Source organism: Physcomitrium patens, chromosome 6 (assembly GCF_059467195.1).
Source record: "Physcomitrium patens ecotype Gransden chromosome 6, ASM5946719v1, whole genome shotgun sequence".
Lineage (NCBI taxonomy): Eukaryota > Viridiplantae > Streptophyta > Bryopsida > Funariales > Funariaceae > Physcomitrium > Physcomitrium patens.
This window is the reverse complement of record NC_143415.1, coordinates 13,259,690-13,331,778: the sequence shown is the minus strand read 5'-3', so window position 1 is coordinate 13,331,778 and position 72,089 is coordinate 13,259,690. Positions and strand designations below refer to the sequence as shown.

General features: G+C 33.3%; 5 protein-coding genes and 1 long non-coding RNA gene across 27 annotated transcripts in view; 3 read left to right on the top strand and 3 right to left on the bottom strand.

Annotated features, from left to right (window-relative positions):
• Nucleotides 1-4,301, top strand: part of LOC112283429 (meiotic recombination protein SPO11-1) — a 4,802-nt gene extending 501 nt beyond the window's left edge. Inside the window, exons 2-15 of the mRNA XM_024522068.3 lie at nt 360-465; nt 634-707; nt 892-993; nt 1,205-1,272; nt 1,477-1,493; nt 1,788-1,863; nt 2,148-2,184; nt 2,325-2,372; nt 2,576-2,634; nt 2,716-2,747; nt 2,894-2,999; nt 3,177-3,297; nt 3,543-3,606; nt 3,891-4,301. Coding sequence (XP_024377836.1) covers nt 360-465; nt 634-707; nt 892-993; nt 1,205-1,272; nt 1,477-1,493; nt 1,788-1,863; nt 2,148-2,184; nt 2,325-2,372; nt 2,576-2,634; nt 2,716-2,747; nt 2,894-2,999; nt 3,177-3,297; nt 3,543-3,606; nt 3,891-4,017 — 1,037 coding nt within the window. The 3' untranslated portion in view covers nt 4,018-4,301. The remainder of the gene's footprint in view (nt 1-359; nt 466-633; nt 708-891; nt 994-1,204; nt 1,273-1,476; nt 1,494-1,787; nt 1,864-2,147; nt 2,185-2,324; nt 2,373-2,575; nt 2,635-2,715; nt 2,748-2,893; nt 3,000-3,176; nt 3,298-3,542; nt 3,607-3,890) is intronic.
• A 28,817-nt stretch (nt 4,302-33,118) lies between these two features.
• LOC141045496 (uncharacterized) lies at nt 33,119-33,874 on the bottom strand. The gene is made up of 2 exons (XR_012217662.2): nt 33,736-33,874; nt 33,119-33,353 (listed from the first exon to the last, which is right to left on the bottom strand). It is a non-coding gene; the product is annotated as an uncharacterized LOC141045496 (long non-coding RNA).
• A 1,544-nt stretch (nt 33,875-35,418) lies between these two features.
• On the top strand, nt 35,419-45,644 carry LOC112283172 (transportin-1). Of its 2 annotated transcripts, none has more exons than XM_024521567.3 (29): nt 35,419-36,002; nt 36,870-37,157; nt 37,385-37,474; nt 37,604-37,681; nt 37,923-38,003; nt 38,236-38,286; nt 38,548-38,633; nt 38,810-38,876; nt 39,075-39,131; nt 39,320-39,349; nt 39,530-39,595; nt 39,783-39,905; nt 39,998-40,111; nt 40,458-40,556; nt 40,709-40,834; nt 41,038-41,112; nt 41,399-41,470; nt 41,687-41,746; nt 42,041-42,124; nt 42,307-42,414; nt 42,600-42,701; nt 42,900-42,962; nt 43,079-43,150; nt 43,387-43,458; nt 43,577-43,701; nt 43,952-44,003; nt 44,210-44,278; nt 44,496-44,555; nt 44,668-45,644. In XM_024521567.3, the coding sequence occupies exons 1-29, from the start codon at nt 35,799-35,801 to the stop codon at nt 44,755-44,757; spliced, it is 2,664 nt and encodes an 887-aa protein (XP_024377335.1). In that variant the 5' UTR covers nt 35,419-35,798; the 3' UTR covers nt 44,758-45,644. The 2 variants fall into 2 exon arrangements, with proteins under 2 accessions (XP_024377335.1, XP_024377334.1); XM_024521566.3 differs by having other exon boundaries at nt 35,444-36,002; nt 41,636-41,746.
• A 265-nt stretch (nt 45,645-45,909) lies between these two features.
• Nucleotides 45,910-48,213, bottom strand: LOC112283173 (PTI1-like tyrosine-protein kinase At3g15890). 6 transcript variants are annotated; one of them, XM_024521569.3, is made up of 6 exons: nt 48,046-48,213; nt 47,565-47,745; nt 47,202-47,358; nt 46,757-47,019; nt 46,279-46,666; nt 45,910-46,187 (listed from the first exon to the last, which is right to left on the bottom strand). In XM_024521569.3, the coding sequence occupies exons 2-6, from the start codon at nt 47,621-47,623 to the stop codon at nt 45,999-46,001; spliced, it is 1,056 nt and encodes a 351-aa protein (XP_024377337.1). In that variant the 5' UTR covers nt 47,624-47,745; nt 48,046-48,213; the 3' UTR covers nt 45,910-45,998. The 6 variants fall into 6 exon arrangements, with proteins under 6 accessions (XP_024377337.1, XP_090107461.1, XP_024377338.1 ...); XM_090251335.1 differs by having other exon boundaries at nt 47,202-47,349; XM_024521570.3 differs by having other exon boundaries at nt 47,565-47,654.
• Nucleotides 48,214-49,016: 803 nt separating this feature from the next.
• LOC149989167 (uncharacterized) lies at nt 49,017-52,680 on the bottom strand. The gene is made up of 7 exons (XM_090251572.1): nt 52,605-52,680; nt 52,128-52,180; nt 51,920-52,022; nt 51,495-51,710; nt 50,941-51,169; nt 50,365-50,474; nt 49,017-50,027 (listed from the first exon to the last, which is right to left on the bottom strand). Exons 1-5 carry the CDS (start codon nt 52,678-52,680, stop codon nt 51,006-51,008), a joined length of 612 nt encoding a protein of 203 aa, XP_090107698.1. The 3' UTR covers nt 49,017-50,027; nt 50,365-50,474; nt 50,941-51,005.
• Nucleotides 52,681-71,271: 18,591 nt separating this feature from the next.
• Nucleotides 71,272-72,089, top strand: part of LOC112283646 (glucose-6-phosphate isomerase, cytosolic) — an 8,729-nt gene continuing 7,911 nt past the window's right edge. For 6 of the 16 annotated variants that reach the window (XR_016503387.1, XR_016503379.1, XR_012217708.2 and 3 more), the window contains exon 1: nt 71,445-72,021. Coding sequence is in view for 2 of the 16 variants with exons in the window: in XM_090251333.1 (XP_090107459.1) it covers nt 72,019-72,021 (3 nt within the window). In the remaining 14 variants the exon portion in view is untranslated. The other 10 variants (XR_016503386.1, XR_016503383.1, XR_016503382.1 and 7 more) reach the window with 6 other exon arrangements.

The following is a 72,089-nucleotide window of genomic DNA, read 5'->3' as shown; positions in this document are numbered from 1 at the left end:
AAAGAGTCTGAATCCTTATTTTCATATATTTTTTCTAATTATCTTTCTCGACGACATTTCTATGTTCTAGCGTCTGCACGTAGTCGTTCGAAAATTCAAAGATTTGCCAAATTGTAGGCGGTTGCCTAGGCCGAAGTTAAATAGACATTTTAAAGCCTAAATTCTTAGTTCAAGAAATGAATTCTGGTATGTAGTACACCAGCCATTACTACTTAAACTCAACAATTGGACCACTTCAGAGTCTCAGCAACGGTATCTATTATACCTTCATCCGGATAGTGTGATAACGCAGTGTTGTTCGGTGTGCGTATGTTATTTATTTTATTTTATTTTATTTATGTTTTTGTTTTTCCCAACAGTGTTTTTACACACAGTTCTGAGCGATATCGAGCGTGGTGGTCAAGCATCAGTAAGCATACCGGTGTTCAAGCCTCGAGAATATCCACTTGAGACAAATAAGAAATGGTGAGATGATGAAATTTTATTTCTCATCGTCTTGTAATTACCTGAAATTTAATTGCGACGTTTTAAATGTCGCCTATTGTCACTAACCTTTGAATTTTTGTTCAAGTAGAGAGGAATGTCTTTTAAAACTTCCAACAGCTCATGGTAACTCTAAATTCTGTTGTAAAGCTTGACAATATTTGAGGAAACGAATACATTTGAGGAGATTTCATGCAGCTCGGAAGGAGGTTCTCAGAGACTTGGTATGTCTAAGGATTTTGAAGAAGTGCGAGTGTCATTACATTAGAATCCGTTTTTGCATGTCTGTTGCTTCTAGATTTTTTTATAACATTCTTGAAATGCGACAGTGAGCTCAAAATGTAGTAATGCATGTATAAGTGATAAAGTATAAATTGACTGGGATGCGAATGGTTTATTGTCATGCAGTTGCAATGTTGAAAGTGTTGCAAATCGTTGAAGTCTTACTGCAACAGAATAGGCACGCCACGAAGAGAGATGTATACTATAACGATACTGCTCTTCTGAAAGGTCAGATGGTGATTTATAGTTTTTACTTGTACTCTGCCCTGATGCCTATTCGCTCTTCGACACATATGAATCGTTAATGTATACGTCACAGTATATCTTTGATCTAGTACAGTATAAAACAAATAAGATCTTATAAGAAGTGAAGAATATGTTGGTTTTCACAATGCTTGGATTGGCTGACACCAAAGTCTTGTTCAAATTTACTTACTAGGTCGACTGGATCAATCCATCAATGATATTTGCTGTTTCTTTCACTGCAGCCGTCCATCACTGAACCTGGCAAGTGACTGGCATCATTTCTAAGTTCCATTATCAATTTTTTTTATCGTCTGTGCCTTGTAATCTGCCGCTTGTAACCCCGAAAGTTTGTCTCTAGTATAACAGTTTTACAAATCATTGCATTTTACTTGCGAATTGATAACACTCTTTACCTGCTTTAACATCTTGAGGGTCACTAATGCTGCTCAATGATTGTTCAAGCAGGTTTCTTCCAGCAAAGGGTGCGTTATCAGTCAACCTGAGTACCCTTGTCCATCCCTTGGAAATTAACATCTGCTGACTATACTTGCGATTACAAAATAAATTTCAGCTGCTTGTGCATATGTCAGCGGAAATGAAAATTATTTACTCTGTCCTGGGAATCTCTGTCGATTCATAAATTTCACAATTGGACCAAATGATGTCAATTCGTGGTTTGTTGTTCAAGACTGGCCGAAGGCTCAGATTTGTTTGTTATCGAGTTCAATTTCATGTGAATTATGAGTACAAATAGCTTATGCTATGCGTGGCAGCAGCTTGGTGACGGGCCAGTTGAGCTACTATGAGGAAGGTAGACTAATCAACTGCTCAAAACGAAGCAGCACCAGTAACGTAAGCGCGCTTAATCTCCACCTACCCAAGCAAACTTACAATACATGATTTCCTGATAAGGACTAATTATGAATCACTATCAATGTTTCAGTGCCTTGCGTTGTACCTTTACAAGACCTTTACTGTAAGCAGGTCTCAAGATATTCCGCGGGTCGCAACTATAAATTGGACGCAAGTAATTAACATATTGAAGGAGAATAGATAACTTCAAATTTACAGTTCTTCACTTTGTATTCATCGGGCTATTGAAACCTAATCCTTTAAAAACCGACCTGTGTTGACAGGGCCTTCCAGTTCCTGTGCACATAAATAAAGTGAGTCGTATCCTTGCAATTGAATAAGAAATTTCTTGAGTTTCATGATTTAATTTTTGTTACTAAAATTCAGAGTGTTCATCACGTGCAATATCGTAATACATATCAACCAAAGCTTCTCGGAAACCTTCACTGCAAGCTTACTAGACTTAAGCAGTAGTGCGGAGTACATCCTTTTAGTGGAGAAAGAAACAGGTCAGTGGTTTTGTGTGTTGTTGCAGCTTGAATTCCAAAGTGCTTGGAAAACAAACAAAGACACAAGTTTCATATTAATTATAAGTGATTAGCAAATACTTTTTGTAGGGTTCAGCATGATAACTAGTCTTCATCAAAATGCATCAAGTTGTAATCTGATTATGTAATTCTAGTGTAATGCACTAACGTTACTCGCATTGCAGTTTTCCAACGACTAGCAAACGACAAATTCTGTGCCAAGAATTGCTGCATCCTTTTAACAGTAAGTATTGAATGACAATCGGAAGCTGAGCATACCAATAATCTGATAAATAATCCTCATTGACCGAGCGCGTGTTTGCAGGGGAAAGGCTATCCAGATGTGGCCACAAGAAGGTAAATTGCATTCTCTTCTATGATCTATTCTGTTCATGCTTGCTCTTTGCATTCTATTTTTTCTTGCCCACGGACCTCCGTGAGTGGGGAAGACAAGCAAGGTCTTGTTTGGATTTCGAGTATTCTAATCATGTGCACTCGAGCAGTTTTCTGCGACGACTAGTCGACCAACTCCATTTGCCTGTGTATGGTCTCATGGATGGAGACCCCTACGGTTTGGATATCCTTTCGATCTATCGATTTGGTTCCCTGGTAAGAAATAGCATATCCTTACCATCATCATTACAGAGAGCCTGAATAAACATAGCTAAAACATGGGGCAGTGTTATTCTCTCAATCACTCATCCAAAATCAGAATAAGATCGTCAGGTAACTAAGGTATCCAAGTGCTGATTGAAGCACTAAATGCTGTCATGTTGCTCTTTGCAGACCATGGCATATGATGCCAAAGTCCTAGCAGTGCCAAGCATTCTGTGGTTGGGAATATTTCTCTCAGATCTTGGCCATTTCGGCCTTACTGAAAACTGCCTTCTTCCGATGTCAAAGCGAGGTGAGCAATTACCTTCAAGAAACTGATAGATCTTTCGTAAATACATAAATCCCACAATTAATAGTTTGTACAAGTTCAATCATCTGGGTGCAAACTGGTTTTAAAATCATGTGGTAATTATATTCAATGCGTATTGGATTTTTTTATATTACACTGGTGAGCTTACACAGGACCTATCAGGTGGGTCTTAGTATGTGCGAAGCTTGTTACATGGATCGTAAGTTTTTGATGATCGGAAATTTCAGATGAGAAAAAAGCTGACGCAATCCTTAATAAAAGCTACATCCAGCAACTTGCTCCTGCTTGGTGGTAATTTCGTGAATCTCTTCTACACCAATGCTGCTATGGCTTCAGAATAATTTTTTTTTAAGTGCTAACACAACTAGGTGCCCCTTTGTTCGACATTGACTATCAACGACGGCCGTCAAAATATCATGCCACCGCAGACTTGGTTCAGAATCTGAAAATTGTTTTTACACATGTTTTGTAGCTTTACTGGCGTAATTGGATGATTGACTTCTACCTCATCTAAGTGGAAATTGTATACATACTGTCAAAGGGCTTGAAAGCGGTTAGTTCATTTTGTGTCTCAGGTCAAAGCTTGCGGAATTTCGGACTCGGAGAGTGAAGTTGGAGGTAGAGGCTATATCTACTGTTTCATTTACCTCACTTGCAGATCATTACATTCCTTCTAAGATACGTGGACAGTGTTACATCTAAGCTAGAACATTGTGGATGCATAAATATTGGTGCCTCTGTACCCACATTCCTACAAAACAATTTTGGAGAACGTTTGCGTCGGTATGGAACAGATGATCACACTCGTAGATGCACACGCCTCAATCAAGATCCCTTCATTCATCTCTTTCTCTGTATCACTCAAGCAAAAGAACCAGGATGCACGCACCAGAGAACAATTCGCTTTATAGAAACTTGTGAATTTTTCTGATCCTCTTCACTTTCAATCTTCTTCATGCACCACTGCATGCGCTTCTATTCAACAATGTTACCCACTGTTGCTCTCCCATCTAAATCATGGCTTCACTATTGATACTAAAAATTTCACATTATTTTCCCTTTCTCGATTCAGCTACAGTATTCTCACCTAAAACGATATCGGTGTCACTCAATTATTGATCACGATCTCATTGACGTTTGCTACTGTTTCTAAGAGTCGTTATACCCTCCCCTTTACCAACCCAATTATTAAAGTATCTGTGTCGGAGGAGGGGACACGCTTCGGCTGTCAACGCGGAGATGTCCCCACTGATTGAAAAACATAGAGGGTCCCTCCCAAGCTTAGACGTATCAATGACAACCGTTTCAAACGAAAACAATGCCGATGCTGAACATTTTTGCTCACTTCGTATGGCAGAAAAGCAGGGTGCGTTCTTGTCCTTTCCCCCCGTTTATATTCTTCGCAGACAACTCGAAGATATAAGACAGTCACCGAGTGACACCGCGATGGTTAACCAGATACCAAATTGTTGCGCTGCTTTTTACACGGACTAATTCACCCCATGGGGAGCTGAAGCAGTCTGCATGCTGAAGATATATAAGTTACAACCCTCGTTCTGTCACCTTATCAACTCCATGAAGTGCACATTTATTCTAGTGAGTAAACCAGTCATTTGGATTTTGACTTACTATACATATATATATATAGTATTGAAGGGGACTTCGGTTTAGGTCTGTAGAGGGAAGAAATGGCCCGTTGTGTTTCTGGTCTCGACCAATAGGAGGCGACTGGACGAGATGGACTCGAAGATTGGGATCCCACCAGGGGCAGGCAACATCTTGGGAGCAAGCAGCCTCAGCGAAGGAACTACTCCATATGTGGATGAAAAACAATCGCAACACACAAACAATACCTTAGACAAGTGCACCCCAATACCTGCCGAGACAGTTCGAGCAGACATTTTGTATTGAAGAGGGCTAGCTTGAAAACCCCACTTAGTCCTACAATTGCGGTTTCTCTGTAATCTTATTGGGCGGCATAAGATTTGTGCCAAGCCCATTTCTTATTTCTACATATGTAGAGGGACTCCTCCTTTCGGAAAAAATTAAGTCATGAGTTTGTTCCAGCCATGGACTGCTTTGGTGTACATTGAATATTGCACCCAACCAGATTGATGTTGGTAAGGTCGTAGTTTTGATTACAATGCACTAAGTCAAAACTTGGAACATGGAACAACATTGGTAAGGTTTCAGAGCAGATCGGTTGCAGGTAAAACTGTTGCTTCTCCTCATTAGATGCTATCACACGATAAGACCTTCTCAACTTGGTCCAAAATTTGCCCCAGTTCTCATACCTTTTTTTGTTGCGATACAATACCACATCACCAACATTGAATGTTCTCGTATATGTTACATTCTTGTCGTGTCTTTATTTTTGCAAATGTTGAGCTCTGCTGATATTGTCATGGGTGCACAATTGATTGTGATATTGAAGTAGACCATTGAGTCTATTGGTACAATAAATAAACAAGGTTTTTATCCATATAACATTTCAAAGGGTGAGATTTCGTGCTTGAGTGAATACTTGTGTGGTAGGTAAACACAATGGTAGACAATATTGTATGCCAATGTTAATTATAGTCACTCTTCTTCTTGATCAACAAGTAGAGCATGTAATTAAATATTTTTGTCAATCTATTGTATTGGAGATGATTGGAAGATGTAGTTGTGTATTTGCTGCATAAATGAATAGTTAGGACGTCTATTAATATATTACATAATTTACTCTTATTGTCAGTTAATATTTTAATGGGACTACTTTGCTGCATCATGATAGAATCAAAGAAGAATTAAGCCACCTTCTTGCATTTCTTTGATTCCAATGTCCAAACCTCTATCTATTTTGTGAGGTAACATGTCGCCACCACTATAAATCAGTGACCTTCCATGGTAGTTTTCAATGATGTTGTACTATAATTGTTTATAGTATGAAAAAATTAATTAGAACATATAATATATTTATAAGTCTCAATGTATATTAGAATAATTAGTAAGTTAATTTAAAGAGAATTGATATAAGAAAATTTATTTTCATGTTTATCTATTTTGATTATAGTGTTTTAAATTATATAAGATTTAGATATTTAATATAAAATTTTAAGAGAAGATTAGAGCTCAAAGATGAAGATCCAAACTACTAAGAAGCTTATTTGGAGGAATAAAAATAAGATATGAATGGATGAAGGTAAGAAGTGAAGGTCTTTATCTCTGTTAGTCAAAGATCATGACTAATAGGATTTTAGCAGGCTATCTGCAACCATAACAAGGATTTTAGCAACTTTAGAAGAAGCATTTGATAATTAGAAGTAAGAATTGTATCGTTTAGAGTTTGCGCTACAATTTTTGCACAAAATTTAAAAGCTTTGGAATTAGGATGAAGAAGTTATAGCAATTTGAAGTCAAGGGGTCTTTTAAGATATAATGTTGCTCTTTTAGAATATTAGAAGTTGTACAATAGCTTTTGGAAATGAAGAAGTGTGGTTGTAAGGGCAATTTTAAGACCTACGTCTTTTATGAAAGAATTATTACATTTAAAGTTTATATGAAGGAGTTATAGAAAGTGAAGAAAACACAAGTAATTCAATGGTAGTAAGTAAGCCATTTTATTGATAGCAATGGTTGGAGCCATATCTTGAGTATTTGGATGAATTTTTAGCTCAAAATTTCTAAAAGTGTGAGTTATTAGGTTGAAAAGATATATATCAATTTTTTTGATATTTAAATAATTAATTTATAAAATATGAAGAAAATTATATATATATATATATATATATATATATATTTGTAATGAATTTGAGGTTGAAATTTGTTTTGGTATTTTTTTTAAAGCACATGAGTACTTTATGTACAATTTGAGTCTTTTTGGATGGTCCGATTATAAGTTTTATCATATTTTGGATATTCTTTGGTACTTAAGGCTTATATATTGATGTAATTGCCACTATAAAAATAATTTTATATATAAACTTGGTACTTTCTTATCTTGAGACTTAATTGAGTAAGTAGTGATACTTAAAAGTCCAATGCTTTCTTGACGTAAATTCTCTCTATTTTGAAAAAATTTCTATGATGTCCATGCCTATTAGAGCAAATGTCTTTGAAATGAAGATAAAAGTCAAAATTCATAATTTGACACTTTTATCATGTATTTAATTTACTTGATAACTTGAGTAATTCTTGATGAATTGTGTAATATTTCCTACATTGCTAATCTAATGATAAATTTTTTATAAATATTTGAAAGTAAGACATATCACAAAGTATTCCATAGAATATGTTGTATGAAATAATTCTAATATTTGTAGAAGTATAAAAGCCTTAAAAACTTAAAAAATAAGGATTTCCTTAAAAATGGATTTTCTAAAGAAGAAGGTACCATCTTGCATGACGTATTAGGAGAAATGATACCTTATTTTTTTTTGCCAAGATTCAATCTAAAGTAGTGGCAATGAAGCCAATCTGATAAGCATCTATGAGTGCATCATACAATGCTGATTCCATGTTGTAAGCTCACATTATACATAAAGTAATTTCATTGTCAAGGATGGAGTTGGGAGTATCTATTTAATATGGACATATATATATTTATTTCAATAATTACTTATATGATTACATAGAAGTAAGTAAATAGAGATTAATTTCATAAAGTCTTTTAGTAAAGCTTCCTAGAAGCTTCATAGAGGTGGTTTTGATTTTAGATGTGTTTGTAGGTCAGAAACTTGGCCAACAAGTTAATTCCGCATAATAGCTTGTGGAACAAGCTAACCATGTGGCTCATACATAGAGAAATTGCCTTGCAAGTTAAGACATATGGCTAACAAAGTCAACATGTTTTGGAAGTCCTACAGGACATAGCCTTATAGCTCTTAATTAAGAGTACATATGGATGCAAGAATGAAGCCTTCTTTAGTCTTGTCAATGCCATTATAGTCTTTAGTCTTATTTCAAGAGTTTCTAATCTTCTCATTTTTAGCAATAGCCATTCTAACTAATATTACATTACCTTTTGAGAGACTTTCTAGTTGTCTTTAGTGACACAAGAGTATATTGAAGATTCTCTTTCTTTAAAATTTATATCCTTTACAATTTGATAAGAATACTAATATACTATTTTTATCTTATTTTAGAAGTGAGTAGATTACCACACTTTTATTGTTGTATTTTGAAGGTTGTAGACTATCTACCTTTTAAACAAAAAGATATTGTTTTTTAATACCAATCTTTCCTTAAAGAAAGTGGATTATCCCTCTTTGCAGAAATTTTTATTAGAGGTTGCGGATTATCCTCCTATAATTTAATTTTTTAGATTTGTTTGAATTATCTATTAAAGGAAAGATTGTGGATGCTACACCTAGTAGAAGTGAGAATAGATTTGCAACTATTGCAGATCTTCATGAACTTATTAACACTCTTAGAATGGAAATTTTACATATTTTTAATGTGAATTATAAAAGTACTATGCCTACACCTATGAAAGAAGTTCAAAGTCTATGGTAAGAAGTTGTGTAATTGAAAGAAGCAAGTAGATCGACCTCACAACGAAATCCAAGGAGTTTTGCTTCTACAAGTATGACAGAGATAAGAATTAGTATACTTAAGAAGTTTGTTGGAAGAAGATCAAAATTTTAAAGATTTTTGCAATAAGTCAAGTTCTATCTAAGGTTGCACCCTTTTCATTATCCTGATGGATTTACTCAAGTTGGATTCATGAGAGCACTTCTATAAGGAAGTACTCTCTCTTGGTTTGCATCTTTAATAAAAAAAAAAGATTCACGACTCTTTTATGATTTGAATTCATTTCTAGAAGTGTTTATGGTGACATTTGGAGAAAGTAATTGAGAATAAGTAGCAGAGACCAAACTCTTATCTTTATAATAAGAATCATGATCAACCACCACATAAGCTGCTGAATTCCAAAACCTTGCTTGTAATGTGGATTGGAATGACAAAACACTCATCAATCAATTTTGATATGGATTAAAGAATAATATCAAATATTTTTTTATTAATAATGCCAAAAATAAAATCTTTGGAATAATTTATTACTTAAGGCATTGCATGCGACAATTGATTATTTCAAAGGCATGAAGAACAAAGACTTGATTAGAGAAGAATAAGTTAAGTAATAGCGGCAGCTTCTAAGTTTTTTGAAACATATTCATCAAGGCTGGAATCAATGCAAATTGATACAATACGTTTTAAAACTCTCACAGAGCAAGAAAAGTCTTGAGGTCGCCAAGAAGGTTTGTATTTATACTAAGGAGAAGCTAAGCTTACTACTCAATATTATCCAAAGAAACAACGCAAATACAAAATGAGGAGAACAATTATCAAAGAAGATAATATATCAAAAAATAATTTTCTCTAGCTATAATAGAGATTGTGTGGCTGGAATCTTGTATAACATCTAGTAAAGGTCCTATTCTCTCCTCAGATCCCTCACCTTGTTTTACAATAGATGTGCATTTAGGACCTAAAAATCACAAAGTCCTTCCCTTATTAGATTCAAGAGCCTCAGCCTATTTTATAGACAAAGATTTTATCAAAAATCAAAAAATACCTTTAGTCAAAAAAATTAAATCCGTACATGTAGAAGTCATAGATGGTCATTTGTTGTTTTCTAGAAATATTATCCATGACACTATTCCTTTAAATGTAACAATTAAAGATAATAAAAACATAATAGTATTTAATGTAATAAGATCTTTCTCAAATGTGATTATTTTAGGATTATTGTGGCTAGAAAAATGTAACTCTCAAATAAATTGGATTTCTCGTAACCTTAACTTTTTTGGTAGTATAATCTAAGATTGAGTTAGCAAAGTAGAAATACAAAAGTCTAGTACTTCCAAACCTTTACTAATAAGTGTGAGAGCTTTCATGGATGCTGCAAAAGAAGAATCATCTTTTGTTATTTATACTATACCCATTTTTAATGGTGAAAAAAAATGCAAGTGATATTCCTAGCCAATATGAAGAATTTCAAGACATTTTTTAAAAGAAAAATATAAATATGCTTTTAAAGCACCGACCTTATGTTTTTTCAATTGATTTACAAAAAAGAGCTCAACAACCATTCGTACCAATCTATAGCTTATTGTAGAATGAATTGGCTGCATTAAAGGAGTACATTGATAAAAACTTTGCAAAGAACTTCATGTGCTATTCTAAATCCCAAGCCGAAGCTTCTATCTTATTTGTGAAGAAGAAAGATGGATCTCTACGGATGTGTATAGATTATCGAGGATTCAATAAGATCACCATCAAAAATAAGTATCCTTTATCTTTGATTTTAAGACTTCTTGACCAACTCAATCAAGCAAAGATCTATACCAAAATAGATCTACAAAGAGTATACAACTTATTTTGTATCAAAGAAAGAGATGAATAGAAGATTACTTTTTGAACTAGGTATGGACATTTTGAATATAATGTCATGCCTTTTGGACTCACAAATGCACCGGCCACTTTTCAACATCTTATGAATGATGTTTTTTGTGAGTTTTTAAATGATTTTATCATTTGCTATTTAGACGACATTCTAATCTACTCTAAGAATACAAAAAAATATGAACTTTATATTTGTCGTGTGTTACAAAAACTTAGAAATATATGATTATATGCCAAGTTGAAAAAGTATGTATTCCACACTATTCAAGTTGATTTTTTAGGATACATCATTTCCAATGAAGGCCTTATGATGGATCTCAAGAAGGTCCAAACTATCATAGATTGAAAGATTCAAAGAATAATATAAGATGTGAAATGCTTTTTAGGCTTTGCTAATTACTACCAAATCTTCATCAAGAACTTTTTTCAAGTTGCAGCTCTACTTACATGTTTGACTTATAAAGACAAATTTGAGTAGAATAAAGAAGTACAAGCATTATTTGATGCTTTAAATAAAGAATTTACTTCTACACCAATCTTGAATTGCATTGACTTTTCTAAGGTATTTTTTATGAAAATAAATGCGTCAAACTTTGCTATGGGTGCCATGTTGTCAAAAATGGGAACAAATGATATATTCCACTTAATAACTTTTCATTTGAGGAAATTTTCAGCAATCGAAATTAATTATGAGATCCATGACAAAGAGCTCTTTGCAATTCTGGATTCATTTCAAGAATGGTGTTATTATCTAGAAGGTGCTTGAAGTCTAGTTATTATATATATGGATCATAAGAACCTTGAATACTTCATGTCAACATGTATTTTGAATTGTCATCAAGCCCGTTGGAGCATGTTTTTATCTACATTCAATTTCAAGATCACTTATCAATCCAAAAAACAACAAGGTTTATCAATGTCTTTTTTAGTTGTTCTTATCTTGCACCAAAAGAAAGAGATGCATCTTTTGATCAACAAAGAAGGATTCTCTTAAAGCCCGAGCATTTTCATCTTTGAGTAATTAAATCAACATTGACTATTGATTCAACCTTTATCAAGCAAATCCAATTAAGTATGTCCTCTAATCCTTTTGTTTATGATATCAAGAATCTTTCTTCTAATTCTCATGATATTTCAAAGTTCGAGTTCAAGAACAACCTTCTCTATTTTGAAGGATGCTTATATGTTCTAGAAAGAGAAGCATGTTTATATATTCTTCAAGCACATCATGACTTTCCAACTTCATGATATTTTAAATACAACAAGACTTTACAGCTTGTATCTAGAGATTTTGGGTGGCTACAAATATAGAAGGCGATAAAAGACTTTGTACAATCATGTGCTATTTGTTCAAGATTCAAAACTCCTCGCTATAAACCTTATGGATTACTTCAACTATTACCTATTTTTTAACAACAATGGTCTTCTATTTCTATGGATTTTATCATGAATCTTCCATTCTCAAATTCACATGATTCCGTATTTGTAATTGTAGATCCCTTCACCAAAATGGCACATTTTGTACCATGTACAAAATCTATTTCACATGAAGAAACAACTAAATTTTTTATTGATAATATCTATCGCTATCGTAGATTGACAAAGAATATTATATTGAATAAGGAAACTCAATTTGTATCAAGTTTCTAAAGAACCTTATTCTAGATTCTAAAGATGGATATAAAGCTTTTTTTGGCTTTTCATCCTCAAATTGATGGACAAACAAAATGGATGAATCAAATTTTGGAATAATATTTGAGGTATACTATCAACTATCATCAAGATGATTGCACAACTCTTTTGCCATTGGTAGAGTTTGCATACAATAATTTAGTGCATTCTTCTACTCAACAAAGATTTTTTTTTGCTAATTATTATTATCATCTATGACTTGATACTTTTGACTTTTCAAAGGTTGATAATCCTGTGACAAAAGATTTAGTAAATTATTTGTCAGAGCTACATGCAACAATGAAGATACAATTAAAAAAAGCTCAAGGATGGCAAAAGACCAATGCGGATGCCTATCACAAAGTGCAACCACAATTCAATATAGGTGATAAGGTATGATTATTTTGTCGCAATATCAAGACTATTCGTTTTTGTGATAAGTTAGACTATCATATGCTAGGATCTTTTTTTATTTGTAAATAAATCACCCCTATTGCTTATCGATTATATCTATTGGAATCTATGAAGATCCACCTTATATTTCACATGTCTTTATTTGAGCCATATAAGATAGTGAATATTTTGGAAAGAAGACAAATGCCACCTCATCCTATAGAAGTAGATAATAATCAAGAGTTTATGTTGGAAGAAGTCTTAGACTCAAGGTGCCACCAAAATAGGTTGGAATATCTTGTTCATTAACGTGAATATGATATTAGTGAATGCACATGGAAGCCATTAAAGAATCTTATAAATTTAGAAAAGAAAGTTGAAATTTTTCATCAACAAAATCTATCAAAACCAAGATAAAGAATAACTAATCTTTGCTATAAAAGTAACAAAATCAAAAGAAAATAACATTCTACATTCAATCTGTCTTTGTAGCTTATATGTATTTGTTTCACTAAGAAGATGGAAAACCAACAACCAATAGATTCAACTTAAGAACTTTCATTTGTAGATATATCAAATGAGACATTGCAATTGTCACAATCTTTAAGATGACAGAATTGAAATGAAGATCCTTAAGAATAACATGTCGTTCCTTGAATAGATGGCAAGATATAATGTATTTGATATCACAACCTTACAAGAGACTCCTGCTATTTGGTGATTTTATTAGAGGTAGGAACAACTCTTGACGGTGTTCCAAATATTTTATTTGAAGGAAGTTACAAAGGCCTAAACAATCACTAAATAATAGGATGGTCTTCTCGTCCTAGTATGGGATATTTTTGATAGCTCAGAGGGCCTATCAACCATCTTTAGAGAGAGCAAAGATCAGAATATGTGGAAAATATAATTCGTTGTATCTTGGACTTCCTCAACATATGAAGACTGCTCTTGGTAGAACTCGTTCCTAGAAGGAGATAATATCACGAACATATACATTTATTTTAATAACTACTTATATGATTAGATAAGAGTAGATAAATATAGATTAATTTTATAAAGTCTTTTAGTGAAGCTTTTAAGAAACTTCATAGACACGATTTTGACTTTAGATATGTTTGTAGGTCAGAAACTTGGCCAATAATTTAACCACATATTGTTAGCTTGTGGAACAAGTTAACTCTACATAATAGCTTATAGAACAAGTTAATTCCACATTATAGCTTGTAGAACAAGCTAACCATGTGGTCTATATATAAATAACTTATCTTGCAGGTTAAGACGTATGGTTAGCAAAGTCAACGTGTTTTGGAGGTCCTATAAGACATCACCATGTAGCTCCTAGTTAAGAGTATATATAGAGGCAAGAGTGAAGCCTTCTTTACTCTTATCAATGCCGTTCTAGTCGTTAGTCTTGTTTCAAGACTTTCTAGTCTTTTTATTTTTAACAATAGCCATTCGAATTAATATTATATTACCTTTTGAGTGACTTTCTAGTTCTCTTCAGTGATACAAGAGTGTATCAAGGATTCTCTTTCTTTAAAATCCATGTCCTTGAGACTATCTTTGTATTTTTCTGTGTTGTACACGTTAGTTAACTATTACAACAATCAATTTCAATATGAAATCATCAATTTTTTGAAACTTTCTATACTAAAAAAAATAATCTTGTGACTATATTTTATTACACACACACACACACACACACACACACATATATATATATATATATATATATATATATATATCCCAAAGGTCTTTGAAGCACCAATCAAATCATTAAATAAACACATAATGTATCTTTTTATATGAGCAAGGAGGTGTAGTGCCATTGCGTTGGACTCCTACTAGGAGAACAGATATTATGTGAAGATTATAAGACACTAGGATATGTCAGGATCTAGCTTTTTGAAAAAATAATTTAATTGAGAAATATAATCAAGATTATTGAATATGGAATAAAGTTTGAACATCATGAACTCCATCCAAGTAAAGACATCTATGTTTGTGTATAAATATTTGGACTTAAATATGATTGTACTATCTTATAATTGAAAAAATAACGTCCAACATACAAGGCATTTAATAAGCTTATGAAACTTCATTAATGCCAAAAAAAAATATGATTTGTTTTGAAAAAGAATTTTGAACCATACTAATATAATTTAAAGTATTTGACAACAAAGATGATTATATGTCTGTCCTTGTTGCACCAGTTTTCATATAAACCAATATTATGATTTATCTTCAATAATGATATATAAGTGACTAATATTGTGATTTATCTTCAATAATGTCAATTATAAATATTATATGTGGTCATGGCGTAACACCGTTTGGACAATTATTGCTAAGATTAAAATTTGATGTAGTATTAAGGACATGAATCTTTAAAAAAGAGAATCCTTGATACACTCTTGTATCACTGAAGAGAATTAGAAAGTCACTCAAAAGATAATATAATATTAACTAGAATGGCTATTGCTAAAAACAAGAAAACTAGAAAGTCTTAAAACAAGACTAAGGACTAGAGTGGCATTCACAAGAGTGAAGAAGGCTTCTCTTATCTCCATATATACTGTTAACTAAGAGCTACGTGGTGATATCCTATAGGATTTCCAAAACGTATTGACTTTACTAGCCACATGTCTTAACTTGCAAGACAAGTTATTTATGTATGTGCCACATGGTTAGCTTGTTCCATAAGCTATTACATGAAATTAACTTGTTCTATAAGCTACCAATACATGATTAACTTGTTGTCCAAGTTTCTAACCTACAAATACATCTAAAGTCAAAACTGCATCTATCAAGCTTCCTTAGAAGATTTTATGAAATTAATATATATTTATCTACTTCTATCTAATAATCTAAGTAATTATTGAAATAAATGTATATGTTTGTTACATAAAGTGATTAGCAGGATATGCTAGGACTATATTGATTTGGTAAAGATGTTGTAAGAAAAGAGGAATGATAAATGCTTGAATTGTATATATTAAGATAGAAGGCTACAAAATTAGTATAAGTAGTTAGATCTTTTGTCTTAGTATGGAAAGCATCTATATATAAAAGCAATCATTAGATGGCTGAAAGTTGTTGAAGTGAGACCATATATAGTGGAATAGATCAATGGAAAGTTTTAGAGGTGGTGATGCTACGGTCAATCTTAGTACTATGATTACTATGGCTAGAGAGACCATTTGTAGTACAACATTATAAAAATGAAGAGTCATGCAACGATTGATAATATTTAGCAAGTAAGAGATTTAAGCCATTTAATTAAGGCTGAGAAGGATTACATTACTTGTACTTACAATAGCATCAATTAGTCTTAATATTAACTATAATTAGCATCAATAATCATGTTGCAATTAGTATCAATGATCAAAATCCTATTAATATCTTAAATTTACTCCAAAACAATCTATAGTCAAATTGAAAGATGTTTTTTTATAGAGAGAGGAATAATTAAGCTAAAAAAATGCTATGGATATTATAATGGATAGACTTATAATAATTGTCACATCTTGACCATTTAGGATTGTGTTGCCTTGTTTAAATAACTACATGATGTAATTTGAGCTTCAAGGTTGTGTCTCATGTCACCTAATCATTTGAACATGAATAGTCTAAGGAGGCATAACATTGCATTGTAATTGAGTATATCACAAATAAAACAAGGGTAGGTCTTTTGCTTATAACTACTTCCTATTGGGATTTCTTTTAGAGCTTCAATTTTTAACTATCAAGTTTCATTTTGTAGAAGACTTGTTTGTTTGGAAAGGCTCTTTAGTGTGATATTTTCTTCATCAAATTCATAGTGATGCACATAGTCTTCACCTTAATATAGAATAATATTGATAGATAAGATAATGATCGAGGCGAATATAAAGATGGCATATCTATATTTTTGTGACTTTGTGGTGGTAAGTCCAAAATATTGAAGGCAAACATTGAAATACCAAAACATAGCTTTATCAAATAAAAAGACATTGATACTAATTTTATACATTAAATTAGATGAAAGTGATTAATAAAGTATTGAGATGCCACTTTTATCATGACTTTGTTGTCATTACTAATGGTGAATTTGGCATGGTACATGAACCTTGAAAAATATAGATCTAGATTTTCACTATGATGATATCTGGTATATTTTAGATAATTCTAAAGTAAATTATATTTATCCATAGGAATAAATAATATTTTTCTCATTTGCTAGACATATGCCTAAGTGAATGGGATATTGTGGTTGAAGCAAGATTCAAACAAGTCCTATGCATTATCAAATAGAATAGTACAATATTAAGATATTCTATACATATCTAAGATTTGATAAGCATTAGCTGTAGTAGTAAAGTTGCAAATAAAGGCCAAGTAATGATCTCTTAAGGAATTTTTTTTAAAAGATAGCACTAATAGTTTGTTAATATTGATTTATAAGGAGTTATGGCTTAAAAAAAAAAAGAAACAAGTTTTAATAAGAGTATAACTACATGTGATGATTTAAAAGGCAAAAAACTATCCATTATGGCCATGACATGTTGAAGCTTGTGAACGACTTGATTTTTGAAAAAAAAATAGTATGTTATTGTAGTATCATAGAAATTAGGAATTCATAAAGATTTAGTAGAATTGTTGCTAAGAGATGGATTGATGTTGTTGTATCAAAGTAAGACGGCATCAATGATGGCTGAAAGGTCATGATTATAGAGAATCCTTTTGTGGTAGGATAAGATATCAAATGGAAACCCATTGTATTTGTAAGGGCCTTAGATACAATGAACTATTTAGCTTTGGAAGGAAATGATGACATAGTGTACAAAGTATCTTACTAGAAATTTTTGAAGATTATTTTGATGGAATAGGCATTCTAATAGCTTTACAGAAGCTCAATGTTGGCAAGTTTATATATTTTATCAAATAATATTAATCCTTACTTTAAGAAGCCCTCATTAGTGTGTTGCAAGGTTGTTATACAATAATGCACTTGTTTGTCTCAAAATGACATTAAGATATGATAAAATCCAAACATAAAGTAGTTGTCATGATTCACATTCTAGTTGCTAGAGAATAGTGGATTGGCCATGCTTGGAATGATGTGGACATTACTATATCAAATATTGAAGTTGTTCAGTGGATACCTTGTCTTGAATTGAAGAGCTGTGGCTTAACATCTTTCTAAGAGAAGAAAATCCTTGTAAATTTGGTATAAATACTACCACAATATACTATTGAGTATGTGTAAGATAGTATTTTTGTCAAACAATTGATTTTTGTAGCCAAGTTACTAAAAAATTATAATTTCTATCAAAAAATTAATATTAGTGGGATGTAGAATTTTTGAGCTGGAGCAAGTAATACTGTATAATATGACAATGGTTAGCTTTAATTTTTTTTTATTTAAGGAAGTATTAGATAAAATATTTCATGCTATTCTTGCCTAATTTAAGAGTAGTATTGAACTCTATCCTTCTTTGATACGATTTGAGTATTGTGGAAGTATTTCTTTAGCACATGACGTCTTCAAAGGCCATTGCTTACTAATATCAGGTTGCAACCATGTAGAACTTATCAACAATGTGTTCAAATTTTTCTTTTGTCATATGTCATGATAAATTGATGAATCTTATGGCCTAATCATTCATCAAAATTTTGTAATCTTTTCAGTGATTTCTAAATCTTTTAGCTTAGGATTTTGCTACAAGCAATCAAAGCAAGATATATTGATAAGATTTTTTCCTTTCATGCATAATATTGAGTTTTTATATGTTTCTACAAATGTGAATCCAATGTTTTTATCAAAAAAAAAAAACATCTTGTTATACTTTTGGTCTTGACCAATTAGAAACAACTATATAAGATGGCCTTTGAAGATGCATATAAGGCTAGAATTTCATAAGAGGTAGACAGTGTCTTAAAAGCAAGGAGCCTCAAAAATGGAACAACCTCATATATAGATGAAAAATATTCATAAGACACAAATAATATGTAATTCAATCTTAAAGAAGTATATCCAAATACACACTAAAATAGTTTAGGTAGTCCTTATTATATTAAAGCAAGCTAACATAAAAATCCCACTTAGTTCTACAATTGCAATTATTTTATAATCTTATTAGGCTGTATAAGATTTGTACCAACCCCATTTCTTATCTTTAGAAGGTGAAGTAAAATAACCATCTTGGTTTAAGTCAACTTTTTGATATTATAGTGATATTAGATAAAGGTGATATAATTTTTAGTAGTGAAGTGTGTTATACATCTCAATTGATGTTTCTGTAATCTAAAATAGCTTCACTTCTTTTAATTTGTTATGTCAATTATTAAAAAAGAGATTGAAACTAAAGAAGAATCAACAAATTTTAGAGAAATTTTGAAGATAATAGTCAAAACAATCACTTTATCATCTAATAAGCTTTGCAGCATGGCCAAGAGATGTTGATTATTAGAGATTAAAGAAGTGAACAAATTTATAAAGATAAATAATTATTACATTTGGAAATTGAAGATAAAAATATTATTTAAAAGTTAAAGATTATACTATTGATTGAGACATTGAAAGATCCAAACTTATTTTTTAGTACAATAAAATATAAGTCATTTACAAAAAAATAATTAATTGATACAAAAAAATACTATATAATTAGCTCTAATTCTATTAGTTAAAGATGATCTTATTATTGCAATATTAAAAGTAAAGGATCTTATTGATGCATTGGACCTACTTAAATACATGTACCTCTTTGAAGAACAATAAGAAGTAATGTTACTAATTAGTTAATAAGACAATGTCAAGATAAAGGAAGAAAAATTGATGAAGAATTATATTGGTGAAATACAAGAAATTAAGAATAAGATGATAATATTGGAAAAAATAATTTAAGATTCTATGATAATTAATGTGATACTTAATGACTTGCATAGAATTTATAATATAGTGATTAAGGATGTTTAATTCATAAATATTCTTATGTTGTTGTTTTATGTGAAAATCAACTTATGAAGATATTAAACATTTGGTTGTAGAAGGATCATATCTCATCTTGAAGTTAGAATTACAACCCAAAATAATACATAAGGTATTTAGAAATACCATCTTAGAAACCTTAAAAAATCTAATTAAGCATCTAATTATACTAAATATTCCTTATCAATTAGAAAAAAATCCCCAAAAAACCTTATCTGTTTATAATCATTTCCAAATAAAATTTAAACAATCTTTAAAAATCCTAATCAATCCTAAAAAATCATAAAAAAATTTAAATTGATTTTAAATAAATTCTAATAAAACCTAATTAATTCTTTAATAAATCTAAAAAAATCATAATCAAACCTTAATAAAATCAAATATAAATTCTATAAAATATTCAAAATCTCAAAATGTTATTACTTTAATCATTAATCTTGCTTCAAATTTTTTACACTTTTTATTCTATTAATTGATAATAAGTATATAAAATTTAAAAAGAATCAAACTTAGAAATTGGAAAAAAATGCTCTTAATTTCCTATAATATTATTTTGTCTTCATTCACTTTCTATAAACTTCCTAGCCCCAATAACTTTCTTTTGAAACATTCATTTATTTTCAAAAAAATTATTAATGTTGGAAATTAAATCAGCTATTATTGTAAAATAAAATCACTTCAATTTAATTAGAAAATTTATCAAAATTGTAGAAATTTTTACTAATCTTCAAAATCCAATTTTCTAAGATTCTAATTCACATGAATTTTAATTAATTTTAATCTAATTATTTAATTAAATCTAAAATATTACAAAAATAATTCAAAAAAATTATGTTTATAAATCCTCGAATTTTTTTTATACAGTTGCTACAAAACTTAGCCAATTCATCAAAATATAACCACTTTTTTATTCCAAAAAAAATAGAATAAGCTAAAGCAACCTTAATTTTTTAAAGCTCTAACAAAGTTGTTATGTATTTATTTTCCTCAAAACCAATGCTCTAAAAAATCCTATCAATTCTACTCTCCAACTATCTTTTTGGATTAACAAAAAAAAACTTTTGTTTGCTATAGATATGCAATTTTGTATTCAAAGGTCTGATTTTGATCCAAATTCACAATTAATTTTCTTTGAATATTAATGTAAGGTTTTTTTAAGTAAATTTTGATAAAATTTATTTCTTATTTTTACATAAAGATGCTTATAATATTATTTTTAATAATATACTTTTTTCTTGACTATTCCTTAAAAAGTAATAAAAAAAATTCATCAAAAGAAAATATTAGCACTAAATTTTTATTATTAACTTCTTAATTTTTACATATGAGTTTAAAGTAATTTTTTATTATATTTAAAATTAAATTCTTTTGTAATAATATTTTATTTTTTTATCCAATAGTCATATTAAAACATGATAATATTTGAAGATATAATTGAAAGAATATTAATTGCAAGTAATCAAGTTACAACTACAAAAAAATAGGTTAGAACAAAAGAATTACTAGTAGTCTCTTATCATGTACATAGCTATTAATTTTGATGAAGAATACAAAGTTATTGAAGATTTATTAGAAGATATCAACAAGGATTATATGGAATTTTTTCTACAATCAAACTATTAGTTATAGGATATATTAAAGAAATTATTCTTCTATGTAAATATTGTAATTATAAATATACAAATCGTATTGCAAGTTATCAAAAATATTTTTGAAATAATTATAATGCAAATCATGTTTATAGTAATTTTTCATAAAATTCATTAATTGAAATTACATTTATTGATGTTTAAAATACAACTCATTGATTTATAGATAGTACAACTAACACTTATATTGTTTGTAATTAAAACAAGATAGATTGAATAATTGATACTCTAATCACTTAGAGTGTTTAAATAATATGAAAATAAATCTATTAAGTTGTAATTGTTAGAAATTCTTTTATTAATAAAATAAAATTAGACCAAGTTCTTGAAATGCCTTGTTTTCTAAAGAACTTAATCTTTGTAAGATAATTAAGTAATGTAATAAATATTATTGTATTTTCAAATGGTCTATGCTATATTTTTTATAACAATTAATATGAAATAGTTATACAAATAGAGAATCAATGTTTATTCAATGGATTATAGAAGTTTAAAAAGAAGATAATTGAGCATATAATGAACATGGTGATTGGTAGATTTGTTTTTATTATTTAGGACATATAAATATCTGCATTATGTAAGATCAAAAAAAATATTAAATAAATGGAAGGTGATAGGATTATCAATATTTGAAATAGGAAGAAACTTATGTTAAAATTTTTATAAAGAATTTTGAATGTAAATTTTTCTACATTTAAAAAATCCTATAAAGAATTAAAAAAAAAACTTATAAGCTTATAAGTTTATTTTTGAATCTAAATATTTCTTTACAATAGAATATGAATTCTCTTTCAACAAAAATAAACTTTTTTTGTGCCTAAATAGAATGATTTTTACATGTTGCTATCATCACACTAAATATTAAGTATTATACTAGAATAGTTTCTAGATATGTTAATACACCATAAAAATTATACTTGATGGAAATAAAAAAATATACTTAAATATCTAAAAGATATATTAAATTATAAAATCTATTATCTTGTCAATAATTAGAGGCTTTAAAAATCCTACATTAATGCAAATTATGCTAGAAATCTAAATAGAAGAAGATCAATATCTAAGATCTTATATAGATAAAGAAGTGTACTTGCATAGCAAGTTTTAAGCAACAATGTTACTATCTACTATAAAAGTTGAACATAGGGTCATGATAGAAGTAGTAATTAACTTTTACAATCTTAAGTGTTTGATTAAAAAAATAAATATAATAAAACTATCCTACTTTAATATTTTATAATAATATAATAATTATTAAATTAACTATTAATCTAGTTATAGATGCAAGAATAAAATACATTAATATAGAATATTATTATATAGAAGAAGAATTTTAAGATGAATCAACAAGAATAAGTCATGTTTTAACTCTAGCTCAACATGCAAATATATTTAAAAAATTCTTAGAGAGATTTTGTTCAATAAAAATAAAAATAAAAAACTAATATAACAAAAAAAACATATACAAACTTATTACAAACAATGTATTGGTCTTCTCTTTAAAATTCTCTTAGAAACATTTATGAAAATAAAATCATGATCATGAAAAAATATTACCTGGATAAGTCCATCTCTATGCCAAAAACTTGCTCAATTGAGATCCTTAAATGATACCTATTTTTATGTCCCATTTTTTTTAATGCATTTGAATTTATAGGTATTTATTTAGCCATTATTTCATGAACTTTCAATGAATAATGATTGATTCTTTGTGATTGTTTGCCATAGATAGATAAGTTAGATAAAAGGTTGCATTAAGACAATGAAATAATTACTTTTGACCTTGTATATGTATAATTAAAGAATAAAGGATGAAATATCATCAGGCTTATTTACTTCATTGCTTTTGTGAATCTAGAAGTAATATCTCTTTAGAAGTCATCTACCTCAAGATTGTATGTCTGTTAAGGACATACACTATGAAATTGTAGAAGATTCTAGAATGTTCTAGAGAAGCTTCGTAGTGTGTAGGAGCTACTTGAGAAGTTTTCAAGCTCATAGAAGCTGCTTGAGAAGCTTCCTAATTTGTAGAAGCTACTTGAGAAGCTTCCTAGCTTATAATATATATAGGAACTGAGACTGAGGGGATTTTTAGTCTTGACAACACACTTCTTAGAGCTCTAGCTCACCTCTCTAGTATTGTTTTTGTACTCATCTAATTAATCTAATTCTTACCGATTCTTCTTGAGCTTCTTCTTTAGATTTCTAGTCAATATTCTAAATTCGTGACAGTTTGTCGAGACTACACTTATCTTTCATATCAGAGCTAGTTCCTTCTTCTTAGAGTGTGGATTATTCCTTTGCTTGAAGGTGCTTGTATTTTAGAGGTTGCGGATTACCCTCCTCTAAATTGATATTTCTTTTATTATAATATTGGAGTCTTATCTTTCTTGGAGAAAGTAGATTATCACCCTTTTTGAAGGTTTTAAGGTATTTTAGAAGTTGTGGAGTACCCTCCTCTAAACCAATACTGCCATCTTGTAGAGTCATTTCTTTCCTTCTTTTAGAATGATCGGAGGTCAAGATATTAGTATGACTGAAAGTTCAGAGTCCAAGTTGGATGCCATTATGAATGCTCTTGCTATGTTATCACAGAGAACTGTAGAGATTGAAGGAATCGTTACAAGACTTCATAATGATGGAACATCCTAGATGGCATAATTGAAGATTCATCAGCCTCAAGCTTCAGTATCAAGAGTAGTAGTTTTGCCTCTAGTTCAACACCAACTGTTGGTCTTACAACAAAAGAAGCCCCAAATTAGCCTTTCAGATAAGTTCAATGGTATGCGTTCCAAGTTTTGAGGTTTTGCCAATCAAATTAGATTAATAAAAACTTTACAGTCTAAACGCTATCTGACGGAGGAATCACGTGTTGGAATGGTTGGAACTTTGCTCACGGGGCAAGCTCTATCATAGTTTGCTCCTTTGTTTGAGAAAAGATCGTCAATTTTGAACAACTTTGAAACTTTTTTGGAGGCATTTATGGAAGTATTTGGCAAACATGACAAGGCGCGATGGACTACAACAAAGATCCGGTTACTACAACAAGGGGCACGCTCCACATTAGTCTATGCATCAGATTTCAGACAATTAGCGTGCAACATCAAGTGAGACGAGGAAGCATTGATGAATCAATTTTATTGGGGCTTGAGGGACAACATGAAGGATTTGTTATTATCTCTTTCTAATCCACAAATGCTCAATAAAGCCATTAGCCAAGCTGTGAAGTGTGATAACCACCTGTTCCAACATTGCCAAGACCAATGCTCAAGACAACATATGGCTCACCACGCTCCAACTATATCAACAAGTAGCCTGAATTCACATTCAGAGATGGAAGACATACAAATTGATGCAGTACGTATCAAATTCCTAACTTTAGAAAAAAAAAATAGCGTATAGAGGAAAGACTATGCTTCAATACCACAATAACAATCAGATGCTTCTCTTTCTGCTTAGCCTGTCCATTACTTTACCATTCCTCTATCTTTTGGTCCTCAGAAACTAAAAACCTTAGCGTTATTAGATTCAGGAGCATCTGCTTATTTTTTAGATAAAGGATTTGTTAAGCGTTATAAGTTTCCTCTAGTACAAAAACCTAAACTTGTTCACGTAGAAATAATAAATGGATGGCCTTTATTGTCTCGTAGTGTCACCCATGAATCAAAACCTATAGAGGTGATATTTAAAGATCATAGTAGTTATATTATTTTTAATATTATTAGAACTTCGTCAAATCCTGTTATTCTTGGTCTTTCTTGATTAGAAATGCATAACCCATGCATATATTGGAGGTTACAAAGGATGACATTTCCTATAGAACATTCTGAGAATAAGCCTGTTAGAAGATCCCGAATCAAAAAATCCTTATTTATTGAAGCAAGAGTGTTTGTAACATCGTCCAAGGAAGATACACCGTTTGTCATTTATGCAACTCCAACTAGCAGAGAGAAGATTTTGATAGTAAATATATCGGAGTAATATAAGGATTTTGAAGACATGTTTCAAAAGAAGAATACCGACATGCTACTGAAGCATCAACCATACGATTGTGCCATAGACTTATAGGAAAAAGCACAACCACCTTTTGGTCCAATCTACAATTTGTCGCAGATGGAGTTAGTAGAGTTGCGAAAGTATATTGATAAGAATCTAGCTAAGAACTTCATTCATCATTCGAAGTTGCCAGTTGATGCAGCAATCTTATTTGTGAAGAAGAAAGATAACTTGCTACGGATGTGCATAGATTATTGAGGTCTCAACAAGGTGACAAAGAAGAATCATTATCTATTACCCTTGATATCAGGTCTTCTAGAGCAATTTGGGCATACAAGGATCTTTACAAAGTTTGATCTAAGAGAAGCTTACAACCTTGTGCGAATCAAAGAATGAGACGAATGGAAGACAATTATCCATACAAGGTATGGCCATTTTGTATATAATGTCATGCCTTTGGATCTTACCAATGCTCCGACAGTCTTTCAACACATGATGAATGACATCTTTCGAGAGTACCTTGATGATTTTGTTGTCATCTATCTAGATGATATTTTGGTATTTTCCAAGAACGTAGAAGAGCATGAAAAATATGTTCGTATGGTCCTTGAAAAACTCCACAAGCGAGGACTTTATGCCAAGTTGGAGAAGTGCTTATTTAACTAAAAAGAGATGGAATTTTTGGGATTCATTGCAACTATAAAAGGCTTGAAGATGGATCCTAAGAAGGTGGAAGCAATCTTATCATGGAAAGTTTCAAAGACGATTAGAGATGTACAATGTTTACTTGGCTTTGCTAACTTCTATCCAATCTTCATCAAGAATTATTCTCAAGTTGCTACTCTGCTCACTTGGTTGACATGTAAAGACAAGCTCGAATAGGGACCTCTAGCAGAAAAAGAATTTCAAGATGTTAAGACGGCATTTACTATGGCTCCAATCTTGGTACATCCGGACTTTATAAATACCTTCTATTTGGAGACCAATGCTTTAGATTTTGCTATGGGAGCTGTACTTTTGTAAATAGGTACAAACGAGAAGCTTCATCCGGTTGCATTCTACTCTCGAAAGTTTTCTACTGCAAAGATCAACTATGAGATCCATGATAAAGAACTTCTTACGATAGTGGATTCTTTCCAAGAGTGGCGTCACTTTCTTGAAGGAGTTGCGCATTTGGTGATCGTATATATGGATGATAAGAATTTGAAATACTTCATGTCAGCTCAGGTTCTAAATTATTGTCAAGCTTGATGGAATATGTTGCTATCCAGGTTTGACTTTATTATTACTTATCGGCCTGAGAAGCAACAAGGACTATCCAATGCATTATCAACGAGATTGTATCTAGCGCCAAACGCTGGAAAAGCAGCGTTTGATCAATAATGTACAACATTCTTGATATCAAAACAATTCAGGCTTTGCTCTGCTATAGTGCCAATTGATGTTGACTTCCTCAACCAGATACGTACTACGACTATTAGAGATTTTGTAGCCCTCAATATCATGCAATGTGTCAATAATGACAAGTTCATATGAATTTGGAGTAGTTTTTATGATGCAGCATCAATTATCAACAAGATGATTGGACTGCATATCTATCGTTAGCCAAGTTTGTATATAACAACACCTTTCATGCGTCGACTCAACAAACACCATTCTTTTCTAACTATGGGTATCATCCAAAGCTTGATTTTTTGAGTCTATCAACCAATAACAATCCGGTAGTTGAAGGATTTGTAAAACAACTATCAGAGCTTCAAACTATGTTGAAGCTTCAATTGCAAACCACCGAAGAAACTCACAAGGCGTTCGCAGATAAATTTATGAATTAGGCACCTACTTTCAAAATTGGAGATAAAGTATGGCTGCTTTGATGGAATATCAAAACCAAGCGGTCATGTGATAAGTTGGACTACCGGAGATTGGGACCATTTGTCATCCAAAAGGAAATCAATCTAGTGGCGTACCGTCTGGAGTTACTGGTTGCTATGAAGGTACACCCAATCTTTCATGTTTCTTTGTTGGAGCCTTATCAAGAGTCGTTTTTTTCCGGAAGAGTGTAATGTCTACTACCTAATATTAAAATTGAGAACCACGAAGAATATGAGGTAGAAAAGATACTAGATTCACGAGGTGAGTGGGAAAAATTGGAGTACCTAATGTATTGGAGTGGCTATGATATCAATAAGCGCACATGAGAACCAGTGGAAAATCATATCAATGAATCGCAAAAGGTACAGGAGTTTCATTGATGCTATCCTTAGAAACCTAAGCTCTTTCGATGAAAGTTTTTTAGTGAAGTCGTTTCTCCTTGAAGCCTCTTAATCCTCGGCCTTACAAAGAAGGGAGAGAAGGAACTTCTAAAAGACATAGTTAGAAACTATAAATTTGTAACCTGAGTCCATTCTTCAATATTTAGTGCTTGTTTTCTTGGTCTGATATGCATAGCCAAGAAATAGATACCATAATAATCATGTCCTCTCAACCTAGTATCTCACAAAGATGACTATGAGATAAAGAACCGCTTGTACCACAAAGACGATGGAGGATACCTAGTAACAGGTCGCTAGTAATTGTTTTTGAGGTAGAACTTGCCTATGGTGATCTTCTTGAAGGAGTGTTTGCAGGGCATTTGCACAATAAAGACATGGAAGTTCATGCTTGGTCGAAAATCGAAGGCATAGGACACTATTGTTGGTTACAAGGACCAATGAACTACTTGTCGCACAAACAACCATTGGAGTATATTACAGACACTATGTGACAAATTTTCAACTTCTTACGTTGGTACTGACTTGTAATAGGAGTGCTTCTCGAAGACCTCAAAGCTAAAAAGGGAGTGATGTCAAAGACATACACTAAGAACTTGTAGAAGATTTTAGAAGGTTCTAGAGAAGCTTTGTAGTGTGTAGAAGCTACTTGAGAAGTTTTCAAGCGCATGGAAGCTGCTTGAAAAGCTTCTTAATTCATAGAAGCTACTTGAGAAGCTTCCTAATTTGTAGAAGCTACTTGAGATACTTCCTAGCTTGCAGTATATATAGGAACCGAGATTGAGGGGATTCTTAGTCTCGAAAACACACTTCTTGGAGCTCTAGCTCACCTCTCTAGTATTGTTCTTATACTCATCTGATTAATCTAGTTCTTATTGATTTTTCTTGAGCTTCTTTTTTAGAATTTCAGTCAGTATTCTAAGTTCGTGACAATGTCTTACTATTTTGTTACATTTCAAACCTTTCAAGATTCAAGTTATATTGCCAATACATGGCAAGTATGAAATTTAATGTAATACACATATCTTTATATAATGTTATATTAATTTTATAGAAATCAAAATATATTTTTAAAGAAGACTTATTTAGATGACAATAATGACTTTAAATTTATTTGTAAAAATATAAAAGTTGAATTCCAAATAAAGTAGAAGTATCAATACAATTCATTAGACTTCTTGTGATTATACCTAATATGAAAATTGAGATTATTTTGGCTACTAAGTTTTGACTACTTCAATTTTTAATATAATTGTATAATTAGCTAATTCTTGTAACTTTATAATTCAAAATATACTACAACAAATCCATCCATAGTTTCTACTATATACAACATCTTTATTTTATGACTGCCAAAAAAGTTTCTTAAATACTCAAAAAACAAATTAGTAATGCAAGGACTATGAATTATTATCATTCATTATATTTGATGAAAGAATATATGTATTTATTGATACAACATTATATGCTAAATATAACTTGATGCTAAGTCATGTGCAAGTTAGATTTGAATTAATAGATTATTAAAGTAGCTAGAAGTTCCATACAATAGTACATTCAATATGGTTTAATATTTCAACACTCTTCTTTCACAAGAAAAAACTACTTCAATTTATGGAATAAGCCTTGATATGTTCTTATAAGCAATAAACTTTGTCCTAGCAAGAGATTTAGTAAATATGTCTATTGCTATGTTTTTATTACCATAATATTGTAAATCCACATTTCTTACTTTTATGTACAATTCTATAAAGTGATCCTAGATGTTGTATTATTTTTTACATCCATAATGAGCTAGATTCTTAGCAATTGTAATGCAAGACTTGTTATCTTTGTAAATTAAGATTAGATTAGGTTGTTTTATATTATAGTCATTTAATTCCTACAAAAGTCATAGAGCTTCCTTGATTGCAATAGTTGCAATGACATATTTTATCTTTGACAATGAAATTGTGATAGTTGCATGTTTTTTATTGGACCATGTAATGATTGCATCTCCCATAATGAATGAAAAGCTACTCAATAAACACAAGGTCACTTTGAATCTTCTTTAGTCTACATCTTTATACCTTATTAGTCTTAAGTTGGATTTTTTTACTATTGTATTAGAGTGCTAGATGCTTTAATTTTTATAATTAGTAAAAAATCTATTTTACTCTTAGCCAATATTAGTTGTATGGATGAGCCATAAATTTACATAAAGTATTGGCATACAAAGGCTATATCAAATTTTATGCTATTCTTATAGTATAGTAGGGATTCTATTTTCATATATATATATATATATATATATATATATAAATTTATATTCCAATAACTTACTTAACTAATATAAGTAGATATAAGTGTATAAAAATAAAAAAATATTATAATATCTTATAAAAAATCTTCTTAAAAGCTTTATAGATGTGGCTCTATCTTTATATATATTTGTAGGTGATTGATAGGTTGAAATTTTGGCCCACATATTGGCCACTTGTGGTTCAAGTTAGACATGTGGCACACATATAAGAAGCTTGTCTTGCAAATTAGACATGCATCTTGCAAGTTGAATACATATTGGATACCTTATAGAATGTTTCTTTATAACTCTTAGTTATATAATATGTATGGAGGCAAGAATAAGGTCTTTTTTATTCTTGTTAATTCTTTTTTTGCTTCTATTTTACTTTTAAGAGTTATTAAATTTCTTCTTCTATATATATATATATATATATATATATATATATATTGTATTTGTATTATCTTTTTTTAAGAAATATTTTACTTATTTATTTACATTCTTTGTATTTTTATCCTTAACCAATTAATAATAATATACTTACAATATTAAAGCTTTGTCTTTTCTTAATTAAGAATAGTTTTTTTTTATATATATAAAAAATAAGCATATTAGAAGTTGTGGATTATCCACTTCTAAACTAATATTATTCTTAGATTTTTTTTTATCATGAATTCTTTTTTCTACTTGTCTTGAGTGATATTAGATATCTTCTTTTCTATTATGTCATCATAGGAAAGATTGTAGAAATAAATAATGCAATGGCACAAATGTAAGAGAAAATGAGGAAATTAATATTTATAACGCATTAATTTAATTTACCACTGCAAGAAGCAACAAGATTGGTAAGAAGTGAAGTTATAGAGATGATTGAAGCAACTTCCATATCTATACCAAATCATATTACTTCTCCTATAGTAGAACACCTTTAGACATTAAAAAACCAGGAGTTGACTTATTTGAGAAGTTTGATGGTATAAGATCAAATTTTCAAGGATGTATCAATCAAATAAAACTAATGATTAAATTCCAACTTCAAAACTATTCAAGTCTAAGATCATAAGTCAGGTTTATTGAATAATTAATTTCAAATTTTGCTTTATAGTTTTCATCTTTTTTTCGAAAATATGATTCCATATTAGATAATTTGAAGGTTTTTTTGGCTTACTTTTGATCTTTGTATGGAGAACATAAAACAATTTGTATTACAACAAATACGATTAGTATTTTGTGAGAAGAAAATCAATTAGTAACATTATATACTTCACAATTTTGACAACTTGAAACTAATATCAAGTAGAAGCATGTTGCATTCATCAACCAATTTTTCTATGATTAAAAATTGAAAAAAATATAGAAAAATAATTTTTTCTTTGTATTTTTTTTTAAATAATTTCTTAAATATTTTGGTAATTACATATTCATATTAAAGAATATTTTTTTAAAAAAAAATATTAAAGCATATAAATATTTCAATGATTTTTTTATAGAGAACAAAATTAAAAAATTAAATTTTTGTAATCATTTATTTAGAAAAAAATTCCAATTTTAGGCTTTATACCACCTTTTAATTTAAATATGGTATTTTAAAAATAATCATTGAATATATATAAATTGATAGAATTTTTTATTTTTTTTCTATTTATATGACATGAAAGGGATAAATTATCTTATCTTTTGCAAAAATAAATACTAAAAAATAAACATGTTAAAAAATTTGAACTAAATTATTAATAAATAAAATTTCAAATTTTTTAAAATTTTATTTAGACTCTTATTATTATATTTTACAATTTTGAATGTTTTTAATAAGTATGTTCATCCAAATTTCTATTAAAATGGGCCATTTTTATGTTCATTTGGTATGTGTTTGAGTGCATGGCTGTTTCAACTGCAATATCAATTTTAATGGCTATATAGAAGTTTGAAAAGGTAAAAAAATTAATGAATAAATATTCATGTGTGAATTACAAGTGGTTTGATTTCTTGTGATATTTTTCTATTGTGCAATATCTGATCATTTGATTTATTTATTTTTTTCATAAGAACAGTTTACTTACAACTTGTACTAATATATATGTATGCGGGATTTTATTATTATTAATATTGTTATTATTTAGTTGCAAAAAGAAACACGAAATGTGTGTGAATGTGTCATTAAGTGAATATAGAATGGCATTTTCTTTTTATTCATTTTTTTTTTATTCATTTTTTTTCTAATAGTTTAAAACATGTCAGGTCATTAATACGCTAAGACAAGTAATAAACTATCTAGTATCACAGGCATCTCTAATACTTTACATCAAATTTTGATATCAATAAAAAAATAAAAAAATAATCTTAGATTCTTAATGTTTTTCAAAAATGGATATTAATATTTTCGGAACTTAAATGAAAGCTTAAAAAATATTCCTAACAAGCAAGTTCATTAATTTTTTTTAAATATGAAAAATAATATTCAAGAAATAAATTATACTTGATTCATTCACATGTTATTATTATTTATTTTAAACCAATAATCAAATGTTAACTACTAGCTTGGAATATTCATTGGTTTCTACCATTCTTATAAATGAGCCACAAAGTATTACAAATCAAAAAAAATTAAAATAAAGTTAAAATGCATCAAGAAATTAATTAATATTTTTATTTTTTTACTTATTTTCTTGATCTTTTTAATTACATTTCGTAAGTTTTGGAAAAAAATTGTACAAAATTTAACTAATTTTCTTTCAACTTTTCTTGCAAAAGTATTGCTTCATGAAAATTAATGTTTGTGACATTAAATTTTGAATTTTTAATCTTTATATTGTGATAAATGATTATTCAAGTAATTTAGATGTAAATTCTTGATCAAAGTTATTATTGTTATTATTATTATTATTATATAATTAGTGTATGAATGAGTGAAGAAGGAGTTGAAAGAATAGTGGACAAATAAATTCATTGTCCAAACAACTGAATGGTGTGAAAGTGGAAATTTCTAGAGTAAAATGTGTGATTTATGAATGTTATATGAAACATCAAGTAATAATCATAAGCTGTCCTTTTCTTCAAGGCTGTTTCATGAATTTCAAATTGTAGCATCAATTTTGTTTTTTTTTTTAAAAAGAATAATTACTTAAACATAATTCACAATACTATTTGCATAAATAATTTAAGTGCAAGCATCAATCATATGAAAATTGAAAATTAAATTCGCCAATTTATTCTTTTAAAAATATTTGCATTTATCTGAATTGTATTATATGATTGTTGTGTGTATTAATTTACAAGTATAGATTTAGCTTTGAAAGTGACAAATTGGAATCTCTTCTTTTGTTTTGTTTTATTCTCTTTTTTAATTCTAATTGCCCTTGGATGTTAGTTGCATATATGTGTACACACATCTTTACGAAATTATACAAAAATTAAGCCTGCAACATAAAAACATTATATCTCATTAGTTGGTGGCAATGTAAATAACAATTGCACAGATTGATTGATTTCAGCTTCTTAATGTAGAAACGTGTACTTGACATTGTTTATCATATATATTCCACCAATTTTTTGAAAGAAAATCTTTCAAAAATAAATTTCTTAAAATTAAGATATATGTATATATATATATATATATATATATAGTACACATAGCACTACTTATAGAAAATTAGAAATTAAAATAGAGTAAAAACTTGTATGCATTCAGTAATGTCTTGTATCCATTTTATAATATTATTATTTTTGAACATGAATGGTATCTATCAAAGGAAAAAATATTCAAGTAATAATACTATAAAAAAAAAATCAATTATACACCTTAACTTAGATTTGTTTGCACAAGAGCAACTCTTCTTGGATTGTTTTGGTTTTAGGATTGTGCAATTTGGTTGAGAGTGCTTTGGAGATGTAGGAATTTGTCCACATTTTGCTTTGGACATTATGGGACTAATACTTGGTTTTGAATTGGTCATATTTGGTTTTGAATTCACCAATTTCTTCTTTGTATCAAAAATCTTAGAGAAGTAAGTTGTAAATGAGCCAACTTTACTTCCATAGGTTGGTTTTGGAGGATTTTTGCTTGGTCTATTTAAAGTGGGCATATCTTGTTGATCAATTGATTTTTTTACAACTCCTAATGATTGATTGCCTTGACTTTTTTGAATTTGAAATTTGGTGGATTTTAATGGCTTTTTGGATAATTTGTTTTCTAAATCTTTCACAACAGTTGACAAATTTGATTCAGCCAATTCTTTTGATGTAATTGCATCTTGTTTTGTTGAATAAGTGCTTGGGTTGCTAATAAGATTTGTATTAACAAATGCATTTTTATCATTTAAATTATTGACTTCAAATTCTTTGAGACATGCCAAGCCATGTAATTTTTTATCTTCAACGTAATTTCTTGATTTTTTCCCCTCTGTTTTTGTCATTCTAGACTAGTTATTGTTACAAGCTGTAAGTTTTATTTTGTTTGAAACTATAGTTTCTTTCATTTATATGAAGATATTCAAACACTCAGAATTGGTAACTATAATCTCCTCAAGTTTTTGAAATGCCCTGAAGAATAATGAAGTAAATTTACAGTCCACCAAACTAAATGACAACTCACAAAATTCTCACTTCCTTGTCTTGATTTAAGTTTAATGCTATCATACTCAATGTACTAACATATTAAAAGAAATAATCAATATATAAAATCTTTGTTGCAATTACCATGTTGAGTGGCAAAGAAACAAAAAAATGGCAAAAGGAAATTTATTTCATGTACAACTACAACATGATTGAAAGTTTATTATTAATATTAAAAAGATGAATTGAATATGAGATGATGCCTCTCTTCATGCTGTGAAAAGGCAAACACAAAACTCCCAACACATGACCTTTTAATATCTGATTTTGCTTAGAGCATCAGACCTTGTATTGTGATTCATCTAATGTAGAATAATACAGAGCTATAGCTTCTTTTATTTTATTTTTTATTTTATAATAAAAACTTCTTTTAAATGATAATAATAGTATAAAATTCTGTTTCATGACCACATTGATTTATTGCAGTAGAGGACTGGTAATTGTACAGTGATGTCTATGAAAGGCTGCTCAGTCCTCCTGCCCACAGAAGTAAATAATTAATTAAATAAATAAATCAATACGTGACTTATGATTTTGAACACAAGTATTGAATATCCCATCTGAACATGACCTAGTTAAGGCTCGTGATCATCCATGCTAATTAAAACCCTGTAGATTTGTGAGCCTCTTACAGCAGTATATATATATATATATATATATACGTATGTTTAAATATATCAATATAGTCCTTTGTGAATGCATGTATATATGAGTGTGTCCTTGCCACTGCATTGTAACGCCACTGGAAACCCCCCGTCCTTTGGACGCAGAATCGTATCGTGTAACTAGAAATATAAAATAAAATACAATGCGTATACCTATGTACATATACATATTCACCTGCAGTGAGAGTGAAGAAGGGGAAGGGGACGAAGAAGAAGACTAGAAGAAGAAGAAGGACGATGACGATGGTCATGGTCGCATTGCGGAAGCCCTAGCCAGCCAGCAATTTGTCTGTATTCCGCTTCGATTTCTCATGCACCTGAATCCGAACCAAGCAGATTACCTTTCCTCATTCTCAAACTATTTTATTATTGATTCTTCAGTGTAGTGCTGACTTTCTGCTCAGTCGATCGGCCCTGAGGGCAGGGGATGGTAGTGGAGACAGCGTGGGGAGGTTTTCTGCGGAGTAATCAGAGCGTTGCGTGACGTAGGGGGAGCACTACGGTGAAGAGGAACAGAAGGAGACGCATTCGGCGGATTGCAATTGGCAGTGGGATCCTCCTTGGTGGTTTTTGGATTAGGTTTTGATGTCCCTAGGGGACAGGGACTCCAGGAGCATGGCGACGGCCTTATGGCAGCCGCAGGAGGAAGGCTTGAAAGAGATTTGTGGATTGCTGGAGCAGTATCGATTGCCTACTGTGGACCAATCGCGCATCTGGCAGCAGCACCAGTCCTGCAGCCAGCTGCCGGACTTCAACAATTATCTCGCTTTCATCCTGTGCCGTGCTGAGGTGCGTTTTGGTTGTTTCCTTGTACTAGCTATTGTTTTCAGGTTGATTGAAATAGCAGAAATTTAGGTGGATTATAATTTAAAAGGGCGTGGACATGGTTGCAATAACTCGAATTCAACGACTGGCTCTCGGTTTGGTTCGAAATTGTAGACCTAGTAATGCCTTTGCTAGATCTTCCACTTTTGTGCGAATGTTGGTGCTAGAGAATTCCCTGTATGCGTCGACTTCTGGATTTTCTCTGAATCCTTTTTCATTTTCATCATCTTGTTTTATTGGCAGCACATTATGGTCATTCCGGTATGTTAATTATCAATGTGCTGCTCGTTTTGTAGCTTTATAGATGGAACTCTTCTTACGCTGCTCACTAGGAGTGTAGCCATCGTTTGTCCTAAGTTTTATAGGTTTATTCCTAGGCTTGCAAAATGCGGACTAAGGGTACAGCTTCATCTCGCTTTCTTAGTCTCTGTTATCATAACTTAACGTCAGAAGCGGACACTTTAGTACGCGAGCTTGACCAGCCTATTCAGTGAAGCCTCTGGACCGATCAGTTCGTATGGCTTGAACTTTAGGTTCCCATTCGAATTTCGTTTCGAATGACTTGGTAATCTGGGATGCCAAAAGTGATCACCACTCTTTGTAATTTCACATTTTGGGCTAGTCAGTTGGTAGGACACTCGATTTATCGCTGATAATTTCTGGAATTCTTTTCAATTTGATCGTGTGGACTACTTATGTTTACCTTGAAACTGTACATTCATCTACATTGTTCATGGTTCTCTCCTGTTTGCGGAGGCAAGGCTCACCCTAGGTAATTTTTGAGAAATAATAACCGGTTGTATTGGAAATCTGACATCATGTCTGTTGCAGGGAGATGCAGTCAATATTCGACAAGCAGCAGGGTTGCTGCTGAAGAATAATTTGAAAAGCAATTATCAGTTGATTCAACCTCCTCATCTGCAGTATATTAAAGCGGAAGTGCTCCCCTGTCTCGGATCTCCAGATTTTGGTGTACGAACAACTGTCGGCACTATAGTGAGTGTTGTGGTGCAGCATGAAGGTTTTCAGGGTTGGCCAGAAGTTTTTCAGGCTCTAGTTCAATGTCTAGACAGCAATGACTACAATCATATTGAGGGTGCGCTTGGTGCTCTTTTCAAGGTGTAGTCTCTTTCTTCAAAGTTGCAAACATTCGCGGTTACTCATCTGAAACTCTAAAACTTATTGTCTTCAGGTCCACAACTATCCAAGGAGGAGGTTTAGAATTAAGTACAAAGTTTGCTTGCTGTGGTACGATTGATGCCGACAAATGTGACGGGATGCTTTTTGTCGAAGTGGAAGTTTGAGACTAGAGATAGTCTTTCACAGTTGACGTGGTGACAGTACAGATTTCTGAGGATTTTCCCGAAATTCTTGATTCGGAGGTTTCAGGATTTGCAGACCGCCCTATTGCCATTTTCATTCCTAGATTGCTTCAGGTATGCATGCAAGTTACTGTTCCCTCTTACTCAAGTGTTTATCTTGAGCATTAGCATTTTCTGCTGTATAAATCATTGCTTTAAACTTGGTCATAATGCCTGCTACTCCTGACATAGTCTTGGATCCAGTTTTTCTCTTCAGAACATACGGTGTTGCGGAGGTTGGCCTTGGGCACTGTTAACCAATTTATCGTCCTTTTGCCCTCTGTAAGTTGGTTCTTTCTTGCTCTCATGGAGAATCACACGTGTACTGTGGCTGCTTAAGTAAATTCGAACATTGTAAAGATCTGGTGAACATTTACATAATGCGAAGTGCTTTGGTATTTACCTTTTTCTATTTTTTCTATGCTTTCTTTCTCTGGTTTGTGATTTTTGGCCTTGAGTTTTTGTACTAGATTTTTAATTAACTTCTACATTTTTTGCTCACAAGAAAAACTGTTTTTTGCAGGCACTTTTTATTAACATGCAGACTTATTTGCAAGGCTTGTTTTCATTAGCTAGTGATAGGTCTCCAGATGTTCGCAAATTGGTATTTATGAGATTTTACCTTCTTGTTTATCTTGAAAATAATAAGGTTTGAATGTAAAAGTAGTAGGGATCTCGTGTTTACTGTGTGCTGCTTCTTGCTGATATATTTTTTATATATACATGCATATGTTCTTATAAATTAACTAGTATGTGAGGAAAGGATAACCATCTGTTCATTGGAACCCACTCCCACACATGTTTTCTGATTCCTGTCTTTCTTGTCAAATTGATAGGTTTGTGCTGCTTTGGTACAATTGTTAGAAGTGCAGCCTAATGCTCTGCAGGTATGTGTACGCATTCTTCTAAGTCAAACGTGTGATCCAACTTCAGGTGGCATGTGTCTTTTTTGAAACTTAATTTTAGAAGACGAGGCAAGCATTGATTTTGGATAATACGGTAGGCTGATTGCGTGGTGCGCAATATTTGGTTGTCTCAAATGTGTACACGGGTGATAGTTTACCTCAGGTTTAAGATCTCTGGTTGCCAAGGTCCTCACTGCTAGTGCAATGTCATTTGTATAGTGATATATTTATTGGTGAGTGCAGCCTCACATGAGGAATGTGATTGAGTACATGCTTCAAGCTAATAAAGATCCTGATAGGGATGTTGCTTTGGAGGCTTGTGAGTTCTGGTACGTTGAGATATTTGCAAATACGGCTTCTTATAATACTCCAGTTCTTAGTTGTATTTTTTAGCGGGTCTTGTGTAACGCCATAACAAAGGACAGTGGCAATAGCCTTAGTAGTTGAGTCTTATTCGCCACTTGCATGTAACAATGTGTGGCTAATTTTAAGGTGCTCCTTGTAGGTCTGCATTTTGTGAAGCAAAGCTACCACCTGATATTCTGCGAGACTTTTTACCGCGTCTTATTGATGTACGTTAGTGTAATGCATTCTGCTCCGGTGTTGATATTTGTCTATCATGATATCATTTCGATCTTTATCCCAGTGAGAGCAAGCAGAAGGGTTGTGCGATGGGTGTGAGTCATCCAAAATCTTAGTTGCTGCATTAAATGTTATGTGGGCTTTTATTGTTAGAAGATCTTCTAATGGTTTATTTGTGGACCATATAGATTTTGTTGGACAACATGGCCTATGCAGAAGATGACGAAGCTTTGCAAGATGGGGATGTAAGTAACCGTGTGTACTTATTAGTGTCTCTTGTGGTGACTCTAATTTGGCGGAGTAGGTTGAGTTTTTGTGTTAAGATGTCCCATTAGCAATATTTCATCATTTATTGCCAGTTAAGTTAGCAGCTTTCACTCTTTTTTGCAGTGTTGTCTTCTAAGCTTTGTCAGTTTCGTTGTACGTCTTGCAGGAAGATGAGAATGCACCTGATAGAGAGCAGGTGCTGAGTGTTTCCCGATTCTGCAGGCCATAATGATCAAGCTATTGAATGATTTCAAGGTTTCATGAAATGTGATTCTTACTGCTGGTATAATGCTCTTCTATTAAAAGAGACATTCTGATACCTTATGCCTCCATTGCTGTGCTTGAGGCATTAACTGGTTAGTTTAATGCTTATCAGGATATTAAACCGAGGTTTCATCAATCGCGGACGATTGGGGGTGGTGATGGTGCTGAAGGAGAGGAGGTGAGATATTTCACTTAATCTTTCAAGTTCGTTTCTCCTTTTTTGTGGTTTCTGAATTTTTTGGGCCGTAATGCCCGTTCAATTATAGCAGAATGACCACAACCGTTGGTCCTTTTGCTGCGATAGTTGACAAGTTCAGGGAGTGATATCTGTAATAATTTCCGCCAATGGCACTTCGTGAATGCAGGACGATGACGACGAGGATATTATAAATTCCTGGAATTTACGGAAGTGTAGTGCTGCTGGACTTGATATATTGTCTACCATATTTGGAGACGAAATTCTCCCAGTTCTCATGCCTCTTGTTCAGGTACATATTTATACGATTTTTTTTGGTTTGTTCCAGTTCTGAAATTTGCAAGGTTACATCATCATGTTGCTTACAAGTGACTTCTGCTTTAGGTGAGATTGTCCGCAACAAAAGATTCGGCATGGGAAGAAAAGGAGGCTGCAATTTTAGCTCTAGGTGCTGTTGCAGAGGGTTGCATTTCAGGCCTGTCACCTCATCTAGCACAGGTTAGCCAAAATGAGCCTTGTTCTGGACTTATGCGCTGCAGAAGTAATGATTGAGCAGGATAGTTTTTGTTTCTGTGTCAAGATGACTGATGCTGCTTTTGTTCCATTTAGGAAGGTCACCTATCCTGCTTTTGACAAAATATGTAACTTGCATTTGTTTTCTCAGTTGGTTGGCAGTTAAGCTTGGTCGCTTATTGTGAATGTTTTTGCAACCGTTAAATTTCCTAGTTTTTTCTGGAGTGGTTTGTCATTGCACCTTCCTTGTAGTTTCCCATAATCTGTTCAGTACATATTTATGATATACCATTTTTAATTTTTGAATATTGAATTTTGTTGGCTCTGTCAGATTGTAGTATATCTTACATCATTCATGGAAGATGTACGACCCCTTGTGCGAAGTATATCATGTTGGACTCTTTCTCGCTACAGCGAATGGATTGTTAAGGTATTGTGAATTAAAACTAGCTGGTTTTTCGGCCAGGAAATGAATATTGTAGAAAGTGGAAGAAGTGACTGCCAATTGTAGGTAAGTGTCTGGTATCGTTCATATCTGATATTGTGGCTTTATTGAACTGTGTACAATCTCTTGTAAACTAGGTTGCACAGACTGCAGAGGGCCAGGTACAATTCGATGCAATTCTTACAGGGTTGCTGCGGCGAATCCTGGATCCTAACAAACGTGTCCAGGAGGCTGCATGCTCTGCATTTGCTACCCTTGGAGAGGTATTTGCTTCTCTTTGTTTCCGCTTTGTGGACTAGTTTTTGTTATTACTTATTTTTAGATTGCAAATACGTGTATTCAAAGAATGTCTGATTGTCCTCTCTGACAACATGATTATACAAGTTCGTGTTCATGTATTAGTTTCTTTGTCAATAAGTATGTCTATTCTCCTTGACAGTTTTACCGTTCATACCCTATTTTTCAGGAAGTCGCTGAAGATTTAGCTCCTCGGCTGGAACCCATACTGCAGCATCTCATGTATGCCTTTGGAACTTATCAGGTGCGGATTTCAAGTCAATTAAATCATAGCGTCGGAGTCTTCTCTTTTACCCAGTATTAGTGTGGAATGCTTTGTACATACTTTTAAAATTGGATTGCCCACGAGATTCCAAGGTGGTTACAAGCTATTTTAATACTATAAGTCTATGAAGCTTAATGATCTTACCAAGTAGTCCGTGATACGTTTATTAATCTACGATGCCCATCCTCGGTGTGTATGTCCGAGGAAGTACGCTATACTATTCCACTTCTCAATCTTTGATATAAAAACATAAATGTTGTTGCAGAGACGGAATTTGCGTATCCTATATGATGCCATTGGCACACTAGCCGATGCTGTAGGCAGTGAGCTCAACAACGTAAGCCGTCTCGTTTCTTTGCTTCGGTTTGGGTTGCGCCGTTGTGTTCAGCAAAGTATGGAATGTAACGAGGCTGTGACTATCCTTTAATTTTTTTTACATGAACCATTGTAATGTTTGGTTTGCAATGGTTGTCATATACACTCATGCTGTGTTTGCCTGCAGCCTAAATACCTTGAAATCTTGATGCCACCATTGATCTCCAAATGGCAACAGGTGCAAGACTATGACAAGGATTTATTTCCGCTACTTGAGTGCTTTACTTCAATAGCTCAGGTATGGTTCCAATGGTCAAACCTGGCTAATACAATACATTTGAACCACAAATTTTTGTAATTGTAGGTTAAATGTTTATCTGGATCATTGAGTTCTTCATTGTCCTATGATGTATAGATACGCCTACGGGATCAATGTCACTCCTTGCCTCTCTTTGAACCGGATATTTAAATGGAGCCCTATGGTTGACATGGTTCTTTTGTTCATGGTGTCTACCTCAATTGTATCTGACCATTGGTCTTTGCTACAGTATAATTTTCAACCAACGCTCACGTCAATGCATGATCTTGTCAGGCACTTGGTCCTGGTTTCTCTCATTATGCTGAACCCGTGTTTATGAGGTGTATCAATCTCATTCGTACACATGGAGTTGCCAAGGTATGAGTGAGATGTTTATCTGTACTTTTTCAAAAGTACCTAGACCTTGCTAATAGTTGAAATATATATTTTTGAATTTGCTGAAGTTCTGACGTGTGTCTATTAAGTACGGATTTTGAAGAACTTGTCGGAAATTCATGATGGCTCTTGTCTAAGCAGTGTGTGGATTCTATTTGATGCAGGCTGATCCTTTGAGGGCAGGCGTAAATTACGACAAAGAATTCATAGTTTGCTCCTTAGATTTGCTATCCGGTCTCGCTGAAGGCCTTGGCAGCTCCATTGAGAGCTTGGTAAGGAATTGCAGTTAACTTGGCGGATAATTACAGTTGTCCAAGTGTCTGGTGGCAGTGTGCTTAGTCTGTGTTCATATCTACTAGAGTCAGCTATTTCGTTTATTGTTTACTTGTAGTAGTAGGAGGTGAGTCGTGGAATGTCTTACATTTTGCTAAAGCTTTTGGTGTTCCACATGGTGTAGGTATCAAGAAGTGATCTTCGGGACCTTCTACTACAATGCTGTGCTGATGAAGCCCCCGATGTACGTCAGAGTGCTCTGGCCCTCTTGGGTGATCTCGTCAAGGTATAAAGTGAATACCACAGAACTTCTATTATGGTTTATGTCAAACTAAATATGTGTTCTCGCGATTTTCTAATTTCCTGAAATGTCACCTCAACAGCGTCATTCGTGCTCACTTACTTTTTTATCAATGGGAAAATATATTCGTGCTCATGTATTCATATTTATGCTGATGAAGTCACTGTCTTTGATAATCTATAGGCTTGCGCTGTACATCTGCAACCTCGACTTGCAGAATTTCTCAACTTAGCTGCCAATCAGCTGGTAAGTAACACCATTTGGAGCTGTCACAAATGACTGCCCATCATAGTCTATCTATGGCTTCTTTAGTCTCTTTTTAGTCTCTTCTTTACTCATTCGTCTTTTCTTATGCGTGGCAGGGACATTGTGTAAAGGAAAATGTTTCAGTTGCAAATAATGCATGCTGGGCTATTGGTGAAGTGGCCATCAAGGTTAGTCTTGTTTTGTATCTTTTAATTCCTTATTGTTGTACGGTTGGGATTTTCAATCTCTGAAATACTTTCGGCAAATACACATACAAGGTTTCTCCAATTACTCTTCTTCTTTGTTTGTCAGTCGTTATTCCGTTAATGATTAGTGTATCTTCTTTTCATATCTAGATAGTTGGTTTATGTTTTAATATCATGCCTCGATCCTTACGAGTTGTTCACAATGGCTAACAATGCAGGTCAGGAAAGAGATTGCACCTATTGTGTTGAATGTCGTCTCTTCGCTGGTGCCCATCCTTTCCAACGCTGAGGTAGGCTTAATCATTCGCCTTTTGTTGGTCCAGGAATTGAGGTTGATTTTATGCATGAGACTAAAATGTCTTCTGTATATGCACTGCAAATACTTAATTTAATTGCACGTATGTGCAGGGTCTAAACAAGTCTCTCTTGGAGAACAGTGCAATTACCTTAGGAAGATTGGGATGGGTTTGTCCTGAACTTGTTGCTCCTCACATGGAGCATTTCATGCAACCCTGGTGCCGCGCTCTGTGCACGTAAGGCCCTGTTTTTAAACTTGGTTTTCAATTTTATAGTCTGAATGTTATCAATGAGACAGGCTTTACTTTGGAGTAACTTCATTAGGTTCCTTCCCTGCTTACATTACTACTGAGATATGCTGTAGATCTAAGTGAATGCGATTTTGTTATAATAATTAGAAACTTGCTCAACCTCTTATATTTTGGTATCTAATTTGTTTGTTTTTTAATATAAGATTTCAAACACTCACTTTTTTTCTCTTCACAGGATACGAGATGATTTTGAGAAGGAAGATGCTTTTCGAGGATTGTGTGCTATGGTATTTACCATGCTGATTCATTTTAGACAGTATCGTGGGTGCAGCCTTAAAAGTGTGGTTTTTAAGTCCTGTGTGAAAGGAATGAGTCAGTATGGTGTTTTCCATCGTGTTTTCCATCATGTGTCCTATAACTATAGTAAGTTATCTCATGAGATTATATTAAAATCACTAACATACAGACTGACCGATTTGTGGGACGGGTTTAGGTTCGACTGAATCCGGGTGGTGCTGTGAACTCATTTGTATCAATGTGTGACGCTATCGGTAGTTGGCATGTAAGCACGACTACTCGTTTCGTCCTTCAGCTAATTATTATGTGCTAATTCAATTTTGCAAGTTTTACAATTTTCTTTGATCTCTGATTCTAGAGGTTATTATTGTGGTTCAGTCAGCTGTTCCACCAGTTCCCATGATAACATTGGCATGGCGGATTGGTTTCAACAGTGCAAGTGTTTTATCTGTCTATTTACATCTTTTGTGATTGTAACGCAGGAGATCCGGAGCACAGAGCTATCTTCAGAAATCGCACAAGTTTTACATGGGTACAAACAGGTATGTTCGTTAACTTTCCTTGTTTTGTGGGTTATATTGAACCTTAAGACTTTTTGCATTTATAGGATTCCTTATAAATGGATCGATCTGACATATAATGTTTTTTGTGCAGATGCTATCTCAATCCAGCTCATGGGAACAATATTTTGGAGCCTTGGATGGCACACTGCGTGAAAAGTTGGTGAAAACGTATGCTCTTTGAGAATGGCATTCAGTTTATTGGGTCTCCTATTCATTCGGAGGCATAGATTGCGCAAATCCTGCGCCACATGTCCCACTTACGGTTATCGCACACTTGGATGCTCGTGGTTCATTCAAGTGCGGTTGTCCCGTCAAGAATTCGTTAATAGTGAGGGAGTAGAGATCTGCCCTAGTTTACAAGCACTCGATTCGATGTGGTTTGCAATTTTACTTAAGCTGACCCTCATTCTCTAGTGCTCGTTGCTTAGTGGTATGTCTTAAAGGATCTTACATAGCCACCCCTTCGACAGTGATTTCAGGACCTCTACTTCAGATTAATATTTGGGCTCCGTGGGCACACTACCAGAACTTCGTATCTGATGCACTGTTACTAAGTAAAGTGCTAACCAGATCCTGTTGGTGCTGATATTGTAGCTTTAACTTTGGAGCTATAGCAATTCCGAGACCTTTTGCTTGCTAGTCATTATCCTTGACGGGGTGTTAGGGTTTTTGTAACAAGTAGGTGACATGCCACCTCAAGCAGTTTAAGTGTAAGTGAGGAGAAGAACAAGAGGAGGCTTTAGTGTCGTTGCGGCTGGCTTCGGCCGCATAAGTTTATTCGATGGAAGTATTTTGAGTTGTATTGTTCTAGTCTGACAATTTGATGTAGCAGTTATAGATGTGGGGTGCTATCCTGTTCGTGAACATTGTACCATTTGCAGATGGTTTTAGTTATATTTGACCACTGCTCATGTAGAAGGTTGAGGAGGAGCCCTTCCAAGTTTTAGCTATGTGATGTGCTATAGCTCTAGCTGATGTGAAGAGTTCCGTCCTGAGGTTGACATTTTGTTGAACATGTCCAGTTTATCATTCTGTCAATGTGCGCTTTTGCTCCATTGGTTATTCTAATCACTGTAGTGTTCGCAGATTGTCGATGCTTTGTACTCTTGCGCTTCGATTTGAGAGTTAAGAAATGGTTCGTGCTGATTGGTTGAATTTCCTATACGTGTTGTATATTTGACCATTTTGTTGATACGATAAAATTAATCGTCTTGTGCTTCATGTATGTAAAATACAACGTGCCTTATTGATAAGCATTTGACAATGTGCAAAGGAATAGAATGGCAAATCAATGGTCTGGTTTATTTCTCATCTGAGAAATGTTGGAACCGTGAAAGTTGAAATCTTAAATCAGAAAAACTTTATGCAGCACGTTTGGGGTTACGACAGTCCAAAATGAGATGACTCTCACATCTTACTGTTTTAGTTGATATTCAAGGTGTTCACATCGATACCGACAGGATGCACACTGTTAACTGCAGCCTCATCGAAACGGTCCCCATCCTGCAACAGCGGCTTCATCAGATCTTTGGTTCCTTCCTTCAGCATCTCCACAACGTCTTGCATGGACGGTCTCTCTTCAGGTAAAATTTCTGCACATAGTGCTGCAACCTGCCAAAGCAGACTTGCCCGTTAGCAAGAGCAGTGTAAAGTATTATAATGAAACCATTTAATCCATGTGAAGAATGCGCCTATTAAGTACCTGGGCTAGTTTGTTGAGATGGTCCTTGTCAAATTTGCCCTCCAGCTTAGCATCAACCAAGTCATGAATTTTTCCTTGCAATATTAATGGCCGAGCCCAATTCATGATTGCTTGCTTTTCTCCGCTTACTCGTTCGATAGGCTTCCTCCCACTAATGAGCTCCATCAGCAGAACACCAAAACTGTAGACATCACAGGCCTCTGTGACTTTTCCTGCAACGGTCTTTGGAGCAGTGCATCCGGAGATGCCCTTCTGAGCCGAAGAATTGGGAATGAGCTTTGCCAAGCCGAAATCGGCCACCAAGGCGTTTAGGTTTTCGTCCATGAGAATGTTGCTCGCTTTGATACCACGGTGGACGATTTGTGGCGTGGCATAATGGTGCAAGTAGCTGTGCATCAGAACAGGGATTTAGATCAGTTAAACGTCAAGTGCTGTGCTATTGATTTCAAGATTGAGGATTGAGGTCGGATTCTCTTACGCAAGGCCTTCTGCGGAGCCAACTGCAATTTTCATCCTTTGGTCCCAGTCTAAGGCGGAGTCGGCAGCGAGGTGGCCATGTAAGTGCGAGTAGAGGCTCAAGTTTGGCATGTACTCATACACGATCAAGCGTTCCTGGCCTTCTGCGCAGTAACCCAACAGGCTTAGGAGGTTCTTGTGTCGTACTCGACCGAGAATTTCAATTTCGACAGCAAATTCTCTTTCTGCTTTCGTGCTCCATACTTTCAACCTTTTTACTGCAATCTGCACCAAGAGCACACCGTCGATTAAGGACTCAATACGTGAATGATTTTCTGGCACAATAAATCATGCTGCGTTCGCAGGAAGCCGTAACTGCACTTTCTTCCAACACAGTAATCCAAAAGCAGCAAAAAGCTAATCAAGTGTGTTCAATGGTAATCAAGTGTTTTTCAAGTCTGGCTTACTTGGTCGCCACTCGCAAGTTGACCCCAGTAGACGCTACCAATAGTCCCTTCTCCAAGTTTGTTGTCATAGTTGAAGTTGTTAGTGGCCGCATGCAACTCTCGTAATGAAAACCTACGCCATGTTCCAGGTTTCTTGCCGTCCGCAGGTCTGCACAGACTGTTCAATCTACCGTTTAGAATTTGCCTTATCATTGTTTTGAGATTGCAATAATTTCAATACTCACTGTTTGCAATTACAGTTCTCAGGACTGTGCGAAGGATTTCGTCTATGGATAATGCTGATGAGAAAGAGGGTTATGTCACTAATTAGGTGCATGACAGTCCTGCAAGTCTCGCCGTTTCAATGAACCGAAAAGATCCAACCTGAGGGACAATCTTGCTGCCCAGGTAGTTTTGTCGTTGGCAACAGCGGTAGCCATCATGCAAGGAACGGGTTGATGTCACCTGCAACTTCTATTCATTGTCCAGGAAAGTTGAGGTGAAAAGGCTGACGCTAGAATTCTTAACTCAGATCCCGTTTTCTATTGCGTTTGAATTCTTTTGCCTACGTATCTCCACCAGCCATGCGCATTATTCTCCAGTCTTTCAAGTTTTTCCACCAAGTATGCAGCTATGCAATATCTTACGATGCAACCTAGTATTTGATTCTACCCAATAAACTAGATTCTGTGTAGGAAGTTGATTCTAGAATCAGTAGTGGTTTTCTAGATTCACTGCGCATGCATTGTTCACAAATGCTCTCTGATCATGAAGGGCACAGAAATGACGAACGCAGATAGTTTTGCAGCTCTATGACCAGTTTTCAACGATACTAATCTTCTACTTTATATCTCCAGGTTCTTACTTGTTATCAGCAGCCCTGTAGCACCAATACTTCGCCCACTGTATCCGCATCTTCCTCCTTAGATATCAGCTGCACCATAGCTTGGCGGCTCACACCACTTGAAGCACAGCAGTCGAACTCGCAGTATAGCGAATTCATGCGCGGCTAGTCACGAACGCTGTTGAAGGCATTAGAAGGCAGCGATGGGATAGGTTTGTAAGATGCTATAAGTCTTCTCTTGCACATGGGTATCCGAGATGGTGGACTACCTCACATGGTATTGCTGAAAAGCCAATCACCCTCCAATACATTCACAGTCTGACAGGGGGAGTGGTGGAACGTGTGCAGCTTTCTGGCATGCAGTGGCAGGCAATAATGAAGGGTACTCCAGCTGGTATTAGGTAACATGAATCTCGGTGGGTCTCTGGCACTGATGCTTCAGACTCCCATCGCTTACTGTTTTGTGTCAGTGAGGCAGACGCCGGTTATAAGAAATGTCAGAAATCTTGACATCCTCCATGGATAACGACGTGCCTGCACGACTTGGACAATTTCAATGCAAGAAGGAAGGAACCATTAGCAACATAATGTGCATGCTTAGCTCCATATTATGATACTCCAACGATAATTTTTCATTTCTGATTTATTATGTGTGACTGACATGCATGGAAGATTCTTTTTCTATTTTAATCCTGTGGTGTTTATTACAGATCCGACTTTGGAGCTTTGAATGAGCAGGGTCACAATGTTCGCAGCCTACCTTGACACCCACGTCCACATTGTGGGTATTACTCATACACTACAGTAGTGCACTTACACTACAATTGAGGTACTGACGAAGTAAATGGACGTTTGAATTCTTTTAGTTTCCTGCTGCACATGCTCACTTAATGAATTTCAGGTACGAAGCATGTTACTGAATCTGTAATTCTACGCTGTTGAAGAAAATAGACAACGTGACCAACAATAAGTAGGATCACCTCCGCAGAGTATTTAGTCGAGAATCACAGCTTTGAAAAGTCACGAGAAGAGTCAAATGTGAATTTCAATTTAACTCACACTAAGATCTATCTCATACTTCTGTCTAAATGTCGAAATGATGCAAGGAAGTCGGGGATCAGGATCACTAAGATCCATGAGAAGGTTGTTTTCATGTCCGGATCATGAATTGAAGTCTTAACTGGTTGAGAAGATATACAGATTCCACTTAATTCATCACTTCATGAAACAAGTGAAATCTCAAATTTAGACTGAAATTACTACCGCTACCACTAGGTTGAAGTTATCAAGTGCAGTGCAGCTCTGGTCATCAGAAACTACTCTTTCGAACAGAAATATGAAAAGATATTACATAGAACCGACAAGTAGCGTCTTTTAAAATACTGCTGATGGTAATCTTTGCACAGATGAAGGCATATGCTTCGCTTGCAACCTGCTTAAGAGCATTTCTTAGCTCCTCAATTCAAGCAACACGAACCTCCTGGATGTTGAGCGGCCCCAAAAATATTCGTTGCTTCCTTGCCTACACTTCTTGCATCTCTTCTTTCATGTATCTTTGCAACTTGAACCATGAAAAAAGCTCAGGAGAAAAGCCTAAACCTTATTATCACTCACCACTTACACTCACCATAAGTTAACAATTAGCATTGTGTAACAATTCATTTATCATGCTTGAAATCCTGTATTGGTTCACACTACATTTTGTACACTACCCTCACACTAAAGCTCCGAAGTTGGACGTCTTTGGTCTGACCAATACGGTTTGTTTACATGATTACCTGCCCCTCAGCAGCGGGCTTCCACATCGACAAAGACAAATCATCACTGACGCAAATTCCAATAGAATGTTGACAAGCCAGGTTAATGTTTGTTGGTCAGTTCTGAAGCAATGTACTCACAAAAACAGAAATGCCAGTTGAAAGTAATCACGAACTTATATTACTGCATTTAAGGACTCACCAAAAGAAATGCCTACTCCAACTTTGAGAGAAATTAACCTAAACCTGCCACATAGAATCCACGAACTCGTTAAACCAGAGAAGGAGACAATTTACATTAGAGAGCAGATACTGCACAAGATTACTTCAGAGAGTTGCGCAATCCTATTGAAATCAAGGCTTTTTGATTGTTGCTGATGAGAGAGGAATTTACCTAGACTTTTAAACAATAAATTATATATATATATATATATATTCTCCCTCGTAAGTATATCAACACCAAATTACACTTATTTTCGAATCCTCAAACAAAATTTCCCAACATTCAGGCAGCCTTGTAAATCTCCCACATGAGAAGCGACAAACAAGCATGCACCTAGAAAATTCACTATACATTTACCACCTCTTCAATGAATGGCTTTGCACGTCAATTTCCCAGTCTCGCTTGTCCTCTTCACAGAAACCGTTTTGGCGAACTTGTCAAAATCCACATACTCTGGAGTGTCACTACAACTGCGCAAACAAGAAATCCTCTCAGCTACACTTGCATACTGAAGTCTGGAGAGACTTCTCAAGAAGCCTGACATAGTCCAGTGCAATTCATATATGACAGAAAATTGACCACATCCGAGCATTTTCTGTAGAAAATTAATGGGAATAGCCCATCAGAAGGAAAGGATAGTAACAGAATGGACAGGAACACAATCATGTACCCCCATCCCTAGCTCCACAAACCAGTCAAACTTGGTGTCCGAATTCAATGATTTCCTAGGAAGCGTGATGACTGGCACAAATTAGTAAGATCTCAGTACAAAGCCGTATGCTTTAATTATGACGAAATGTCCGTTGCAGCAGTTACCTTAGGGTTTTTGTATTGAGCAGTGTAAAAACTCCTCTTTCAGAACTTACATATTCACGATAAAAACACGAAAGTCGTTATTAACAAGATGATGATCACCAAATTGAAGTAAAGAAGTACCAGAAATTAATTGCTCAATTGCTGGGTACGCAAAAGGAGCAGCAAATTAACCACGTCCTTCAATTTTATCCATCGGAAACAACAGTAAAACTGTGCTGCCCAAGCTTATGGATGTAAGCACTGCAACGCCATAACCTGAGGTGCTGTACCATCAGCCACAACACCCAGCTTCCAAAGTATTTCACAGTGGCGTGAAAATGCATTCCGACAAGGATACATGAGAACCACTCTTCAGAACACAAAAAACACCCGTCAGCATAACATTGAGGTGTCTTCCAAGACACTGCGCTTTTGTTAGAACATTGCTTCACCAGAGAAGGCATTAAGATAAAGGTAATTGTTCTCATTATCACAAAGATGCGGATATCAGAGAGAGATAGAGAACAGCAAATTCATGAGTAGAATATAAACTGTAGACATTAACAATAGTCCAGAGCGAACTGTACAATGACATGCAATGCAAGTTAGGCAAGCCAATAATGTATATCATCAGGACGTTCAACTTCATGGAACAAACTAATGAAATAATCTTCTTGTAATGGTGATTCTCACACCTGACTTGAACGCATGCGCTCTTCCAGTACGCTCAGCCACATCTTCGTCAGAAGTTGCAGGCACTTCCTTTTGCTGCACCCTCCCTTCGGACCCACTTGCAGTGGAGGTCTTAGCAGATGAAAGCTTTAGTTCCTTCACAATTGGTGTAATATCCCCAACTTTACAGTCCACACTTCGATGCTGGATGTGGAGTTCTTCAGAGGTAAAAGCTGTGACTATGGAAGACACGATCTCTTAATAGATCTAGTCCAAAGGAGAAAAGATAAAGAGAAAAACCCAGAATAGACATCTCTTTCTCCTGCAGATGATCTAGTGCTCGTAATACAGTTGCACGAATCATTCCAACCTCATCACAAAGTTATGTAGTGATTTTATACCATGCTCTCATAACGAAACACGAACATTTAAGTGTGTCGAGACTCACCCTGGTGATGAGTTTTATGACAAGAAGTAAGGTAAGAAGAGACTGAGAGGTTACTCCAAGGACTTGTGTCCTGAATGGCTTGCGAATATCCGCAAGCTAGAGGCTAATTGACGACAGAAACTTGATATTTAATTCTCAACTAATACAATGCAAGATGATTGGAGCTAGCTAACCTCTAACACCTGCGTAGTTACTGAAGTTATAGAACCTCCTGACAACGGAAACTACGAAATATTCGAAGCTGCTCTTTCTTCTCTAGATCTGAATAACCTCAACTTTAACTGATATCTGAACTCGGGTTCAACTCAGCATGTTACTGGTAATTGTAACAATTTTTCTACTTTAGGGGAGTGCAACGGTAGCATTGACACAGCAAAAGAACAAAGTCACCCAATTTTGGGACAAGGAATTGTTCACTTTACTCTCCCTTCCGATGAAATAAAGAGTATATCCCGTGTTTTGTACATGCTTGGTCTAAAGAAATACCTACTATTGATTGGATCTTTCATTGACTGAGGCATGACAGCGTATTTTGATGAACAGAAATGCATTGTATTTAGCAAGAACAACAAAAAGATCATAGTTGAGGGTGTATGCAACAAGAAAAATGGACTGTATCAATTGGCGGCTCACAATTTGGAAATTATAGCTGTAGCAGCACATGCTGAAATTGACACAGACAAACTTTGGCTCTTCCGCCTAAGGCACATCAGCTTTGACCCTCTGCATGAATGAACGTCAAAAGGTGTGGCAATTGGCATTCCTTACATTCCTATGGACAAAGAAACTTGCTCTAGTTGTCAAATTGAAAAACAATATTGAGAAACTTTTCCAGGCATGAGTATAATTCAAGCAATAGAATACCTATAATTACTATATATGGATCTATGCGGACCCATGCCGGTTACATCCATGGGTGGATTTAACTATTGCATCCTCATCATTGTCAATGATTATAGCCGCTTCATTTGGATATGCTTCTTCAGTGAAAAATCTGCAACCTTCAGTCATTTCAAAACTTTTAAACTAATGGTTTAATTGCAGCTGAACAAAAAGATCAAATAGATCAGATCCGACCGTGCAGGTGAATTCTTATCAATGAATTCACCCAACTTTGCCAAGTCACTTGAATGCGTCATTAACTCACTAACTGTAAGACTCCCAAATAGAATGGAGTCGCAGAAAGAGCCAACCAAAAACTTATTGAAACATCGAGGTGCATGGTCCTACAAGCACAGACTCCAAAGTATTTATTATACAAAATCAATAAATACAGCAGCCTTTATTATAAATCGGTCTCCTACAACCGTCCTTCAAGTAACACCATTTCAATGACCATTTGGACACAAATCTTATTTATCTTTTTTTCGTATGCATGGATCCTGCATCTATGTTTCGATTGATAAAAAAAATAAAAAAAATAAAAAAAATCATGATAAGTTAGATGCCAAATGCAAGTTAGAACTATTAGTCGGCTATGACAATCAGCCTAAAAGATACTGAATCTGGTCATCCATTGACCATAAGATCATTATATCTAGAAACGTCCAGTTCGACGAACCTGGCATCTTGCAAAAGTCACATACTGACAAAGGGGGTCCATCACTCATTTCTTCACCCGAAGCATCTGCGCCACCAAATATATCAACACCACTTATATCATCCAAACCGTTGTCTGCACCAATCTATGAATTGTCCCGAAACCATAATGACTTAACTTATTATATACCCGATCTCAACAATAGAGTGGCGCTCAATGAGCCCGAGGACTCTCCGGATCATGATCTACTTCAACAGGTGCCTCTTCAAACCCAATCCCAACCTCCTTGAACTCGACAGCCTTCCATTCGTTTAGGGGATATTGTGATATTTTCGTGCCAATAAATCTCAGCCTCTATAGGATCCGAGTTTCACATAAAATCATCAGATCTACTCAAATTCAACAATCCCATCGAACTGGATTGCTTCTTCGTGATCGCCGAAGAAGCTTTTGAACTGCTCTTCTTTCAGCAAGCCAACTCGCATGCAGGATGGCGAAAAGCAATGTAGTCCGAGAAAGAATCTCTGCTGAAGAACAGGACATGGAACTTATGCAAAAGACCGTCTAGGTTCACACTAGTTACTGCCCGCTAAATTTACAAAATAAAAGTTGGATTAGACGGAAATAAGAAAATCAAAGCCGGTTTGGTTGCCCTTGGCTTCCAGCAAACCAAGGGGCTTAATTTAACACAGTATTTACGCTTGTTGCTAGGCGGAAAGCAATCAAAGCAATAGTCGCTCACTCTGCTAGCAATGACTGACCTATCATCCACTTAGACGTCAAAATGGTGTTTCTCAATGGAAATTTGCATGAAACAATTTACGTAGAAATTCCTGAAGATTTCCAGAACTCAAACAACAGAAACAAAGTATTCAAACTACGGAAGTCACTCTACGGACTTTGACAAGCGCCAAGAGCTTGATTCAAGAAGATCAACTCCTTTCTTGACCAACTTGGCTTAACTCCAACAGAGGCTGACTAAAGCTTGTTTCACATCACTAACAGAAATGAAATCTTGATATTAATCTTGTATGTTGATGACTTGTTGATTGGCTCCAATCCCGATTGTATTGATGAATTAAAAAAACAACTCATGAAGAAGTTTGAGATGATGGATCCTGGAAGCATAGCCCTATATTTAGATATGAAGTTTACTCGACTCAACAATGGGATCTTCTTGACACAAAAAGCATATTTACTACAGATCCTCTATGAATTTGATATGATGGATTGCAAACTTGCTTCAATGCTCATGGCAGAGGGATTAAAATTGGGAACAGAAGACGACTCCCCGGGAGTCGATCCGAAGCAATTTTAGCGACTGATCGGGATACTAATATACTTAGTAAATACTAAATTCAAACTTTTGTTTATGATTGGGGTACTAAGCCGATTTATATACAATCCCAAAACTCTGCATCTAAAAGCGGCTAACCATGTCCTTAGATATATCAAAGGAGCTCTTGACTTCGACATATTCTATGAAAAACACACAAGTCCGACAGTTGTAGATTACACTAATTTGGATTGGAGAAATTGTCGACTAGATAGAAAATCTGTAACAAGTTGGATTTTCAAATTGGCAGGAGGTCCTATATCATGGTCATCAATGAAGCAGCAAATAGTGGCCATCTTGTCTATGGATCCCAAAGCAAAAGCACTTTCAGAAGGAATACGAGAAGTTATTTGGCTGGGTATCCTATCAACCAAGATCCATGGATTTACACTAGATCCAATTGCAATATTTTGCAACAATTAGAGCACTCTCAAAGCAACCTAAAACCTGGTTAATCACAAACAACTCAATCATATAGAATTTTGGTTACATTTCATTAGAGAAAACGTCCTTACTAGAATAGTTGATATCCTTTATATCCCAACCAGTGATCAGATAACTGACCTCTTTACAAAGCCATTGGGAAAATAAAGATTTGTCAAACTCAGGGACGAGCTTGGCATCAAAAACCTAAATCAACTCAACTAAAACTAAATCCTTCACAAATAACGTTCCGCCTCCTCCAAACTCCTTGAAATTGCAAAACTTGACATTACCATAACCGGAGATATCTTTCTCACAGTCAATCCAATTAGTATAAACTCCCGGCTTGAATCCACGATGCACAACGTAGTATTTATTGATACCCATTGGGCTAACATGTGAATCATTCTTTACATCCACTTGTTCTCTCGACACAAGTCTTCAAATTTCAAAAGACCCTATCCAAAATCCCTGAAGACCACCTGTCGATCTATGTTCACCATATACGATCGATTGTCGACTTGCTGAAACTATCACTTGAGATGCTACACCCAATAGGAAATCCAGTGCTCGATGGAGGTAGGTAATGAACAAAGCAAGCACAAATATCTCCACCTACAAGCGATACAACGACTTCCAATCTCAATCAAATCATTCAATCAACAAACAGAAAAATCACAAACAATATCAATTTGCAATCTCACTAGTGGCATATTGGTAATTCGACATTAAGCCTCCGATGCCTCTGTAGCTAATGTTCCTTTGTATTGTATAATTCTGTCTCTTCATTGTTCTATTGACAACTCTAATATCTCGGTGCAGGAGGGTGTTAACGAAAGTCTATCCACCTCGACGAATATAGTTAGAGCAGCTCATCCACGCTCTATGTCTACAATATATATCCTGCATTTATTCTCCAATAAATCTCTCTTCAATCTATCCCAGTGTATGTATGTTTCGACCCATGATGGTCTGTGTGTGTGTATTCTGTGAATGATTAGCAACACATTTGTATTACCTTTTTTTCTTTCACAAACGATGCTGGACATAAGGGAAAGAATTGTTGGAGAATTACGCCATTTGCCTTTCACTTTGAATTGATCAGGGCATCCACAAGAGAACCCAATTTACAATTTTATGACCAATTTGATTCCTCACGTAAAAATGAGGTCAACATTGGCAACAATGATGTATAGAAAAGGAACCATGGTTTTCATTAAAAACCCGGAACCGTTGAAATTATGGACAGATGAAAGTTGCTTGAAAACAAATTGAGAGGTTTAAATAGAAAATAAGGAGCTGGGGGGATAGTCGGCACATTGCATATGTCAGATTCTCTTGAAAATAAATCAAAACTTGATATTAGAGCAACAGAGAATCATAAGTCCTGCATTGAATCACAGTCATCTTAGTCAAGACCAGATAAGTACAGCAATGGATGGTCATTTCTTTTTTGCAAAGTTTCTAATCATATACAAGGCTTAATATTCATGGTATAATGTTCTTAACAATATTTAATATTTTGTAGAATTGGTGATAAAATTTGATTACTTTTTGTGCTGTTGAGACCAATTGACTATGTAAGGAGATGAATTGTTGAAGGTTGAAACCGTTTATTATTTGGATGTAGATTATTTCAGTTGCATATCAATTGTAATTATCAAATTCAATTAATTAATTAACCATTTCTTCTATAATTACCTTATTAAACCTTGTAAAACAATCAATTTGTTTAGAAAAAAATTGAATTAGCACTACTTTTAATTGAAATAAATAACAAACAAGAATTCAGGATAGAAGTCTTCGATTTAAGGCAAAATTAAAATAAATTAGAATATTTTATACATCGATACAAGATGAAAATTATTAAATATTCATATGTGCAGATTGTCTTCAATAATGTTAAAATAATTAGATAGTTCTTTTTTGTCTAAATATAAGATAATATTGGTGGTTTAAAAGACATATCAATCATCTTTGTTTAAAGTATAGATTAAATTTTGTGATAAATATTAATTAAAAAACCATAAATTTTATTTATTTATAAAAATTCTATTTTTTTATTTTTCTATTTTTTTTGTAATTAGCTATTTTTTATATAGGCAAGATCAAGGCCTGCTTAATGTCAAGGACAAAGACTCGATGAGGGAAAATATACACAAAAAGGCTATCTCGATATAATAAGTCAAAATACAAACAAGTATGTATATTAAAAGGAAACTGGAATGGCTATTGCCACAAGACAAGAAACTAAAGACTCTTGAACCTGGACTAGGAGCAAGAAAGGAGTTGACAAGAGTGAAGAAGCCTTCACTCTTGTCTCTATATATACTATCTAACTAGGGGCTACGTGGCGACGTTCTATAGGACCTCCAATATGTGTTGACTTTGTAGGACACATGCTTTGACTTACAAGGCAAGTTTTTCTACGTGTGGGCCACATAGTTAGCTTGATCTTCAAGCTAACAACATGTGTGGCACATGGCCAACTTGTTGACCACGTTTCTAATCCAAAAAGTCAATTAAAGACACCTATAAAGTCAAAGCAGCGTCTAAGAAGTTTCTAGGAAGCTTTCATATTAAATATTATAGAATTAACTTACTTTTATCTACTTTTACTTACTTCTACCTATTTCTATATGTAATTATTAGCTTACATGATTATGGCTGTGACATTACCCCCCCTTCTAGAGACGAGTTCCACGAGGAGCGGTCATCATACGTTGAGGAAATCTATGATGCGACGAATTGTATTCGCCACATACTCTGATCTCTGTTCTCTTCGAAGATGATTGATAGGGCCTCTCAACCATCGGTAGTGTCCCATACCAGGGCGGGAAGACCACCCAGTTATTTGATCATTGTTGAGGCCTTCGTAACTTCCTTCGAATAGAATATTTGGAACACCATCAGGAGTTGTTCCTACCTCTAGCAAAATCACCAAACATCGGGAGTCCCTTCCCAAATCGTGATACCAAACGCGTTGTATCTCACCATCTATTCGAGGAAGAACATGTCGTTCTTGAAGATCTTCATCTCGATTACGTTGTCTTGAAGGTTGTGACAATCGTAATGTCTCGTCGGGCAGGTCAGCAAACGAAGGTTCTTGAATTGAATCCACTGGTTGTTGGCTCTCCATCTAATTAGTGTCACAAATGCAAAGAAGTTACAAACAAGGATAGAAAATTGAATGTTATCTTGCCTCAATCTTGTCTCTTTTATAAGAGAGATTTTCATCTTGATTTTGATGGATGTCGTTGATGAAAAACTTTGACTTTAGCTGATGCATTTGTTAGATTCCTGGATGGCTCCCATGTGCGTTCACTAATATCATATCCGCGCCAATGAACAAGATATTCCAGCTTATTTCGGCACCGCCTTGAGTCTAATATCTCTTCCACCTCAAATTCTTCATTATTATCTACTTCTGTAGGAGGCGGTGGCATTTGTCTTCTTCCTTGTATATCCACTGTCTTATATGGTTCAAGAAGAGACACGTGGAATACAGGATGGATCTTCATTGACTCCGGTAGATGTAACCAATATGCAACTGGGTTGATCTGTTCAGAAACAGAAAAGGGGCCAAACCTACGATAGTCCAACTTGTCACAAGATCGAGTAGTCTTGATATTGCGACGAAGTAGCCATACCTTATCACCCACGTTGAGTTGTGGTTGCTCCTTATGATATAGATCTGCGTTTATCTTTTGTCGTTCTTGAGCTTCCTTCAATTGCGTCTTCATTATTGCATGTAACTCTGACAATCGATTTGCCATATCTTCTGCTGCAGGATTATCAACTTTTGAAAAATCAAAAGTATCAAGTCGTGGATGATAGCCATAATTGGCAAAGAAAGGTGTTTGTTGCTTGGAAGAATGTACCGTATTATTATAAGCAAACTCTGCCAATGGCAAAAGAGTTGTCCAATCATCCTGTTGGTAGTTGATAGTACACCTTAAATATTGCTCCAAGACTTGGTTTACGCGCTCTGTTTGTCCATCAGTTTGAGGATGGAAAGCCAAAGATAGCTTTATGTCCACTTTTAAAATCTTGAAAAGGGTCCTCCAGAATCTTGACACAAATTGAGTTCTCCTATCCGATATGATATCTTTAGGTAATCCATGATAGCGATAGATATTACCAATGAAAAGCTTAGCTGTTTCTTCACCTGTGATAGATTTTGTACATGGCACAAAATGTGCCATCTTGGTGAAACGATCTACTATCAGAAATATAGAATCATAAGATCTTGAGCTTGGAAGATCTGTGATGAAATCCATAGAAACAGAAGACCATGGTTGTTTTGGTATAGGTAATGGCTGAAGAAGTCCGTAAGGTCGATGACGAGGAATTTTTGATCTTGAACAAATATCACAAGATTGTACAAAGTCTTTGACTGACTTCCACATTTGTGGCCACCAAAAATCTCTTGATATGAGTTCCAAAGTCTTATTATATCCAAAGTGCCCTGCTGTTGGAAAGTCATGACATGCTTGAAGAACACGTAAACGTGCTTCTCCTTCTGGAACATATAGGCGTCCTTCAAAATATAATAGATTATTCTTGAACTCGAAATTAGAAGGATCATGAGACTTGAAAGAATTATTCTCGATATCATGAACAAGAAGGTCTGAGGACATACTGGACTGAATTTGCTTGAGAAAAGTTGAATCAAGAGTCAATGTTGATTTCATTGCTCGGAGATGAAATTGCTCCGGTTTCAAGAGGACCATTCTTTGTTGCTCAAAAGCTACATCTCCTTCTTTTGGTGCAAAATAAGAACGTCTAGATAGGACATCAGACAAACCTTGTTGTTTTCCTGGCCGATAAGTGATAATGAACTCGAATCTTGACAAAGACATACTCCAACGAGCTTGACGATGATTCAACACGCGTGCTGACATGAAATACTCGAGGTTCTTGTGATCTGTATACACAGTGACTAGACTAGAAGCGCCTTCTTGATAATGACGCCATTCTTGAAAGGAATCCACGATCGCAAAAAGTTCTTTATCGTGGATCTCATAATTGATCTCAGCTGCTGAGAATTTTCTTGAATGAAAAGCTATCGGATGAAGTTTGTCATCTGTTCCCATTTGTGATAAAACTGCACCCAAGGCAAAATCTGATGCATCTGTTTCCATAAAAAATGCCTTGGAAAAGTCAACACAATATAAGACTGGTGCAGAGACAAACGATGTCTTCAAGGCTTCAAATGCTGCTTCCGCTTCTTGATTCCATTGGAATTTATCTTTACTAGTCAAGCGTGTAAGTGGAGCTGCAACTCGTGAGAAATCTTTGATGAAGATCCGATAGTAATTGGCAAATCCCAAGAAACATTGGACATCTCTTACTGTCCTTGGAATCTTCCAATCCATGATTGTTTGGACTTTTTAAGAATCCATCATGAGACCATCATTTGAAATGATGTATCCTAAAAAGTCAACTTGAGTAGTGTGAAATACACACTTTTCCATCTTGGCGTACAATCCTGCATCTCTAAGTTTTTGTAATACTTGACGAACATGTATTTCATGTTCTTCGACGTTCTTAGAATAGATCAGGATATCGTCTAGATAGCAGACGACAAAATTGTCTAAGAATTCACGAAATACATCATTCATGAGATGTTGAAAAGCAGCTGGTGCATTCGTGAGTCCAAAGAGCATGACATTATATTCAAAATGTCCATACCTGGTTCGAAATGCAGTCTTCCATTCATCTCCTTCTTTGATCCGTACTAGATTATATGCTCCTCTTAGATCTATTTTTGTATAGATCTTAGCTTGATTCAACTGGTCAAGGAGTCCTGATATCAAAAGTAATGGATACCTATTCTTGATTGTGATCTTGTTGAGTCCTCGATAATCAACACACATTCGTAAAGATCCATCTTTTTTCTTTACGAATAGAATTGGAGCTCCTGCTGGAGATTTTGAATGGCGTATGAAATTCTTCGCTAAATTCTCGTCAATATATGTCTTGAGTTCAGCCAACTCATCTTGCGATAAACTGTAAATTGGTCCAAATGGTGGCTGAGTTCCTTCCTTGAGGTCGATTGAACAATCATATGGGTGATGCTCAGGAAGAATATCTGCATTCTTTTTCTCAAAAACGTCTTGATACTCCTGATATTGACTTGGAATGCCACTTGAAGTTTTTACGTTTTCAGAAATATGTGCAGCATAAATAGCAAAAGTTGATCCTTCTTTTGCTGCGTGTATAAATGTTTTTGTACCTATTAGTACGGGTTTTATTATACTAGACTTATAATTTTTTACTTGGTTGGTAGAACTATTAATAACGCTCTGGAAAAAGTCAAGTTTACGTGAATTCCAATCTATTCGAGGGTTATATTTTTTTAGCCAGGATAAACCTAAAATAACTGGATTGAACGGGGATTTAATTATGTTAAAAGCTGTGTAGCTATCATGACCGTCTATTGTTATTTTTATAGGATGAGTTTCATGAGTGACATCTCCAGAAGACAAGGGACGACCATCTATGACTTCTACATGTACTAGTTTAGGTTTCTGTATAAAAGGTATTTTACGACTTTTAACAAATTGTTCATCTAAAAAACATGCTGAGGCTCCCGAATCTAATAAAGCAGAGGCTTTGTAATTCTTAGGTCCTAAATATAAGTCTATTATAAAACAAGAAGAGGGTTCTGAGGAGAGGATAGGACCTTCAGTAGGAATTGTACAAGGTTCCAGCTGCATGGTCTCTATTGTAGCTGGACAAATCCGTTTCTTGACATGTTGTCTTCTTTGACCGTCGTACCCCTCATTTTATAGTTGTGTCGTTTCTTTGGACAATGTTGAGCAGTGTGCTTAGGTTCTCTACAATATAAACATAATCCTTCTTGACGACGACGAATCTTTTCTTGCTCAGTTAGGGGTTCAAAACGTACCGCGTCAATTTGCATGTCTTCTACTTCCGAATGTACGTTTGGCAAAGATGTTGATGTTGCCATTGAGTAATAACGTTGAGGTTCCCGTGAATGATTTTCGGATCGAAATTCGAAAAGTCGATTATCACATTTTACCACAAAATCGATTGCTTGACTCAAAGTTTGAGGATCAGGTAAGTTAAGCATTAATTTCTTTACTTCATATTGCAATCCATAAAGAAATTGACTAATGAGTGCAGCATCATTCCACTTAATGTCAATTACAAGTTGTCGAAATTGTGAAGCATACACTGTTACAGAGCGATTTCCTTGTCGCAGAATTTGGATCTTATTTGTTGCAACACGAGTTGCATCGTGTTCACCATACATAGATTGAAACTCCGCCAAAAAAGCTTCCAAATTGTCCAATATTAGATTTCGTTGTTCAAGAAAAGACGAAAACCACGATAATGCAGAACCAGAAAGTAGAGTGCCAATAAACCTGACTTGTGATCCTGGAGTTGGATAGCTTTGCGGTTGAAGTTCAATTGCCAATTGTACTTGATTGATGAACCCTCGAAACTTTGATCTCGTACCATCAAATTTCTCAGGTAAGGTAATTCTTGGTTCTCTAGTGCTTACAGGGTGTTGTACAATTGGAGAAGGAACGTGATTTATTGTAGATGTTGAAGCAGCTCCGATCATCTCTATATCTCCACTCTCTGCTATTCTTGTTCTTTCCTGTGCTGGTGAATTGAGTTGATGCATCGCAAGCATTAACTCCCTCATTTGCTCTTGCATTTGTGCCATTGCACTCTTCATTTCAACAAGCTCTGGCATAATGACACTAAGAAAAAAAATTTGTTTGATACTGCTCAAGACAAAAGAAAAGAAAGACTTGATAACAAAGAAAATACTAAGAATAATATCAGTTTAGAAGTGGGTAATCCGCAAACTTCTAATACGCTTATGTCTTGTCAAGAGAAAGGGATAATCCCCTCTTATTCAAGAAAAACAAAGCTGTGATATTGTAAGTGTAATCTTGTCAATCTGTCAAGGACAAAGACTCGATGAGGGAAAATATACACAAAAAGGCTATCTCGATATAATAAGTCAAAATACAAACAAGTATGTATATTAAAAGGAAACTGGAATGGCTATTGCCACAAGACAAGAAACTAAAGACTCTTGAACCTGGACTAGGAGCAAGAAAGGAGTTGACAAGAGTGAAGAAGCCTTCACTCTTGTCTCTATATATACTATCTAACTAGGGGCTACGTGGCGACGTTCTATAGGACCTCCAATATGTGTTGACTTTGTAGAACACATGCTTTGACTTACAAGGCAAGTTTTTCTACGTGTGGGCCACATAGTTAGCTTGATCTTCAAGCTAACAACATGTGTGGCACATGGCCAACTTGTTGACCATGTTTCTAATCCAAAAAGTCAATTAAAGACACCTATGAAGTCAAAGCAGCGTCTAGGAAGTTTCTAGGAAGCTTACATATTAAATATTATAGAATTAACTTACTTTTATCTACTTTTACTTACTTCTACCTATTTCTATATGTAATTATTAGCTTACATGATTATGGCCGTGATACTTAATTCTTTTCAATACATTCCTTATACTATATTCTTGGTTCAAGATATTCTAGTCTTTTATACTTAACAATGGTAATTTTAGTATATTTTTTCTTCATGATTTTTTTTTTTACTTTTCTTAGTTGTATACGAATATACTTATTTTTAAGTCATTTTTTTTTAATTTTTTTAATTTTTATCCTTAATAATATATCTCTAATCTTGATATTATAAATTTAAAAATTAATTTTGAATTAGAATTAGAATATGTCTTAGAAAAGTAAATTCATAATGTCTATAGTTGCCATAACATCATGTCCTTTGATAGGAAGGCCTTCAATAACACCATTTTCATAATTATATGTAATAAATAATAATTTTTTATATTTCTATTTTTTATATTTGTGTATAATTATGAATTAATGCTAATATTCTAAAGTCTAATATTTTATAATTATTACAATTTGATAAGATCTTTTTTTGGAGTTGTATATTCAACTTGACATATTTTTTTTATTTTATGTATTTAACATATATTATTACAAGTTGTAAAATTTCTAAAATTTATAATCTAACATATTTAGTAAATAAGAAACCTAAATTAAAATTTAAATCTATACAAGTTCTATATTAAAGATATAAAATTCAAAAAAAGAAATCTTCAATATATTCTTGTGTCAATCAAAAAGTCTAAAAAATCACTTAAAAAAGTAATATATTGAATTAGAATAGCTATTGTGAAAGACAAGAAGACTAAAAAGTCTTGAAATAAGATTAAGAACTAGAAATGCATTGATAAGAGTGAAGAAGGCTTCACTTTTGCCTCCATATATAATCTTAACTAAGAGCTACGTGGCAATGTTCAATAAGACCTCCAAAATATGTTGACTTTGTAAAACATGTATCTTAACTTGCTAGAAAAGTTTTCTACATGTACTCCATATAATCAAGCTATTAATACATGGTTAACTTATTGACAAAGTTTTTAATCTACCAATCAACTATAAACATATATGAAGTCAAAGTAGCATCTATGAAGCTTTTAAGAAGCTTCTTTAAAAAATATTATGAAATAAATCTACTTTTACTTATTTTTACTTAATTATAAAAGTAAACATTAGAGTAAATATGTATGTCTGTGACATTATCTCCTTTTCTAAGAACAAGTTCCATATAGAGTAATTATCATCTTTCATAGATCTTACAATTTTTCATCTTGGTTTTGATGGATATTGTTAATAAAAAGCCTCAAACTTCTTTGTTGCATTTGCAAGATTCTTTGTTGGCTTTTATATGCATTCATTAATATTATATCCATGCCAATAAACAAGATATTCTAATCTATTTAGGCACTGCCTTGAATCTAGGATTTCTTCTATGTCAAATTATTAATTATTATCCACTCTTATAGGAGGAGGTCGCATTTGTTTTTTTCTTGAGATATTCATTGTTTTATATGATTCAAAAGGAGATACGTTGAATATGAGATGGATTTTCATAGACTCTCATAGATGTGATTGATAAGCAACATAATTAAATTATTCACAAATAGAAAAAGATCCAAAGATGAGTAGTTTTGATATTGCAATGAAATAATCATAACTTATCATCCACATTGAATTGTAATTTTTTTTTTTTGATAGGAATCCATATTGATCTTTTATCATTCTTGAGCTTCTTCTAATTGTGCCTTCAATATTACATGTAGCTCTAACAATTGATTTTTTAAATCTTCTATTATAGGATTATCAACTTTAAAAAAGTCAAAAGTATCAAGTTATAGATAATAACCATAATTAGTAAAGAAATATATTTATTAAATAGAAGAATATATTAAATTATTGTATGCAAACTTTGCCAATGATAAAAGAATTATTCAATCATATTTATGATAATTAATGATATACCTCAAATACTGCTCCAAAACTTGATTTATCTATTCTATTTGCTCATTAGTTTGAGGATGAAAAGCCAAAAAGAAATTTATATCTACCTTTAAAATCTTGAAAAGGATTCCCCAAAATCTTGATATATATTGAATCCATCTATCCAATATAATATCTTTGGGTAATCCATGATAGTAATAGATGTTGTTAAGAAAAAACTTAGTTGTTTCTTCACCTATGATAGATCTTGTATAAGATACAAAATGTGTCATCTTAGTCAAATGGTTTACTATCACAAATATAAAATTATACAAACTTGAGACTAAAGATTTGTAATAAAATCCATAGAAGTAAAAGACCATGTTTGTTCCGAAATAAGTAATAATTGAAGAAGTCCATAAGGCCAATAACGAGGAGTTTTGGATCTTGAATAAATATCACATGATTATACAAAGTCTTGATTGCCTTCTACATTTGAGGCCACCAAAAATCTTTAGATATAAGTTCCAAAATCTTATTGTATCTAAAATTTTTAGCTTTTGAAAAGTCATGATGAACTTAAAGAACACGTAATTGTGCTTTGCTTTTAGAATGTATAATTGTTTCATGATGTAGAGTAGATTATTCTTGAATCTAAACTTAGAAATATCATGAAATTTAAAAGAATTATTCTTGATATCATAAATAAGAGAATCAAAAGACATACTTGATTAAATTTGCTTGAGATAGATTGAATCAATAATCAATGTTGATTTTATTACTCAAAGATGAAATGCTCTAACTTCAAGAAAATTATTTTTTATTGATTAAAAGTTGTGTCTCTTTCTATTGATACAAGATAAGAATATCTTGAAAAGTCGTTTGATAAACCTTATTATTTTTTGGAACTATAGGTGATTTTAAAATCAAATCTTGATAAAGACATACTCCAACAGGCTTGGCAATAATTCAAAACTTATGTTAACATGAAGTACTCAAGGTTCTTATGATCTTTGTATGTAATAACTAGATTAAAAGCACCTTCTAGATAATGATGCCATTTTTAAAATGAATCCACAATTACAAAAAAGTCTTTGTCATAGATCTTGTACTTAATCTCAACTGCTGAAAATTTCTTGGAATGAAAAGCAACCAAGTGTAGCTCATTATTTGCTCCCAATTGTTATAAAACAATACCAATAGTAAAGTTTGATGCATCTGTTTCCATAAAAAATGCCTCAAAAAATTTAATTCAATGTAAAATTAGTGTAGAAATAAGTGTTTTCTTTAACACTTCAAAAGTTATTTTTGCTTCTTTATTCTACTCAAATTTGTCTTCGTATATCAAACATGTAAAAGTAGCTACAACTTGAAAAAAGTTCTTGATGAAGATTTAATAATAATTGACAAGTTCCAAAAAACATTGCACATCTCTGATTGAATTTAGAATCTTCCAATCCATGATAGTCTAAATTCTCTTAGGATCTATTATTAATCCTTTATTGAAAATGATATATTCTAAGAAATCAACTTGAGTAGCGTGGAATACATACTTTTTTAATTTGGCATATAATCTTGCATCTCTAAGTTTTTGTAATACATGACAAATATAAAGTTCATATTCTTTTAAATTTGTAGAGCAAATTAGAATGTTATCTAAATAATAGACAATAAAATCATTAAAAAACTCACAAAAGATATTATTCATGAAAAATTGAAGCAGTTAGTACATTCATGAGTCTAAAAGGCATGACATTATATTCAAAATGTTCATACCTAGTTTAGAAAGCAATCTTCTACCTATCTATTTTTTTGATGTAAATCAGATTATATATTCTTCAAAGGTCTATTTTTGGATAGATCTTTGCTTAATTTATTTGGTTAAAAAATTATGAAATTAAAGATAGGAGATATCTATTTTTGATGGAAATCTTGTTGTGTCCTTGATAATCTATACACATCCATAGAAATCAATTTTTTTTCTTTACAAATAAGATAGAAGCTTCTATTAAAAATTTTGAATAGTGTATGAAGTTCTTAGCTAAGTTCTCATCAATATACTCTTTTAGTGCAGCCAACTCATTTTGTGATAAACTATAGATTGATCCAAATGGTGGTTAAGCTCTTTCTTATAGATCAATTGAACAATCATAAGATTGATACTTTAGAAGAATATTTGCATTCTTTTTTTCAAAAATATCTTTAAAATCTTCATATTGACTAAGAATATTACTTGACGTCTTTCCACCATCAAAAATATATGTAGCATATATATCAAAAGATGATCCTTCTTTTGTCACATACATAAAAGCTCTTACATCTATCAATAAGGATTTTGATATACTAGGCTTATCTATTTTTACTTCACTATCAAAATTTTGGATCAAACAAGAAGAAAAGTTAAGATTATAAGAAATCCAATTTATTTAAAAGTTATATTTTTTTAATCACAATAATCTTAAAATAACCAAATTAGAAGAAGATTTTATCATATTAAATATTACTATACTATTACAATCTTTAATTTTTACATCTAAAGGAACAATTTCATGAATAATATCTCCAAAAGATAATAAATAGCCATCTATGACTTCTACATGTATAGGTTTAGTTTTCTTGACTAAAGATATTTCTTGTTTCTTCACAAAGTCTTTGTTTATAAAACAAGCTCAGGCTCTTGAATCTAATAATGTAAAGACTTTGAAATTTTTAGGTCCTAAACACACATCTATTATAAAATAAGGTAAAAAATCTAAGGAGAGAATAAGATCTTTACTAGGTATTGTACATAATTCCAATCACACTGCTTCTATTGTAGTTAGAAAAACTTGTTTTTTGACACATTGTCTTTTTTAGCAATTGTATCCATTTTTTCATTATATTGCTTCTTTAGACAATGTTGAATAGTGTGCTTAGCTTCTCTACAATATAAAAACAAACCCTCTTTATAATGTCAAATCTTTTGTTGCTCAGTGAGGAATTTAAAATATACCATATCAATTTGAATTGGTTTCAATCTTGATAAATAAGTTTTTAAAAACTTAGAAGCTACCATCATTACTTGGCTTATTCTTCTCCAACCAAGTCTTTATTTTTGATGCCTTTCAAATAATCAATTATTGCATGCAACGGCTAAGTAATAAAATGTTCTAAAGATTTTACTTTTGGCATTCTCAATAACAAATCTTTGACGTTATCTTTCAACCAATATTGAAATTGATTCATGAGAGCTTTGTCATTCTAGTCTATGTTGTAAGTAAGGTTTTGAATTCAATAACATATATGATAGCTGATTGTAAACCTTGTTGTAAAGATAAAAGCTTAATATCATAGACATATATACTTATTTTAATATTTACCTATTTGATTAAATAAAAATAGATAAAAGTAAATTTATTTTATAATATTTTATAAAAAAGCTTCTTAGAAACTTCATAGATACTACTTTTACTTTATGTATATTTGTAGTTGATTGATAGATTAAAAACTTAGTCAATAAGTTAACCATGTATTGGTAGCTTACAAAATAAGCTAATTATATGGCACACATATAGAAAACTTGCCTTGTAAATTAAGATATATGTTTTGTAAATTTAACATGTTTTAGAGGTACTATATGACATCGCCACATAGTTCCTAGTTAAGAATAAATATGGAGGCAAGAGTGAAGCCTTCTTCACTCTTTTCAATGCCTTTTTAGTCGTTAATCTTATTTTAAGACTTTTTATTCTTCTAGTTTTTGGCAATAGCTATTCTAGTTTAATACTATATCATCTTTGAGTGATTTTTTAGTCTTTTTGAGTAACTTATGAATGCATTGACATTTTAATTCTTTGAGATTTATGTCCTTGATATTTAATCTCTACTATTCTTTTTCAATCACTTTTTTCAAATGTATCCGTAAACACTTCTAGGAATGAATTCAAATTATAAAAGAGTCGTGAATTCTTTTCTATTAACGATGCAAACCAAAAGAGAGAACTTGTACATAGAAGTGTGCCTATAAAGTCAACTTGAGTAAATCCATTAGTGTATTGTAATAGATGCAACCTTAGATAGAGCTTGACTTATTGCAAAAATCCTCAAAATTTTGATCTTGTTCTCTAAGACTTATTAAGCATATTAATTAATATCTCTATCATACTTGTAGAAGAAAAACTTCATATATTTGGTTGTAATATCAATTTATATGCTTCCTTCAAGTATACAACTTCTTGATGTAGACCCTAAACTTCTTCCATAGGCGTAGGATTAATATTTTTGTGGTTGGCATTGGTGATGCATAAAATTTCTTTTCTAAGAGTATTGAAAAGTTCATGAAGATCCCAATAATTGCAAATCTGTTCTTGCTTCCACTAAGTGTAGCATCTATGATTTTTCCTTTGATTTCAAACAACTTAACAAATCTACAAGTCAAATTAGAAGAAGATAATTTACAATCTCTAATATCAAATGAATTTTTTTGCAAAGAGGGATAATTAGCTATCTTTAAGAAAAAAATCAATGTTAAATAATTAAATAATTTATTTAAAGATGGATAATCTAGAATCTTTAAAATATAATAATAGAAGTGGGATAATTCACTCACTTCTAAAAGAAGATAAGAACAATAAGTTAGCACTCTTGTCAAATTAAAAAGGACATGAATCTCAAAGAAAGAAATCCTCAATACATTCTTATGTCACTCAAAAAGACTAAAAAATCACTCAAAGATGATATAGTATTAAATTAGAATAGCTATTGCCAAGGATTAGAAGAATAAAAAGTCTTGAAACAAGACTAAGGACTAAAAAGGCATTGAAAAGAGTGAAGAAGGCTTCACTCTTACCTCCATATTTATTCTTAACTAAGAACAATGTGGCGATGTCCTATAAGACCTCAAAAAGATATTGACTTTGTAAAACATGTATTTTAATTTGTAAGGTAAGTTTTCTATATGTATGCCATATAGTTAGCTTGTTTTTCAAGCTATCAATACATGATTAACTTGTTGACCAAGTTTCTAACCTACTAATCTACTACAAAGACATGCAAAGTGAAAGCTTTTAAGAAGCTTCTAAAAAGCTTCACTAGAAAATATTATGAAATAAATTTATTTTTACTTACTTCTATTTAATTATATAGGTAAATATTAGAGTAAGTATGTATGTCCATGACACTCTAATTTGTAATCATAAACATTGAATTTGAAAACTTTCATCTTCTAAGAATTTACAAATAGGAACCATTGTCAATATTCTAAAATTGATCATTCTTGTTGCAAGAATTTCTAGGAAAACATATAAAAAGGTGTTTCAATTGATTGATAAAAAATGCTATAAAAACAATTGTTATGTCATTAAATAGAAATGTTAAAAATTAAAAATTAAAAATTAAAAAATCTAAATATGAAAAAAATATTGAATACAAATTAACCATTTTATTGAATAGATTAATACCTATTAATATAAAAATTAAGAAATGATTATATTAGTAAGAAAAATAATGAAAGGTTAATACATGATAATCAAAACTTTATAGATAGATTCTTTTAATGCAACAAACATTGGATTTTTATTTTTATTTTTTTAAAAAAACAAACAATCAAATAAAACATATTGCATTATATATATATATATATATATATATATATTTCATAGAATACAGATGATTGAATCTATCTCTCTCTCTCTATATATATAAATATATATACAACTTTGTTTACTGCTCACTCCTTTCATACTATGAACTTAAGGAATACCACTCTTTCTCACAAACTCTCAAATTCTAACTTCAAAAGCAATATCATATCACACTTTCTGGAGTACAACCATTTCTCTTGCATCTACCAAGACTATGTGCTACCCACTCTGCAAAGAAAAGTGTGGTATGGTTGTGGAAAATACACTAGAATAGGCATACTCAGGGTTAGGGATTATGCGAGAGTCATCACGTAGGCAGCCTTCTTGTTCATGAAATGCAAACAGCATCACATAAGATCTTCAGATCTTCAGCCTTCCTTCTTCTTCACCACCTGCAGTGACTTTGAGTATCCCAGACTTACTATGTTGCACTTTTTTCATGTCTAAGTGAAGGCATGTATGTCTCTTTAGAGCTTCTAGTTTCATTGTGTGAGTCTGCTGTCCTCCCTGACTGTTGGGTGCTGCATATGGTGGCTGCTCAGATCACAACATACTTGTTGTGCATTTTGTTTTTCAGGGTCGCAGTCTTACTTTTCACCACTGGATCATCTCTTGGTTGCAAGAGATTCTTGCTTTCTGACATTGTTTCCATCGTCAGTTGGGTATGTAAAAAGTGTGTGATGCATGGATTGTCGAGTAAGTTTTATGGGTCGTGGGTGTTACTGAAGTGGAGCCTCCTCTGAAGTGGAAACAGAACAAGCGAGGGTGGGCAGATCTTGTATTTCAATTTTGCAATTGCAAGGTTTGGTTTCGAGGAGAAAGTTGCACGGTGGTGAAGATGGTGAGTTCTCCACACTGAGATGAAGGGTCATCTGAGAGTGCTGTGAGATTAGGTCAAAACATGGACAA

Excerpts from the sequence above, each read along its gene's own strand:
- LOC112283172 (XM_024521566.3), top strand. The coding sequence starts at position 35,799 with ATGTCCCTAGGGGACAGGGACTCCAGGAGCATGGCGACGGCCTTATGG. Across the intron at positions 38,634-38,809 it reads TTGGAGGCTTGTGAGTTCTG|GTCTGCATTTTGTGAAGCAA; the intron begins GTACGTTGAGAT and ends TGCTCCTTGTAG. Across the intron at positions 43,459-43,576 it reads CCATCCTTTCCAACGCTGAG|GGTCTAAACAAGTCTCTCTT; the intron begins GTAGGCTTAATC and ends ACGTATGTGCAG.
- LOC112283173 (XM_024521569.3), bottom strand. The coding sequence starts at position 47,623 with ATGATGGCTACCGCTGTTGCCAACGACAAAACTACCTGGGCAGCAAGA. Across the intron at positions 47,359-47,564 it reads GCAGCAAGATTGTCCCTCAG|TCTGTGCAGACCTGCGGACG; the intron begins GTTGGATCTTTT and ends TAGATTGAACAG. Across the intron at positions 46,667-46,756 it reads GGCTCCGCAGAAGGCCTTGC|CTACTTGCACCATTATGCCA; the intron begins GTAAGAGAATCC and ends TCTGATGCACAG.
- LOC149989167 (XM_090251572.1), bottom strand. The coding sequence starts at position 52,680 with ATGCCAATTGCCACACCTTTTGACGTTCATTCATGCAGAGGGTCAAAG. Across the intron at positions 52,023-52,127 it reads GTAGTTTCCGTTGTCAGGAG|CCTCTAGCTTGCGGATATTC; the intron begins GTTCTATAACTT and ends GTCGTCAATTAG. Across the intron at positions 51,170-51,494 it reads AGCGCATGCGTTCAAGTCAG|AGTGGTTCTCATGTATCCTT; the intron begins GTGTGAGAATCA and ends TGTGTTCTGAAG.